Source organism: Rhinoderma darwinii, chromosome 3 (genome assembly GCF_050947455.1).
Source record: "Rhinoderma darwinii isolate aRhiDar2 chromosome 3, aRhiDar2.hap1, whole genome shotgun sequence".
In the NCBI taxonomy this organism is placed as follows: Eukaryota; Metazoa; Chordata; class Amphibia; order Anura; family Rhinodermatidae; genus Rhinoderma; species Rhinoderma darwinii.
In genome coordinates, this window is record NC_134689.1 from 285390988 (window position 1) to 285463076 (window position 72089).

A 72089-nucleotide genomic window follows, 5' to 3' on the forward strand; every position below is an offset into this window, starting at 1 on the left:
GCCGCGATCAGCTGTCATCGCGGCGTTCAAAGGGTTAACAGCGGAGAGAAGATGTTTCGCTGTCAGAGCGGGGCCGTGGCTGTGTATTACAGCCGTTGCCCCGCTCTCGATCGCACACACAGAGACGGCACAGACGTATGCGAAGTGCTCGCTGCTCAGGACGAGCATACTCGTCCTGTGTCGGCAACCAGTTAAAAGGTGTCAAGAAATTAGGGTTGTCATGCGTATATTTTTTCTAATACTAATCATATTTGTTTCAACAACTTTTCAGGCTTTATTTTTAGTTCTATGACTTTTTTCCCCCATAGATATGCCAAATTAACAGCTGGGTGTAATGCTTTACAGGCTCACACAGCGAACTAGATGTAATTTTCCCATTAATGCTAATGATTGAAACATGATTGATTTTTCGTAAGTCGTGTTCTGACTGCGTCTCAAACTCACACCCTATTTTTGAAAGCTGTTAATTTCAGTATGTTCTTATGCTGCTACTTTCTAAGGTCACACTCAAAGCACCATGTTGTCTGTCACAAGAAATCATTGCAGAAAAAAGATAATCAAAATAATGAAGGAAGAATGGGTTTTACAATTGTTTTGTGATCTACAATTGAAGCCAATTTAAGTGCAATTTTTTTTTTTTACCTGAAAATATTGACTTCCTTTGAAAATAATCAAAATGTAATGATGCTGCTAGAACAACAAGCTTTTAAGGAGACAGCCATACTAATTCCCATTTTTTTTAATGTTCATCTCCTTGATAATTTAAGTGTTTATCATCATATTTTTCCCGCCTAATGTTTGTGCTTGTCCATATGTAAACCAGTGTGCACTCTATAGTATCTGCAAAATGTTGCACATAATTGTATATACAAAATAATGGGGATAGTTCCACAGAGGAAGGAGGTATAAGATCTAAGGTAAGATCACCTATAAGTGTTTTAAATGCAGTAAAGTCAAGGCCCACATCAGTAAGGCCCCAAATTTGGGACACTAAGTCATAGGTTTGTAACTAGATAATGATGTCTTACCCATTGGTGTGGTGAAGGTATGCCAGACAAGCGCCCCGACGAGCGTTTCACATAAATAGCCTTCTTCTCGGGGTGCTTGTCTGGCATACCTTCACCACACCAATAGGTAAGACATCTCTATCACCTTCACCGCACATGACCGCACCGGCCCCCTCATGCATGGTGGCGTCGCTAGCACCGGAGGGGGTCCCGGTGCTAACGACAGCCACATTCACTTGTATTTGCGTCCTTAGGATGTAAATACAAGAGAATATTATAGGCTGCAGGCCATGTTAGGCCTGCAGCCTATAAGGCGCTGGGAAGACTCCCAGCGCAGTCCGTCATAATGAAATCACTGCATCACGTTGGTCTACGCACGTGTCCCACCCAGAGGATGTGTAGCGCTCCGTCCGTCATGGGAACGTGGCAAGGTAAGTAAAATATTTTTAATTTTATTTGTTTTTTGGGAGGGGCTAATGCTGTGTGACGCTATATACAAGGGGGGGGGGGGGTAGTGCTGTGTGACACTATATACAAGGGGGGTAGTTCTGTGTGACACTATATAACAGGGGGTAGTGCTGTGTTACACTATAAACAAGAAGGGAAGCACTGCGTGGGGGGACTGTGTGTGTGGGGGCTATCTACAGGGGGGCTGTGTGTGGCGCTATCTACAGGTGGGCTGTGTGTGGGGCACTATCTACAAGGGGTCTGTGTGGCGCTATCTACAGGGGGTGTGTGTGGAGCTATCTACAGAGGGGTCGGGTGGTGCTATCTACAGGGGGCTGTGTGTGGCGCTATCCACAGGGGTGTGTGTGATGCTATCTATGGAGGGATGTGTGTGATGCTATCTGTAGGGGGCTGTGTGTGATGCGATCTATCGGGGGCTGTGTGTGATGCTATCTACAGGGGGATGTGTGTGGCACTACCTACAGGGGCTGTATGTGGCACTATCTATAGGGGCTGTATGTCGCGCTATCTACAGGGGGCTGTGTGTGGCACTATCTATAAGGAGCTGTGTGTGGTGGTATCCACAGGGGGGGGCGCTATCTACAGGGGGTGTGTGTGGCACTATCTACACTGTGTGTGTGTGCGATGGTATGTGTAGGGGGCTGTGGGGCCGTGTGTGATGCTATCTATAGGGAGCAGTGTGTGGTGCTATATACAGGGGGCTGTGTGTGGCGCCATTAACGGGGGGGGGGGGGGGCGCTATCTACAGGGGGTGTGTGTGGCGTTATCTACAGAGGGGCTGGGTGGCGCTATCTACAGGGGGCTGTGTGTGGCGCTATCTACAGGTGGGCTGTGTGTGGGGCACTATCTACAGGGGGTCTGTGTGGCGCTATCTACAGGGGGTGTGTGTGGAGCTATCTACAGAGGAGTCGGGTGGTGCTATCTACAGGGGGCTGTGTGTGGCGCTATCCACAGGGGTGTGTGTGATGCTATCTATGGAGGGATGTGTGTGATGCTATCTGTAGGGGGCTGTGTGTGATGCGATCTATCGGGGGCTGTGTGTGATGCTATCTACAGGGGGATGTGTGTGGCACTATCTACAGGGGCTGTATGTGGCACTATCTATAGGGGCTGTATGTCGCGCTATCTACAGGGGGCTGTGTGTGGCACTATCTATAAGGAGCTGTGTGTGGTGGTATCCACAGGGGGGGGCACTATCTACAGGGGGTGTGTGTGGCACTATCTACACTGTGTGTGTGTGTGTGTGTGCGATGGTATGTGTAGGGGGCTGTGGGGCCGTGTGTGATGCTATCTATAGGGAGCAGTGCATGGTGCTATATACAGGGGGCTGTGTGTGGCGCTATTAACGGGGGGGGTGGCGCTATCTACAGGGGGTGTGTGTGGCGTTATCTACAGAGGGGCTGGGTGGCGCTATCTACAGGGGGCTGTGTGTGGCGCTATCTACAGGGGGCTGTGTGTGGCACTATCTACAGGGGGCTATGTGTGGCACTGTCTACAGGGGGGTGTGTGTGATACTGTCTACAGGGGCGCTGTGTGTGATGCTATCTATAAAGGGTGTGTGGCACTGTCTACAGGGGGGTGTGTGATGCCTTCTATGGGGTGATGTGTGTGATGCTATCTGTAGGGGGCTGTTTGCGAATGCTATCTATAGGGGGCTGTGTGTGATGCTATTTACAGGGGCTGTGTGTGGCGCTATCTACTAGTGTGTGTGTGATGCTATCTACGGGTGGATGTGTGTGATGTTATCTATAAGGGGCTGTATGTGATGCTATCTACAGGGGTGGTGTGTGGCACTATCTACAGGGGTGTGTGTGTTTGGCTATATCTACACCGGGTGTGTGATGGTATCTGTAGGGGGCTGTGTGTGATGCTATCTATAGGGAGCAGTGTGTGTCGTTATCTACAGGGGGCTGTGTGTGGCGCTATCTACGGGGGGGGGGGGGGTGTGGCGCTATTTACAGGGAGCTGTGTTTGGTGCTATCTACAGGGGGGCTGTGTGTGGTGCTATCTACAGGGGTCTATGTGTGATGCTATCTATAGGGGGCTGTGTGTGGCGCTATCTACAGGGGTGGGTGTGTGTGTGACGCTATCTACAGGAGTCTGTGTGATTCTATCTACAGGGGGCTGTGTGCTGCTATCTACAGGAGTTTTTTGTGATGCTATCTACAGGGGGCTGTGTGATGCTATCTACAGGGGGCTTTGTATGGCGCTATCTACAGGGGGCTGTGTGTTGCGCTATCTAAGGGGGATAAGTGGCGCGCTATATACAGGGGGGTGTGGCGCTATCTACAGGGGGGTGGTGCTATCTACAGGTGACTGTGTTTGACGCTATCTACAGGGGGGCTGTGTTTGGCGCTATCTACCTGGGGCTGTGTGTGGCGCTATCTACAGGGGGCTGTGTTTGGCACTATCTACAGGGGGCTGTGTGTGGCACTATTTACAGGGGGCTGTGTGTGATGCTATCCATAGGGGGCTGTGTGTGGCACTATCTACAGCTGGCTGTGGTTGGCGCTTTCTACAGGGGTGTGTGTGACGCTATCTACAGGGGGCTGTGTGAATCTATCTACAGGGGCGTGTGTGTGATGCTATCTACAGGGGGCTGTGTGGTGCTATCTACAGGGGGTTTGTGTGATGCTATCTACAGGGGGCAGTGTGGCGCTATCTACAGGGGGTTTGTGTGATGCTATCTACAGGGGGCTGTGTGATGCTATCTACAGGGTGTGTGTGTGTGTGGCGCTATCTACAGTGGGGGTGTGATGCTATCTACAGGGGTCTATGTGTGATGCTATCTATAGGGGGCTGTGTGTGGCGCTATCTACAGGGGTGTGTATGTGTGTGACGCTATCTACAGGAGTCTGTGTGATTCTATCTACAGGGGGCTGTGTGCTGCTATCTACAGGAGTTTTTTGTGATGCTATCTACAGGGGGCTGTGTGATGCTATCTACAGGGGGCTTTGTGTGGCGCTATCTACAGGGGGCTGTGTGTGGCGCTATCTAAGGGGGATAAGTGGCGCGCTATATACAGGGGGGTGTGGTGCTATCTACAGGGGGGTGGTGCTATCTACAGGTGACTGTGTTTGACGCTATCTACAGGGGGGCTGTGTTTGGCGCTATCTACCTGGGGCTGTGTGTGGCGCTATCTACAGGGGGCTGTGTTTGGCACTATCTACAGGGGGCTGTGAGTGGCACTATTTACAGGGGGCTGTGTGTGATGCTATCCATAGGGGGCTGTGTGTGGCACTATCTACAGCTGGCTGTGGTTGGCGCTTTCTACAGGGGTGTGTGTGACGCTATCTACAGGGGGCTGTGTGAATCTATCTACAGGGGCGTGTGTGTGATGCTATCTACAGGGGGCTGTGTGGCGCTATCTACAGGGGGTTTGTGTGATGCTATCTACAGGGGGCAGTGTGGCGCTATCTACAGGGGGTTTGTGTGATGCTATCTACAGGGGGCTGTGTGATGCTATCTACAGGGTGTGTGTGTGTGGCGCTATCTACAGTGGGGGTGTGATGCTATCTACAGGGGGGCTGTGGGGCGCTATCTACACCGGGGGTGTGTGATGCAATCTACAGGGGGTGTGTGTGGCACTATCTACAGGGGAGGTGTGTGGTGCTATCTATAGGGGGTGTGATGATATCTACAGGGGCTGTGAGTGGCACTTTCTACAGGGGGCTGTATGTGGTGTTATCTACAGGGGGCTGTGTGTGGCACTATCTACAGGGGGCACCATGTATGGGGTGCTTTACTTTACAGTGTTTGACACAATTATATTCAGGGGCACAATGTGTGGCATCATGATAATTTTATCTTCGTTTATAGGTGTGAAAAGGAAAAGGAGCCGCAGACATCTGAGAGGAAAATTCTGCAGAAATATGGATCATGCCCGGTAGAAATCGTCATGAAGTCTGGACCGGAAGAAGAAGCAAAGAGGAAAAAACTACTTGAATCTGAGATGTCATCATCTGTGAGTCACTAGATTTATAGAGAATCTGTTACCTCTCCTGACATGTTTATTATAGGAAATCCTTGTACTTCACAAAAAGTATGTGTGCGGTCCAGGACTGATAGACAAATGCATGTTACCAATCCCCTTATCAGGAGGATGTGTCCCTGCACAGTGTCATACTGTCAGCGATGGTTGGAGACTGTCAGTATGTAGGGACACAGCCCTGTGACAAGGGAAATCGTAACACCCAATTGTTGATGCTTGCTCAAAAATGTAGTGTTAAACACTAGTTACGCCGCGGCAGGGTGGCGGTGGAGAAGGAGGGGAAAGGTTTGGGTAACAGTCCAGGGCCTATGGTCTACTTAATCCGCCACTGACACCTATAGTATGTATGATTGCTCATCTCTGCATAACTGGTGCATTCTGATATCAGCATGCACTTATACAAATATAATGGCATACTTGTTAATGGAATGTGAGAGATAGATAGATAGATAGATAGATAGATAGATAGATAGATAGATAGATAGATAGATAGATAGATAGATAGATAGATAGATAGATAGATAGATAGATAGATAGATAGATAGATAGATAGATAGATATATCGATCGATCGTTCGTTCGTTCGTTCGTTCGTTCGTTCGTTCGTTCGTTCGATCGATAGATAGTCCAGGTTTATAAATATTTGCACATTGAAAGATAATATTATTGTAGCTGTCTTTATTCCGCACACAAGCGTAAGTTCTCCACACATTTTCAATCATCTAACACCCTTTCCTGTCACAAGAGGTACTAGCCTGTTTGGTGCCATAGCACCAACCCACAGAGTGCGTCTAAGGCCTCATGCACACGACCGTAAAAACACCCGTTATTGCGGGTCGTTATTACGACCCGCAATAACGGGCTCATAGGCTTCTGTTAGCCACGGGTACCTTCCCGTTTGCTCACGGGAAGGTACCCGTGCCGTTAAAAAAGATAGAACATGCCCTATTTCATGCCGTAATAACGGCACGGGCATCCCATAGAAGTCTATGGGGCTCCCGTAATCATGGGTGGCTCCGTGTGTTCACCCGTGATTACGGGAGCGTTGCGAGGTGAGGCGAGGTCAGGGGACTACCCGGTCTGCAGGCCACAGCCCAGTGGCGTAACTACCGCCGGGACTACAATGAAAACTATGGCAGAGCGGGGAGGTATCTCCCCGCTCTGCCATAAACAAAAGACATGTATCCCCTATCCTGTAAAAAATAAAAGACGTTCATACTTACCGACAACTTCCTGCTTCTCCAGTCCGGTCTCCCGCCCGTTGCCTTGGTGACGCGTCCCTCTCGACATCCGGGCCGACGTCCTGGATGACGTTTCAGGCCATGTGACCGCTGCAGCCAATCACAGGTCAATCACAGGCTGCAGCGGTCACATGGACTGCCGCGTCATCCAGGGATGTCGGGCTGGATGTGAAGAGAGGGACGCGTCACCAAGACAACGGCCGGGTAAGTATGAATTTCTTTAACTTTTATTACAGAAAAGGCTGTCCCTTCTCTCTATCCTGCACTGATAGAGAGAAGGGGCTGCCGATTAGTGCAGTGCTATTTTGCTGCCAAAACGTGCTCGTAAATACGGGTGGAATACGTGTGACACCGGACCCATATTTACGAGCACGGGTTCGTAAATACTGGTGCAAAACGGGTGGAATACGTGTGACACCGGACCCGTATTTACGCCAGTATTTACGGGTGTGAAAAAATACGGTCGTGTGCATGAGGCCTAAGGGAGTTACTATCGGTTTCCATAAATTATTTTCACTTCTATTTCTAAAATCTATTTTTAACCCCTTCCTGACATCCGTCATATATATACGGCGCTGTCAGGAAGATGTTCCCGCAAACCGCAGTACAGTTACGTTGCAGTGATGGGGCGGGCTTAGAAGCAGAGCCGGCACCATTACCGTGGGGTGACAGCTATATTATACAGCTGGCACCATCCTGTAACTGACAGTACCGGAGCTATTCTCTGATCCGGCCGATTAACCCCTCAGATGCTGCGTTCAATAGAACATAGCATCTGATGGGTTTTAACCCGACCGGTAACCCAGTGTCACAATTGCTGGGTTGCTATGGCAATCGGAGGCCAAATATTGGCGTCCATGTCTGCCTTGTACAGAAGCCAATGAGGACACGCCTCCGGCGGGTCCTCATAGGCTTGCTGACAGTGAGTAACTGACAGCGCTAATACACTGCACTACGTATGTAGTGCAGTGTATTACAGTAGCGATTGGGACATCAGGCCCTCAAGTGCCCTAGTGGGACAAGTCAAAAAGTTAAAAAAGTTAATAAAAATGTTGCAAAACAATAAAAACACACAAGTTTCAATTAAAAAAAAAAAAGCTAAACTGCCTTTTTTCCCATAATAAGTCTTTTATTATGGGAAAAATCCTAAAAAAAAATAAAAAAACTATACATAATTGGTATCGGATATAGCCCCATCGCATCACTCCATTATTGCACCTGTGGAAAAGAGGAGTTGGACTGCAAATGTTGCACCGTTTTGGTAAATTTACTTTTGTAAATTTTTATTCTACCCTGTCTTTCAACATACGCAAAATTTCTTTATGTATCTAGTAATGTGGTGGGTCAGCCAAGGTCACTGTGACCACCCCCTTATTAGTGTTGATGACTCTGATGAGCATCCTCAGGGCCTTATTTAACAGGCACTGGGTTCACTCGGCAGGGAAAGTTAGATATTTAGAAACCCTTCTGGGGTATTGTGGATGGCACTTAGACAACTTCCATTATTGCTACTTTGTTACAACATTTAACTACACAATTTTTGTTCTTACTAAGTGCAGCTACAGATGTAGCGATCTTTAACTTGATTCTGATAACTTGCTGCAACGTGATATCACACAACAAAAGACATTGAAAAGTCATTGAAAAAGTCAAGATAAGAGATCTAGCCATTGTTTATTGTCACGGTGCGGGGTGTGGACCCACTGGGCCGTACCGCGTAGCAGATAGGCAGCTGGCCAACCAGGTACAATACAATGTCTATAGTCCAGAAATGGTACCTGTGGCAATGTAGACAGTAGCGATGATTCAGGCTTAAGATAAGGCTCCGGCAGCAGACAGGCACCCGGTGGGTGTAACACAGCAGATGCAGCAGAAGACACAGCTCGACTTCAACTCTAGATGACACAGAGGCACGGTAGCATGGGATACAGGGTACAGGCGGCCGGAACGGGTAACACTGGGAACTGGAAAACACTAGGAGACCATTTGCAAGACAAACTTTAGGTATACAACAATGCTCAGGCAATGAGCAAAAGGGCAGAGCCCTTTTTATAGTCCAGCATCATTCTGGACTGATTGCAGATTACCTGCAATTGTGCGCGCACTGGCCTTTTAAGGCCATGCACGTGCGGGCGCCCTGCGGGAGACAGTCTCTGAAGCAGGAAGTGAGTGCCGGCATCTCCCAGGAGTATGGTAACAGACTCTATTCTAGACCGAGATGGCAGATACATTATCCTCAAAGGCCAGTTAGCAGGACAGCGTATCATTTTTGCATCGGTCTATGCACCCAATACATCCGCAGCTACCTTCTTTAGTAGTTTCTATCGACAACTAGAAAAATTCTAAGACTCTTATATAATCCTTGGGGGCGACTTTAACATAGTAATGAATGCACAAAGGGATAGAAGTAATTCCAACACCTCTTCACCGTCAGCCACAAAATCCTTTATTTACAATATGAAACAATTATCTCTGGTAGATCTATGGAGACAAGATCATCCCCTCAACAGATAGTATTCCTTTTTACTCTACGGTTCACGATAGTTACTCTAGGACAGACTACATTTTAACATCTTCGCATCTTGTGACTAGACCTCATACTACAGCTTATACACAAAGTGCTTGGTCTGATCATAATATTCATACCTTACATGTATGTATCATTCACAACACACGTAAACCGCCCTGGAGTTTGAATGATACTCTTGTAACACACTGAAGTTTTCACTATGCTTACTAACTCCCTTCAGGACTATTTCACCACCAATACACAACTGGACTCATCTCCCATTTATATATGTTTGGCACATAAAGCCGTAATACGTGGAATTCTAATGACTCAAGGTTCAAAACTTAAAAAAGAGAAAATGCAACTTATTAATACACTTTTGCTAATCCTTACCAGACTGGAACGTAAATATATTAATAATCCTACCACATTATTACGATCTCAAATTCAAGAGACACGTTCTTCTCTCAGGGTTTTAGAGGAGAATAAGGCTGAAAGAGCACTCAGGTGGGGTAAAGCAAAGCTATATGCTTACTCCAATAAAGCTACATCCATGTTTGCACATAAATTGAACTCCCACATTAGAGGTAAACAGATATACCAACCTCATAACACCCAGGGAACCCTCACCACAAATCTCCTTCACATACTGGATACCATGAGCCAATTTTGTATCTCTCTATATGACACGACCCCCTCATTGAATACTTCCAACCTGCTCAATTGGTTGATTGCCCAATCACTTCCTTCTCTAACAGAAGAAGCCCAGAAAAAAACTTAATGCCCAGATCACATCCGATGAGGTCACTGGAGGCATCAAGTCACTTTCTTCTTCCAAAAGCCAAGGCCCTGATGGCTATACCGCCCCTTTATTATAAAAATAATTCTCAAATTCTGACTCTTCACTTGACTACCTACTTCAACACACTTATGAATGGGGACATACCCCCTTCGGAATTCTCTAATGCTAATATATCCTTGATTCCAAAACCAGTCAAAGATGAGTTTGATTGTAATAATCTTCGTCCTATCGCGGTACTTAATGTCGACTACAAGCTGTTTACAAGAATACTTGCAATCAGACTCGCACCATACATGACAACATTAATTTACACAGACCAAACAGGCTTTATACACGACAACCAACAGATAACATTAGACTGGCTCACAATATTATTTTACACGCCTCCTTACATAAACAACAATTACAACATAAACAACAATTAGCCTAGACATTCAAAAAGCATTTGACTCAATTAGCTGGGACTACTTATATAGTGTGCTACATCAGTTTGGTATTGTGGGTCCCTATCTGACAGCTATCAGAGCCCTGTATCATTCACCTCAAGATAGAGTAACATTTTTGGGACAATATTCTCCCTACTTTAAGATACTAAAGAGGACGCGACAGGGTTGTCCACTTTCCCCTCTCTTGTTCGCACTCGCCATGGAGCCTCTTGCACAGAACATTCGTCTTAATCACGATATTAAGGGTTACTCTTTAGTTGCACACATGTTTAAATTAACCCCTTAATGACCAGGCCATTTTGCGCGTTAATGACCAAGGATTATTTTTAGTTTTTTCACGGGCGCATTCCAGGAGTCGTAACTTTTTTTTTATTCTGTCGACATAGCCGTATAAGGGCTTGTTTTTGCGGGACGAGTTGTATTTTACAATTGTACTATTTTTTAGATGCTTATAATATATTGATTCACTTTTATACTTTTATTAACTTTATTTTAGGAGAGAATTGAAAATAAGCATCTATTCCAGCATTGATTTTCACGTTATAAATTTACGCCGTTTATAACATGTTAACTTTATTCTATGGGCCGGCACGATTACAGGGATATCAAATATGTATAGGTTTTATATGTTTTCCTACGTTTGCACAATAAAAACCCTTTTAGAAAAAAATTACTTGTTTTTGCATCGCCGCATTCCAAGAGCCGGAACTTTTTTTATTGTTCCGTCAATGTGGCCGTATGTGGGCTTGATTTTTGCGAGCCAAAGTGTAGTTTTCATTAGTACTATTTTGGGGTACATAGGACTTATAGATTAACTTTTATTACATTTTTTATGGGGGGAATGGGAGAAAAGAGAGAATGTTGCCGTTGCTTTTTGCGTTTTTTGGACACCGTTCATTCGGCGGTTTAATTATTGTGTTCATTTTATTGTTCAAGTCGTTATGATCGTGGGGATACCATATATGTGTATGTGTTATTTGTTTTGACACTTTTACTAAATAAAACCACTTTTTGGGCAAAAAGTTTTAATTTATTTTGACTGTAAATTTTTTTTTTTCACAAACTTTATTTAACTGCTTTACATTTTTTTTTTAGTCCCACCAGGGGGCTTCACTATGCGATCTACTGATCGCATATATAATGCTTTGGTATACTTAGTATATCAAAGCATTATTGCCTGTCAGTGTAACAGGCAACATGGCCTAACAGGCATTTGCTGAAGGCAGACCTGGGGGGCCTTTGTTAGGCCCCTGGCTGTCATGGAAACCCGACGGCGCCCCGCGATTTCTTGGCGGGGGCGCCTATGGGTTTAACAGAGGGAGCTCCCTCCCTCTGTCAAACACATTAGATGTCGCTGTCGCTATTGCATTTAATGGGTTAAACTGCCGGAATCGGAACGCGCTTCGATTCCGGCAGTTGCGGCAGGAGCCAGGCTGTGTATAACAGTCGCGCTCCTGCCGCTGATCGTGTGTGTACACTGGCAGTGCCCACGCGATCAGAGGACGAATATACAGTGAAGGAAATAAGTATTTGATCCCTTGCTGATTTTGTAAGTTTGCCCACTGTCAAAGACATGAACAGTCTAGAATTTTTAGGCTAGGTTAATTTTACCAGTGAGAGATAGATTATATGGAAAAAAAAAACAGAAAATCACATTGTCAAAATTATATATATTTATTTGCATTGTGCACAGAGAAATAAGTATTTGATCCCTTTGGCAAACAAGACTTAATACTTGGTGGCAAAACCCTTGTTGGCAAGCACAGCAGTCAGACGTTTTTTTGTAGTTGATGATGAGGTTTGCGCACATGTTAGATGGAATTTTAGCCCACTCCTCTTTGCAGATCATCTGAAAATCATTAAGATTTCGAGGCTGTCGCTTGGAAACTCGGATCTTCAGCTCCCTCCATAAGTTTTCGATGGGATTAAGGTCTGGAGATTGGCTAGGCCACTCCATGACCTTAATGTGCTTCATTTTGAGCCACTCCTTTGTTGCCTTGGCTGTATGTTTCGGGTAATTGTCGTGCTGGAAGACCCAGCCACGAGCCATTTTTAATGTCCTGGTGGAGGGAAGGAGGTTGTCACTCAGGATTTGACGGTACATGGCTCCATCCATTCCCCCATTGATGCGGTGAAGTAGTCCTGTGCCCTTAGCAGAGAAACACCCCCAAAACATAATGTTTCCACCTCCATGCTTGCCAGTGGGGACGGTGTTCTTTGGGTCATAGGCAGCATTTCTCTTCCTCCAAAAACGGCGAGTTGAGTTAATGCCAAAGAGCTAAATTTTAGTCTCATCTGACCACAGCACCTTCTCCCAATCACTCTCAGAATCATCCAGATGTTCATTTGCAAACTTCAGACGGGCCTGTACATGTGCCTTCTTGAGCAGGGGGACCTTGCAGGCACTGCAGGATTTTAATCCATTACGGCGTAATGTGTTACCAATGGTTTTCTTGGTGACTGTGGTTCCAGCTGCCTTGAGATCATTAACAAGTTCCCCCCGTGTAGTTTTCGGCTGAGCTCTCACCTTCCTCAGGATCAAGGATACGCCACGAGGTGAGATTTTGCATGGAGCCCCAGATCGATGTCGATTGACAGTCATTTTGTATGTCTTCCATTTTCTTACTATTGCACCAACAGTTGTCTCCTTCTCACCCAGCATCTTACTTATGGTTTTGTAGCCCATTCCAGCCTTGTGCAGGTCTATGATCTTGTCCCTGACATCCTTAGAAAGCTCTTTGGTCTTGCCCATGTTGTAGAGGTTAGAGTCAGACTGATTAATTGAGTCTGTGGACAGGAGTCTTTTATACAGGTGACCATGTAGGACAGCTGTCTTTAATGCAGGCACCAAGTTGATTTGGAGCGTGTAACTGGTCTGGAGGAGGCTGAACTCTTAATGGTTGGTAGGGGATCAAATACTTATTTCTCTGTGCACAATGCAAATAAATATATATAATTTTGACTATGTGATTTTCTTTTTTTTTTTTAATATAATCTATCTCTCACTGGTAAAATTAACCTAGCCTAAAAATTCTAGACTGTTCATGACTTTGACAGTGGGCAAACTTACAAAATCAGCAAGGGATCAAATACTTATTTCCTCCACTGTAACTGTACAGCGACTATTGAATAAATTTTTATGGGCAAACCATGGTCCAAGAGTAGGTAAATCTACTTTACATCACTCGGCCTCTAGAGGAGGACTTAGTCTTCCTGACTTAAAATTATATTACTATGCTTCACAACTATCTCAAATTGCTGCTTGGAACTGTAATCCTTCTGCTGTTTAATGGGTTTTGTTTGAATCACTTACTAAATCCCCTTCTTCCTTTGGGGCTCTGATGTGGTCTTCTGAACTTAAATCTCATATACCTAGGGTGACTAAGAAAATTGTCAAACACTCTCTGACTCTCTGGCTCGCATGTCGAGAAAAGTTTAAACTCATCTGACACCCGTCCTCATTACAACCGCTTTTACTTAATCCAAATTTTCCACCCGGATTACATCCGGGAGATTTTCAACGGTGGACCATGTCGTGCTCAATTCCTTTCCTAAGTTGTGTACAGATGGTAGGCCTCTTCCCTTTGAGACCCTTCGACAGGAACTTCAAATCCCACTTAGGGAATATTTTCGTTGCCTTCAAATATCCAATTTCCTTTCCAGATCAAATTTCATTCCACTCTAACATTATTCTAAATCACTTTTCGCCCATGGAAAAAGGGCTTATCTCAGCACTGTACTCACAATTTAGAAGCCAAACATACCTGGGTTCCACATCATATATGGTGACCTGGGAGAGAGAAATAGGTACACTACTTGATACGACCTCATGGCAGCAAATATTTGATAGAACAGCTGCTGCTTCCTTATCGAACAACTTTAAGGAAACGTCTTATAAAATATTAACAAGATGGTATCTCACACCTGACAAATTGGCCAAACTTTTCCATGAAGTCCTAACACCTGCTTCAGAAATTGTGGAGAAAGAGGCACCATGGCCCACATTTCGCGTTTCTGCCCAGTGGCACACGCTCACTGGAAAATAATAGAATGCTTAATTACCTCTAAACTGCACTTGCAAATACAATTATCTCCCTGGTTGGCATTGTTGAATGTGGACATCCCTGATGTACCCAAGAATAATAGAAAGCTAATCTCACATATTTTATCTGCCGCTAAATGCACCATAGCCATAAACTGGAAATCCCCAACTATTCCATTTTTGTGGACACTTAAAAAAATTAAAGAGATACAAGAGTTTGAAAGAATTGTTAGCACCTTGGAAAATAAGCTCCCAAAGTATAATACTCAATGGTCAGGCTGGTCCTGATGTGACTTCCTTTGGGAAGCCTATTTCATAACGCTGTACATAAACCCATATTGGTATTAGCACATTCTATACAGTAGACTGCACTGTGGTTTAAAGAGTTTCCTTTTATGCTTTATACGAGAATACTATCTTTTGTTAATTGGACATGATTACTTAATAGTACAACAAAATAAATGCGCTCATATGGTTATCTTTCACTTCACATTAAACTGTTTATTTTTATACTGATATTATGTCTCTGCGAAGCCAAACCTTTTCCCACATGTGGGAGAATGCACTTTTTTCTCATATCAATTTCTTTCCAAATAAAGGGTTTAAAAAAAAGGAGTAAAATATAAAAAAACCTATAGAAATTTGGTATCACCGTAATCGTATTGAGCCACAAAATAAAGTTAAGTTGTCGTTTTTACCGCACGGTGAAAGCTGTAAGAACAAAACTCAAATCCAATAGAGGAATCACAGTTTTTTCCAATTTCAGCCCGCAAATACATTTATTTTCAGTTTCCCAGTACATTATATGGTACTTTAACCCCTTCCGGACATTTGTCGTATCCATACGCCAAAGTCGGGTAGGGGAAGTATGGAACGGGTTCACGGAGTGAACCCGCTCCATACGATGCAGGTGTCGGCTGTATGTTACAGCCGACACTTCAGAGTAACGAGCAGGATCCCGCTCGAGCGCGATCCCGCTCGAGCGTGATCCCGCTCGTTTAATTCGTAAAATGCCACTGTCAATATCGACCACGGCGTTTAAATAGTTAGAAAGAGGGCAGCGACTCCCTCTAACAGCTCATCGCGCCCGCCGCAATGCAATCGCGAAGTGTTGATGGTTGCTATGGCTGCCTGGGGGCCTAATGAAGGCCCCCAAGTCTGCCATCTTTGTGCTCCTATTAAGCGCTGTCTCCGGCAGGGCTTAATAGATGCCTGTCAGAATCACGATATACTGCAATACATTAGTATTGCAGTATATAGTGCAAGTGATCTAATGACGGCTGGTTGAAGTTCCTTAGGGTAATAAAAAAAGTTACAATTAGTAAAATAAAGGTTTTTTTTATGTAAAAAAAATTAAAATATTAAAAATTAAAAAAAAAAACCTTTTCCGATTTTCCCCCCTAGAGCATAGTAAAAATAAATAAATAAATAAATAAACATAATTGGTATCGCCCAATCCGAAAAAGTCTGAACTATTACAATATAGCATTATTTAACCCGCACGGTGCACGCCGGAAAAAAAATGGAAACGCCAGAATTGCTCCGTTTTGGTCACCTCATCTTACACAAAAAAATGAAATAAAAAGTGATCAAAACGTCTCATGTACCCCAAAATGGTGTCGTTAAAAAACTACAGGTTATCCCACAAAAAAATTAGCCCTCATACCACTTAATCGACGGAAAAATAAAAAAGTAATGGCTCTCAGAATTTGGCGACACAAAATAAATGTTATTTTTTACACTTAGGTTTTTACTTATACTCATTTAAAGTCCATAACACTGTTATGGTGGTTAAACTCCTCAATATATATTAGACCAAAAACTAATCAATTAGGAGCCTGAAGACCAGAAGGATTAACATATATAAAATGTATTTATCTTAAAAGCAAAAGCATGAATATTACATACATGTAAATATAAATATAGACAGAATATATCAAAAAGACGGTGATGTCAACAATGAAACAGAGTACATCGCTATGTTTGATAAGCAGAGGTATGTATACGCTAGATATTATCTACAGCATAAAAAACCTTGTTTGATGCGCAGGTAAAAATATTCTGCAAAAATAAGCCGATATAGTAGAAATGCAAAGTCAAGGCATTGGTCTGTACTGAACATCCAGCCAGGATTGAGTATGCAAGGATAACGTAAAAGAAATGAACATTTCAAAGCACATGCAAATTATAAGTACTCAATAAACTAAAAAGAATATTCTATATCGGAGTGATTCGGCATCATACACAGGAAGAGGTACATAAAATGGTAACTTTTAGCTGTAGACATAAGTCAGTTACAATAGAACTTACTTGGTGTACTGCGCCTCGACGTGCGAAAAAACTATATATATTTGGTATCGCCGTAATCATATTGACCCACAGAATAAAGTTAACATGTTGTTTTAATTACACAATGCATTTCGTAAAAACGAAGCGCAAAAATCAATGGAGGAATCGCTGTTTTTTCATTTTCTACCCCACACATATTTTTTTTCCCATTTCCTACTACATTATATGGCACAATAAATGGTGCTACAAAAAACTACAAAAAATAGACAATAGTCCCGCAAAAATCAAGCCCTCATAGGACTATATCGACGGAAAAATAAAAAAGTTGTGGCTTTTGGAAGGTGGGGAGGAAAAAATGAAAATCTGAAAAAGGGCTGCGGCGGGAAGGGGTTAAATGCTACCAATGTAAACTACAACTCCTCCCACAAAAAATAAGCCCTCACACCACTATTTTGATGGAAAAATTAAATAGTTATGGCTCTTGGAAGGCGGGGAGAAAAAAACGAAAGTGAAGAATAAAAAAAATGTCTCAGTCCTGAAGGGGTTAATATAGACATTAAACAGAGATAAGGCTTCTATAAGTATTCCAGTCGCACGGCTGTGTATAATGCGCCCTGCTGGCTTACAGCCTATTAGTTACGCCCATTGTATTCCATCAGGCGGGCTGCCCAGCACATAACAGGTGCACTATACCACGCGCTGACATACTATTCTCCCCCAGCATTAACAAGGCCTGGCTGCATCCTGAAAAAATGTCCATGATAAATATGAGGTATTAGTTGAAATTTTTACAAAAATACGCAAGCTCACAATCCACGTCAAGGGTCCTCACCTTTTTGCGAGTCCCTACACTGAACCACTTCACTCCCCACATAAAAAATCATCACAACAAGAAAGGGACATAAATTCAAAAAACACACAAAGCAAGGCCACTTACTAATACAGGAGCAGGTTGAAACACCAGGATGCAGACAGACCACAATTGCTATATAAAGGGAGATTAGTATCTTCACCATTACACTTGCAATTGAAGCTAATATCACGCGGCGCAATCGAAGGGAAATAGCTTTTTCATGATGATTGGACAGCGTCATACTGACAACACAAACACCGCGCACAGAGAAAGAGCAGCGTTACCGCCCCTTTAACTAGCATAGCCTCATTTGCCTATTTAGAAAAAAGCTCAGAACTTTTAAAATAATAAATATTTTGGGATAACATTTTCACTAGATTTATCAGCATGACAGCGCCTATCAGTTTGGAGATTGGGCATTAATAAACTAGTGACAGATCCTCTTTAACTTATGCCCCATATAAATTGGAGGCCCTTAAATGTGTCCTCCAAGGCTTTTTTATCTCACATGGCCTGCGTCTGAAGAAAACTAGTGTAATGAATCGGGGTAGGGAGACGACAGGTGAGCCCTAATCTACCCACTACTCAGTCCCTGCATACTTGCACAGCCCGTCCTAAGTGACGGCGTACAACTGGGCGACAGTCCCTACGCTCAGTAAGTGCAAGACAGACAACACAAGACAAGGGCACACAGAAGCAAAGGGGGAAGTAGGGGCAGTTGCCCACGGCAAAACCGTGAGCAACAGGCAGTTGTGAATGAGCCGAATCAAACCAGGAGAGTACGTAGTAGCAAACAGAGCAGGGGAATAGTCAGGCAAGCCAGGGTCAATAAATTACAGCGGTCAATAGGTAAATAGCAGGAATAGCAGAGCCAGGAAACCAGAGAATCACAGGCAAGGAACATGCTGCAAGTGAGGGTATTAATAGACCAAGGGCGGGAGCTAGAACAATCAGGCCAGGCTGTGATAGGTTCTCCCTCTCCTCAGCCTGCAAGCCTGATTGGTAACAGATCGCGTCACTCTAGCAGACCTTGGAGCTGATGAAGGCTGATTGGGGTTAATCGACACAGAACCTGTGTCTTGCAAATCCTTTACAGTACCCCCCCTTTTATGAGGGGCCACAGGACCCTTCCTAGGTGGGCCTGGCTTGTTGGGGAACCGAAGATGGAACTTCCTGAGCAATATACCGGCGTGAACATCCCGGGCGGGTACCCAAGTCCTCTTCTCAGGCCCGTATCCTCTCCAATTGACCAGGTACTGGAGGGAGCCTTGAACCATCCTGCTGTCCACAATGTTGGCCACCTCGAATTCTACCCCCTCAGGGGTGAGAACAGGGACCGGAGGTTTCCTCGAGGGAGCCAAGGACGGGGAGCAGCGTTTAAGGAGGGAGGCATGAAAGACGTCGTGCACTCGAAAAGACGGGGGCAACACCAGTCGGAAGGAGACAGGGTTAAGGACTTCAATGACCTTGTACAGCCCTATAAACCGGGGAGCAAATTTCTTAGACGGGACATTAAGGCGCAAATTTTTAGAAGATAGCCTCACCAGATCCCCGACCACAAACAAGAGGTTAGCAGAACGTCTTCTATCTGCCTGAGTCTTTTGTATGCTCTGGGACGCCTCTAGGTTTTTCTAAACCTAGGCCCAGACTTTGCACAGTTCCTATTGAACGACGTCTACCTCGGGATTGTTGGAACTACCAGGTGAAACGGAGGAGAACCGAGGACTAAACCCAGAATTACAGAAAAAGGGGGAGATCCCTGACCAGTTACTGACCCGGTTATTAAGGGAAAATTCGGCGAGGGGAATGAATGAGACCCAATCATGTTGACAGTCAGAAATAAAACACCTTAAATATTGTTCTAGAGACTAATTAGTCCTCTCCCTGTTTGGCCATTAGTTTCAGGATGGAAGGCCGAGGAGAAGGACAGATCAATCGCCAACTTTTTACAGAAAGCTCTCCAAAACAATGAAACAAATTGTACCCCTCTGTCAGAAACAATATTGACAGGAACCCCATGGAGATGCAGGATGTGTTTGACAAACAAGGTAGCTAACGTCTTAGCATTGGGTAGTTTCTTGAGGGGCACAAAGTGGCACATCTTACTGAAGCGGTCTACTACAACCCACACCACGACTTGCCTTGAGATGGAGGCAGATCGGTAATAAAAAGCCATGGAGATATGGGTCCAAGGTCTCTGGGGAATGGGCAAAGAACATAGTAAGCCCGCTGGACCTGGGAGTCTTGGACCTAGCACAAATTTCACAAGCGGCGACGTAGGGCTTAACGTCTTTAGGCAACCGAGGCCACCAATAGTTTCTGGCAATGAGATAATTGGTACCTAGGATGCCTGGATGGCCAGATAGTGCAGAGTCATGATTTTCCCTGAGCACTCTTAGCCGGAATTGCAGAGGAACAAACAGCTTGTTCTCAGGAAAGTTCCCGGGAGCTGAACCTTGATCGGCCGCAATTTCAGAGACTAAATCAGAATCAATAGAGGAAATGATTATACCTGGAGGCAAAACACAAGCAGGATCCTCCTCCGAAGGAGGGCTGGCCATGAAGCTACGCGACAGTGCATCAGCCTTAATATTTTTAGACCCAGCCCTATAGGTGACCAAAAAGTTGGATCTGGTAAAAAATAACGCCCATCGAGCTTGTCTCGGGTTTAGCCTCCTTGCAGATTCTAAGAAAACCAGATTCTTGTGGTCGGTAAGGACCGTTACCTGGTGCCTAGCCCCCTCCAGGAAGTGACGCCACTCTTCAAATGCCCATTTAATGGCTAAGAGTTCGCGGTTGCCAATATCATAGTTACTCTCAGTGGGCGAAAACTTCCTGGAGAAGTCGGCACAGGGATGGAGATGGGTGAGGGACCTGGCACCCTGGGACAAGACAGCACCCACTCCCACCTCGGAGGCGTCAACCTCCATGATGAATGGCTCCATTTGGTTTGGCTGAACCAGCGCTGGGGCCAAGATAAAGCACTTCTTAAGGACCTCAAAAGCCTGGACAGCCTCAGGAGGCCAGTGGAGGAGATCAGCACTTTTGCGAGCGAGATCCGTAAGAGGCTTAGCAATGACCGAGAAGTTAGCAATAAATCTCCTGTAATAATTAGCGAATCCCAGGAAGCACTGTAACGCCTTCAGGGAGGCAGGTTGGACCATTTCCGCCACAGCCTGGACCTTGGCGGGGTCCATGCGGAATTCATGAGAAGTGAGGATTTGACCCAAAAATGGTATCTCTTGCACCCCAAAGACACATTTTTCGGTCTTAGCAAACAGTTTGTTTTCCCGAAGGACCTGGAGCACCTTCCTGACATGCTCAATGTGGGAGGACCAGTCCTTGGAAAACACAAGTATGTCATCAAGGAACACTACAAGAAATACCCCCAGATAGTCTCTTAAAATCTCATTCAAAACGTTCAAGTCGTTGTTCCCTGAGACGTCGGTCAAGTCGTACCGCTAAAGCCATAACCTGATCTAGGGAGTCAGCAGAGGGATAGCTAACTAGCAGGTTTCTCAGGGCGTTCGACAGACCCAATCTAAACTGGCACCTCAAGGCAGGGTCATTCCACTGAGAAGCTACACACCACTTCCTAAAGTCAGAACAATACTCCTCTACAGGTCTCTTACCCTGACGTAAGGTCACCAGCTGACTCTTGGCAAAGGCAGTCTTGTCAGTCTCGTCATAAATGAGCCCGAGAGCAGAAAAGAAAAGATCAACGGAGGAAAGTTCAGGGGCGTCAGGAGCCAAGGAGAAGGCCCATTCTTGGGGCCCGTCCTGGAGCCGTGACATAATTATACCCACCCGCTGGCTCTCAGAACCTGAGGAGTGGGGCTTTAAGCGAAAATAGAGTCTACATCTATCCTGAAAGGAGAAAAAAGTCTTCCGGTCCCCTGAGAACCGGTCAGGCAACTTGAGGTGGGGCTCAAGAGGTGAGGTGGGGGGCACTACCAGGGAAGCATCACGCAGATTGTCCCTCTGAGCCAGGGCCTGGACCTGTAGGGAGAGGCCCTGCATCTGCTGAGCCAGGGTCTCAAGGGGGTCCATAGATGTGTCAGGTACCAGGGTAGACTAGGTATATGGGCCTGTGATTATGTAATGACAGGGTAGGGAGACAGACAGGTCCGCCACTCAGTCCCTGCCTACTTTCAACGAACCATCCTAAGCGACGGGGTACAACTTGGCGACGGTCCCTACGCTCAGTAAGTGCAAGACAGACAAAACAGACAGGGGTACACAGAAGCAGGGAAACGGGGCAGCTGCCCACGGAGACACCGTGAGCAACAAGAGTGGTGAATGAGTTGAGTCAAACCATGAGAGAGCGAGGTACAAAACGCTGAGCAGGAGAGTGGTCAGAAAGCCAAGGTCAATAACAAGCAGAGGATCAGAAGTACAAGCAGCAGCAGCAAGCCAGTAAATAAGCATAGAAGAATCACAGGCAAAGGAGGAACAGGAAAGGCAGGTATAAATAGACAGTGGGCGGGAACTAACTCCGTCTGGCCAGGCTGTGATAGGCTCTCCCACTCCTAAGCCTGCCATCCTGAGTGGTGGAAGATGCAGTCAGTCTCACAGACATAGGAGCAGGTGCAGACTGATTGCCCACGGGCATCGACACAGAACCTGTGTTTGGCAAATCCTTTACACCAAAATTGCAGAAGAAGGGGGGGACCCCCGACGAGTTACTTACCCGGTTATTAAGGGAAAATTCGGCGAGTGGAATGAAAGAGACCCAATAATTTTGGCAGTCTGAAATAAAACACCTTAAGTATTGTTCTATGGACTGATTAGTCCTCTCAGTTTGGCCATTAGTTACAGGATGGAAGGCCGAAGAAAAGGACAGATCAATCTCCAGCTTCTTACAGAAAGCTCTCCAAAACAATAAAACAAATTGTACCCCTCTGTCAGAAACAATATTGACAGGAACCCCATGGAGACGCAGGATGTGTTTGACAAACAAGGTAGCTAACGTTTTGGCATTGGGTAGTTTCTTGAGGGGTACAAAGTGGCACATCTTACTGAAGCGGTCTACTACAACCCACACCACCGACTTGCCTTGGGATGGAGGCAGATCGGTGATAAAATCCATGGAGATATGGGTCCAAGGTCTCTGGGGAATGGGCAAAGAACATAGTAAGCCCGCAGGTCGGGACCTGGGAGTCTTGGACCTAGCACAAATTTCACAAGCGGCAACGTAGGCCTTAAGGTCTTTAAGCAACTCAGGCCACCAATAGGTTCTGGAAATGAGGTGTTTGGTACCCAGGATGCCTGGATGGCCAGATAGTGCGGAGTCATGATTTTCCCTGAGCAACCTTAGCCGGAATTGCAGGGGAACAAACAGCTTGTTCTCAGGAAGGTTCTCGGGAGCAGAACATTGATCAGCCGCAATTTCGGAGGCTAAGTCTGAATCCACAGAGGATATGATTATACCTGGGGCAAAATACAAGCGGGATCCTCCTCAGGAGGAGGTCTGGCCATGAAGCTATGTGACAGAGCATCAGCTATAATATTTTTTGACCCAGCCCTATAGGTAACCACAAAGTTGAATCTTGTAAAAAACAACGCCCATCGAGCTTGTCTTGGGTTTAGCTTCCGGGCAGATTCTAGGAATACCAGATTCTTGTGGTCAGTAAGAACCGTTACCTGGTGCCTAGCCCCCTCCAGGAAGTGTCGCCACTCTTCAAATGCCCATTTAATGGCTAAGAGTTCGCGGTTATCAACGTCATAGTTTCTCTCAGTGGAGGAGAACTTCTTGGAGAAGTAGGCACAGGGACGGAGATGGGTGAGAGACCTAGTACCCTGGGACAAGACAGCACCCACTCCCACTTCGGAGGCATCAACTTCCACGATGAATGGCTCCATTTGGTTAGGCTGAATCAGCACTGGGGCAGAGACAAAGCACCTCTTAAGGATCTCAAAAGCCTGGACCACCTCCGGAGGCCAGTGGAGGAGATCAGCACCTTTACGAGGGAGGTCCGTAAGAGGCTTAGCGATGACCTAGAAGTTAGCAATAAATCTCCTGTAATAATTAGCAAACCCCAGGAAACACTGTAAGGCCTTCAGGGAGGCAGGGCGGACCCATTTTGCCACAGCCCGAACCTTGGCAGGGTCCATGCGGGAATTTGTTAGGAGTGAGGATTTGACCCAAAAATGGTATCTCCTGCACCCCAAACACACATTTTTTTGGTTTTAGCAAAAAGTTTGTTTTTCCGAAGGGCCTGGAGCACCTTCCTGACATGTTCAATGTGGGAGGACCAGTCCTTGGAACACACTAGTATATCATCAAGGTACACTACAAGAAATACCCCCAGATAGTCTCTTAAAATCTCATTTATGAAATTCTGGAAGACCGCGGGAGCATGACGAGATATTCAAAATGACCTTCGGGTGTATTAAACGCAGTCTTCCACTCATCCCCCTCTCTGATCCGGATAAGTTTATTAGCCCCCCGAACATCGAACTTAGAGAACCATTGGGCCCCTGAACCTGATTGAAGAGATCAGGAATCAAAGGAAGGGGATATTGGTTCCTTACAGTGATCTTATTTAAACTTCGGTAATCGATGCACGGCCTAAGACCACCATCCTTCTTCCCCACGAAGAAGAAGCCAGCACCTACCGGAGAAGTAGAGGGGCGAGTGTAACTCTTTGCCAGGCTTTCCTGGATATATTCTCTCATGGCTTCATGTTCAGGACAAGAGAGATTAAATATCCTACCTTTAGGGAACTTAGCTCCTGGTACCAAGTCGATTGCGCAATCGTACTCTCTATGAGGAGGTAACTCTTCGGAGGCCTTTTTAGAAAAGACATCAGCGAAGTCCTGAATAAACTCAGGTAGAGTGATCACCTCCTCAGCGAGAGAAACCAAATTAATAGATAAACATGACGTCATGCATTCATTACACCATTTATTAAGTTCACCAGTATCCCAGTTAAAAGTGGGATTATGCATCTGCAACCAAGGGAGGCCTAAAATCAAATCGGACGATAACCCCTGCATCACTAACACAGAACACTGCTGCAAATGAATGGAGCCAACAATGAGTTCAAAAACAAGGGTATGCTGCATAAAATAACCATTAGCAAGCGGAGTGGAGTCTATACCTACTACCGGGACAGGTTTAGGCAAATCAATTAGTGGCATAGCTAGAGACATGGCAAATTCCACAGACATAATATTAGCAGCAGACCCTGAATCCACGAAGGCACTGCCAGTGGCAGACCTTCCATCAAAAGAGATCTGAAATGGAAGCAAGATTTTATTAGGCTTCATGTTAACGGGAAATACCTGTGCGCCCAAGCGACCTGCCCGATTGTCACTTAGGCGCGGAAGTTTTCCGGCTGCTTATTCTTGCGCCTGGGACAGGAGTTCAATTGATGCTTGTCATCCCCACAGTAGAAGCACAGACCATTCTTCCTGCGGAAATCTCTACGTTGTTGGGGAGACACGGAGGCCCCGAGTTGCATCTGTTCTTCCGAGTTCTCCATGGAAGCACGAAGCAACGGAACCTCTGAAGCCATCATAGGGGAGCCAGAGGTGAAGGCACCAGAACGTTCAAGTCGTCGTTCCTTGAGATGTCGGTCAAGACGTACCGCTAAAGCCATAGCCTGATCTAGAGAGTCAGAGGTGGGATAGCTAACTAACTGGTCTTTAAGGGCATTCGACAGACCCAATCTAAACTGGCACCTCAAGGCAGGGTCATTCCACCGAGAAGCTACACACCTCTTCCTAAAGTCAGAAAAGTACTCCTCAATGGGTCTCTTACCCTGACGTAAGGTCACCAGCTGACTCTCGGCAAAGGCAGTCTTGTCAGTCTCGTCATAGATGAGCCCGAGAGCAGAAAAAAAAAGGTCAACAGAGGAAAGTTCAGGGGCGTCAGGAGCCAAGGAGAAGGCCCATTCCTGGAGCAGGGACCTAATTATACCCACTTGCTGGCTCTCAGAACCTGAGGAGTGGGGTGTTAATCGGAAATAGAGTCTCTAACTCTCCCGAAAAGAGAAAAAAGTCCTCCAGTCCCCCTGAGAACCGGTCAGGCAACTTGAGGTGAGGTTCAAGAGGTGAGGTGAAGGGTACTACCTGGGTAGCATCACGCTGGTTGAACCTCTGAGCCAGGTCTTGGACCTGTAGGGAGAGAGCCTGCATTTTCTGAGCCAGGGCCTCAAGGGGGTCCATAGTAGAGTCAGGGACCAGGGTAAGAAAAGGTATAGGGCCTCTGATTATGTAATGAATCGGGTTAGGGAGACGACAGGTGAACCCTAATCTACCCGCAACTCAGTCCCTGCCTACTTGCACGGCCCGTCCTAAGTGACGGCGTACAACTGGGCGACGGTCCCTACGCTCAGTAATTGCAAGACACACAACACAAGACAAGGGCACACAGAAGCAAAGGGGGAAGTAGGGGCAGTTGCCCACGGCAAAACCGTGAGCAACAGGCAGTGGTGAACGAGCCGAATCAAACCAGGAGAGTACGTAGTAGCAAACAGAGCAGGAGAATAGTCAGGCAAGCCAGGGTCAATAAGTTTCAGTGGTCAATAGGTAAATAGCAGGAATAGCAGATCCAGGAAACCAGAGAATCACAGGCAAGGAACATGCTGCAAGTGAGGGTATAAATAGACCAAGGGCAGGAGCTAGAACCGTCAGGCCAGGCTGTGATATGTTCTCCCTCTCCTCAGCCTGCAAGCCTGATTGGTAGCAGATCGCGTTACTCTAGCAGACCTTGGAGCTGATGAAGGCTGATTAACCCCGGGCGTCGACACAGAACCTGTGTCTGGCAAACCCTTTACAACTAGATTGGGTAATATTGCTTCCCTCCCGCTTAAAATTCCAAACCTTGAGGGGGCACATAAACAATCCTTACTAGATGCAGTCAGGATCAAACTTTTAAATGTGAATCATGAATTTCTCCAACTGCTGATCAGATTTATGCATCTATGCATTTTGTGACCCACCTTAACTCCCTGTATGTCAGTGTTATTCCTTAAGGCAACAGCAAGGGGTTCCATGGTGAGTACATATAGTAAAGATGACAGGGAGTACCACTGCCTAGTACCCTTTGTATGCAGGACCGCAGGCAAAGGGGCTTTTACGAGTTCGGTGATACAAGTGGAAGATGGTTGTCCCATGCCCTACATCCTCGATTGATCTCTACTTAAGTTATGCAACCCCCACCAAGGGCAAGCTCCATAGCACTAGAGATACCCTTGGAGAATTTAGGGGTTTTTAATCCTCTCTTTACTCTTTGGAAAATACCAGGATCTTTCACTACTGCTTTATATTCTAAAACCTCTTCATACCTCGCGGTAAACAAATTGCCATTCATATTGCATGAGCAGATGGAGGAACTAAATTATTTTTTTTTTTGTAGTTTTTATGTCATTCAATTCGGTATAAAAGCAAAACAATTTTACACATATTTTTTAATTTTTCTCCGTTTCCCACACCCCACCCTCTTTTGACCTGTCTGGGTTAATTTATACATAAATGTAATACAGAGCAATCAATACCATTCTCCCCATAAAGTTCTACAGTATTGCTTATCATATTTTTGTTGCATCGTTGTTCATATCATTTTATAATTTTCACCTGCTTAATCCATATATATGGAGGGGAAATGGAGATCCATTTTCTAACTATTAATAGTTTAGCGATAAACAATAATTTTAATACTCCACATTTTTTTTCCTTAGAAATTTTTTAATTCGAATCATCTCCCAATAATAGCAGTTTGGGTTGGAACAAAATATCTCTGTCATTTTCTTTCAAAATAATGTTAAATATACTATCCCAATATACAACAATCTTCCATAATTCCATAATATATGCATATAGTCTGCCTCTATTGCCTCACATCTGGGACAAATACATAATTTATTATTAGAATTCTTGCTCAATAGATTTTAATAAAGCCAGTGGATCAAATTGAACTGGATCAACTGATGATTCAAATTTATTGATGCTTTATTAATATTCTTATATATTAAACTCCAGTTGAGTTTCCCTTCATCAAATAAGTTCTTCTCCCATTTTCCAACACAGTTGAATTTGATTTTCCCTGATTTTATATCTATCAGGGTTTTTTTTTATAATCTGGATATCGTTTTTTTTTCTCATATTTATGTGCTCTTAATCCTTTATAAGACTCATCCATATGCTCCCTACAAAAGATTTATCTTTGGTTTTGTCCAGTGCATGTTTCAACTGTAAGTAGGAGAATTTTTCTTTATCAGTTAACCCAAATTCAGCCGTTAATATCTGCCAAGTTTTAATTTTTCCATCTTCCATTACACCATCTTCCATTACATCCAAGATATATCTAATCCCACTAAACTTTAGTAGGGGTAGCTCGGGGATCACTTTACATTCTTCTAAATTTAAATTATGCCATAATGGCGAAAAAGACAAAGATACCCCACGGTCCACCATACTTCCCAGACTTTTCCAGCATCTATGCAAATGTTGAGCTGTAAACACATTTTCCATTTCTCTAGAATTTAGTTGGCCAGATTCCAACACCTCATAGATGTCGGAAAAAAAAACCTCTTACGTTAATGATCATCCATTTTAAGAATTTAATCTTATCCCATTCCTGGATGTAATGCAATTGGGCCGCTAAATAATATACATGAATATCTGGAAATGCCAATCCTCATAACTCCCTTGAAGGGCATAAATAATCCAATTTGATTCTAACTCTCTTCCTTCCCCATATCAAGTTATTAAAAATAGTTATAATTCTCTTAAAAAATTTATCTTGTCTCCATACTGAAGTAACCCCAAATATACTCAGAATTATTTTAATTAAAACAGTAGTTATTCCAAAATTCTTATCAGCTTTCGAGATAGGTAATTCATTAAACATTCTTGCTTTTTTTTCAGGCTCTTTAACTAGCGGATAGACATTTAACTCCAGAAATTCCCTTATGTTATTTGAGATTTGTATACCAAGATATCTAAGACTTTCTCCTGATTATCTTAACTTTTATTCTATTTTGTAGTACCAAATTACTTTTATCGAGTGACATTAAGATAGATTTGTCCAAATTTATATCAAGTCCAGAATAATATCCAAATTTTTGAGTCAGTCAAGAAGAGAAGAAAATCGTCAGCATTAGGCTGGCTTCACACGACCTATTTTCAGACGTAAACGAGGCGTATTATGCCTCGTTTTACGTCTGAAAATAGGGCTACAATACGTCGGCAAACATCTGCCCATTCATTTGAATGGGTTTGCCGACGTATTGTGCAGACAACCTGTAATTTACGCGTCGTCGTTTGACAGCTGTCAAACGACGACGCGTAAATGGACTGCCTCGGCAAAGAAGTGCAGGACACTTCTTTCAGACGTAATTTGAGCCGTTCTTCATTGAACTCAATGAAGCACAGCTCATGATTTACGAGCGTCTCAGACGCCTCGCAAAATGCGAGGAGGAGCATTTACGTGTGAAACGAGGCAGCTGTTTTCTCCTGAAAACAGTCTGTCTTTTCACACGTAAATGACAGCTAGCGTGTGAACATACCCTAAGGAACAATTTTGTCCTTTTCCCCCCAGCCCCAAAATCTATAATGTCACTATCCTTTCTAATCAAGCAGGCCAACGGTTCAATTGCTAGTGCAAAAAGAAGGGGGAGGGAGTGGGGTGGGGATCTCTATGGGCGGTCATGAGAAAACAAGGTTTTGGAGAATCCTTTATAGAAATTGTTAAATTATTAAATAATGGTCCCAGAGCAAATCTAAATATAAATGGTAGGAATTCAGAGATTTTTTTTTCCACTTAGGTAGGGGTACTGCATCAAGAGACAGAATGGAGTGTGGACTCTCCACTGGAGTCACTTGAATGTTCTCAAAGACTTAGCGTATACACTGCCTAGCCATTATACCTGGTATAAACCCCTTTTGATCACAATGTATAATTGTTGTGATTTCTTTAGCCAACCTTCCCGCCAACACTTTGGCAAGGAGTTTAGTATCCGTATTCAACAGGGAGATTGGTCTATAAGACTCCATCTTTGGAGGGCATTTTCCTGGTTTTAATATCAGAGTTATATTTGCTTCCATCATTGAATATGGTAGTTTACCTTCTGCCAACGCCGTTCCCAATGTTTTCAACAGGGCTAGTAATAATTCTTCACCAAATGAGCTATATAGTTCAAATGGGAACCCATACAAACCTGGGGCTGTATTTCCTTTTGTACTGCAATGTGGATTGATCTTAATAAATTCCCTTCTTACATCTGTTTTCAAATCCACAATAAGTGGGGTATGATCTGAGATATTTCTATTGTCATATTTAGTTTTCCCAACATATGTAGTAAATGATGCACTACACAATACTAGGTCGATACTTGACATAGAACGGTGTGAACCATTATAACATGAAAAAACATTTTTTTTAATCTGATTTTTCTGTCTCCATATATCTACTAGGCCCATTTTTCACTTATTCTAGCTAGTTTTTTTTAGCTGGACTTCTGTTACTTCCTCTAGTACTAACCCTATCCATTATCTCATCCAAAACTAAATTCATGTCACCTAGGACCATTACAGGGTAATCATTCTTACTTAATATAAAATTACATCATTTCCTGAACACTACGGATGAGAACAGAGGTGGCACATATACATATATAGCCAAACTACAAGTTAACTCATTCAATATACAGTGAAGGAAAATAAATCTGCCCTCATCATCTATGAATTTATCCAATATTTCACATTGTATTCCTGTGTGAATAAGAACACTCACTCCCCTAGAATAGGAGGAGGGTATAGAATGAAACTATCGTGACCACCACCTATTTCCCAATCTTGTGATAAATTATTTTGTCAAATGTTTTTCTAAGAAACAAGTAATAGAGGGAAAATGTTTTTTAACATATCCGATAATAGTGAAACGTTTTCATTTTTTTCCCATACCCATAATATTCCATACCACTATTTTTGTGCTCATCCGTGTGTTTTCACAAAATAAAAATGACTGCTCTGACGAGTAGTAAACAATTTATAGAACATATCAGCTAACAAATGCATATTATTCCCCAATACCAGACCGGTCTCCACCCCACTCCTTCCCCTTTCCCTTTGATGACTTGTCATATTCAAACAAGTCTCTCAACCTAACATGTTCCCATAATTCACCATGAATTATGTCTAACCACTGCTGTGTCTAACCACTTAATTACCTCTTCTTGTGAATTATAAAAATTAACCTTTCCTTGATATTCAATTAAAATTTTCGCTGGATATATTAATGAGTACTTAATCCCTACTTCTTGTAATCTTTTCTTGTCCTAACCAAATTCTTGTCTCTTTGACTGGGTATCATATGAGTAATCTGGGTATATTGCTATTTTAGAGTTATTATAAAAACGATTTTGTAGCTCCCTTGACTTCCTCAACATATTATCCCTATCCTGGGAACTTTGAACTTTGGCTATAATTTCTCTGGTTCTAGAGCTAGGAATAGGTGCAATTGCTGGCACTCTATGAGCTCTCTCTAAACCAAATGATGGGGTCAGATTATAAGTACCTATTTTATCTTTTATCCAATATTGGACAAAGGTTTCAATGCCCTCCTTTTAATTCCCTTCTGGGATGCCTAGTAGTCTTATATTACTTATTCTGGACTGGTCTTCTATGTCCAAAATTTAGTTTTTTAGTATTCTATTTCCTTCCACTATCCCCTTCACTTCCTTCTTAAATTGGACCACTTCCTCTTCAAGTGAACTCACTCTGTTTTCCACTTCAGAATATCTTCCGTTAATCCCTTCCTGCCCAATCACGGCGGTGCTTTGCTGCCTTCTCATGTACAGTTACGTGACGACAATAAACTGTCACCATGTCAAATGACATGGTGACAAGGAGCAGATCGTGGCAGCGAGTGACAACAGACACTCACTGCTCGCCAACACAGGACCAATGAGAGCGGTCCTGTGACATCGATCGCTGTGATTGGTTATTCAAAACTGAATGTTCAATCACAGCATAGGTAAACAAAAGACGCAGGATTCTTCTCATCACCGGCTCTGACAAGCTCATTTCTGTCAGAGAGCTTGTGAGAGTTGATGTGTGAAGCCCTGTCAGAAAGTAAAAATAAAAGAACAGTGAAAAAAGATCTCTTCTAGAACTCCCCAGATCTCCCCAGATCTCCCCAGATCTTCCCAGATCTTCCCAGATCTTCCCAGATCTCCCCAGATCTCTCCTGCCCCAGTAATTATAAAATAATCCCCAAATCGCCCACCCATTACACCAGTGAAATTACTGCACCATATTACTTTAGTTAATACCCTAAATACCCCCATATTGCTCCCTCTTTTGCCCAGTGAGAGCACATTGAGCCGAGTCAGCGTCCAGTACGATCCACCCAGATCGCCACCCTTCGTTGTTGCCGTGAAACATACAGTGACAGTTTTACGCAGTGATCCAGTCAGTTCCATCCCGCTCCTACATTTTTGAGAGCGCCAGTTTTTTTTCTAGTTGAAAAAATATAAAAAAAATCATATTAAAAAATACATATATATTCTTAGGGACAGTTAAGTTTTAGGGTTACAATAAAATTATATCTGTTAAATTGTAGTGCACATTACTGCAATATGGCGCAGAAATTTTATAGCCTAAAGGAGGCATACGCTATGCTGTGCTCAGATACTGACTCTGCTAGCGAGGATGAAATAAATGGAGTTCGTGCTAACATCAGATAAGCCCCCTCAGCAGCACAGAAGAGTTGCTGGTTCTGACCAGCCCCCGGTAGTGAGGCGATATGGATGCCTGCTACAAATTATGCCCCCCAGGTTCCCGACTTCACCGCATCCTGGGGCATCCAAGTGGAGATGATAGGGTCCGGAGAGTTCTATTTTTTCAAATTATTTTTCTCCGCTGAATATATCAATTTATTGGTCGAACAGAGAAATTTATATGCGGAACAATTTCTCGCTCACATTCCCACGTCCTACTATTCCAAATGCCAAATTTGGACCCCCACAAACTCAGAGGAGCTTTGCAAATTTTGGGGCCTGTTACTGAATATGGGCCTCATAAAGAAACCCAGCATTAGGGACTACTGGTCGCCGGATGTCCCATATAATAGCCCCCTTTATGGCACCATTATGACCAGAAAAAGATTTGAGGTCATCCTCAAAATACTGCACTACACAGATAATACCTGCTGCCCACCCCCCGATGATCAAAATTATAACCGTTTATATAAAATAAGGCCTGTCATCAAGCATTTTAATTAAAAATGTGCCCAAATTTACAACCCAGGTAAAAATATTGTGGTCGACGAGTCTCTCGTCAGTTTTAAAGGAAGGCTCCACTTCCGTCAATACCTCCCAAATAAAAGGGCCCGGTATGGAATAAAACGATATAAGATCTGTGAAAGTTCCACCGGGTACACATACTTTTTAAGGATTTTTTTTAGGGAAGGTATTTCAAAATTGATCCCCCAGAGTGCTCCCCTTCCCTTAGTGTCAGCGGAAAAATTGGGTGGGATCTTATACATCCGCTACTTGGCCACGGATATAATGTCTATATAGACAATTTTTATAACAGTATCCCTTTCCAAAAGTGCCTTTTGGCAAGAGCAACAGTGGCCTGTGGCACAATAAAAAAAAATTCACAGGTCCTCCCCAAAACCCTCCTGGGCCAGACATTGCCAAAAGAAGAAAGTAAAGCAATGTGCAGCGAGAATATGCTGCTAGTGAAATATAGGGACAAGAAAGATGTTTACATTTTATCTAGCATCCATAAGGATAGCAGGATCCACGTTCCAGTTCATGGCTCCAGTACCACAACTACCAAGCCTGCCTGTGTACTGGATTATAACCGCTTTATCTGTGGGGTGGATCTGTCTGATCAGGTCATAAAGCCGTATAGTGCCATGCGGAAAAGTAAGACCTGGTACAAGAAGTTGGCAGTCCACCTCACCCAAATGGCAATGTATAATGCATTTGTAGTGACCAGATACATAGGCAATAGAGATACGTTTCTCCAATTTCAGGAGACTATTATCAAGGCCCTTTTATTTGACAACCCAGAAGGGGAGGGAACTTCTTCGGGAGATTACAGTTGCCGTATAATCCCAGGCCAGCACTTTCCCTCAGTAATACCCCCCACTGAGAAGAAAACAAGAGCCAAGAAAATATGTCCAGTGTGTTTAATAAAAGGCGTCAGAAAAGACACTGTCCACCACTGCGAGACATGCCCTATAAAGCCAGGCTTATGCATCAATGAATGCTTTAAAATTTACCATACCTCCATAGAGTTTTAGATTATTTTATTTATACACCCATTCATTTTACAAATTGGCCATTCTAAATAGATTTTTGAAGCAGAGTAATTTTATTTTCATATATTTTTGACCACTTACTAAAATTTAAAAGAAGCCCAAACAAAACTAAAAATTCTTACTACACCCCTAGATGAATACCTAAAGCAGTTTCACGTTATAATTAGTCACATCAAATTAAAAAAAAATGTTTGAAAAACTCCTAAGAAAATTCTCACTATACCCCTAGATGAATAGCTACATGGTTTCATGTTATAATTAGTTACACAAAATTAAAATATTTTTGAAAAACCTTTTTACAAATTTCTCACTGTACCCCTAGATGAATACCTTGAAGGGTAGAGTTTTCAAAATAAGGTCAGTTGGAATCACTGAAATAGCATACTTGACATAAAAATACAAATTTTATTTGACAGCATCATTTCATATAAATGTAATATTCCTTCAATACATATTTTTTTTTAAATCATTTTACTGAGTTTGCCTCTTATTATAACTATGTCCTGCCATATAAAGCTGTTATATTAATTATTATAAACTGTTTGGTTATATTGGCATAGTTCTTTATATTTGGAGCCGGTTACTTCATTTACAAGCTGTTCCTGATCAATACATTATGTTTTTTTTTTTGTTTTGTTCAGGTATTTGCACAACCTGTTAAACCCGAAAATACTTCCAGGAAAACTGGCAATATCTTAGGGGATTAGTGATCCTTTACTATCCATAAAAATGGTGTTGGACACTGCCCTTTTATATATTCTGTAGGTGATTGGTTGTTTTGCACACATTATGGTTCCTACCTTGCCTGGCAGGGACCTGTAGGGGTGTGCCAACGTCCCTTGGCACGTTCGTCTCTGATATAGAGATTGATGGGGCTAAAAAGACATTGTATGACCAGTCCTTTTGAAAAAAAGAAGTGACATTATAAAGCCCTGTTCTTTCACCCTGGGAACATGCTCAAGTTCTAAACTTTTTCCTCCAGTTCTCAAATATATTGCCCTTCAGTCCAATTCAGTTCTAATTTAAATTCTCCCTGCTTTAACTGTTGTTAACAGCTGTGGACTGACACATTTGTTGGTCATCTGCTTTGTTAGCATGACATAGTTATATACACTGGCAAATGCACGTCTATGGGTTAATTTGCTGTGGAAGGCAACCATGCCCCAAAAATAATAAATTTGGTAAAAAAATGACCACCTAAATACCATGACTCCGGCTATGAAAACCTAGCAGTACAAACACTCATTAAACCACTAGGTGAATACCTTAGGGGTGCAGTTTTCAAAATGGGGTCACTTCTAGGGGTGTCACATCGTTCTGCCAGCTCAAATCCTTTACAGGTCTGGAGTGGGGCCTATCAAGTAATTCAAGCTAAAATTATGTTCAGTAAAGCCAAAGGGTGCTTCTTTGCTTTGGGGCCACACTGTGTGGGCATGCAGCAGATTACGGCCTTAGTGGGTGTATTTCTGAACACCGGAGAAACTAGGTAATAAATGTTGGGGTGAGTTTCATCAGTTTCATGTACTATGTTGGAAAAATATGTCCTAGAAATGACGCATTTGTGAAAAACAATTAACATGTTATTCTTCATGCCAGAGATTCTAAAATATATTCTAAAAAAGGCCCCAAAGTCCTCTTGGTCCTCCTCTGCTTCTGAGGTCTGTGCTTCAGTCTATTAGCACATTAGGACCACATGTGGGATAGTTTTAAAAATTGCAGAATCTGGGCACTAAATATTGAGTTGCATTTCTTGGGTAAAACCTTCTGTGTGAGGGTATGTTCACACGCTTAACCAAAAACTTCTGAAAATACCGAGCTGTTTTGAAGGGAAAACAGCTCCTAATTTTCAGACGTTTTTTAAGCCACTCGCGATTTTCTCTGCGTTTTTTACAGCCGTTTTTTGGAGCTGTTTTCTATAGAGTCAATGAAAAACGACTCCAAAAACGTCCCAAGAAGTGACCTACACTTTTTAAAAAAACGGCCCATCGGTACAGAACGCCATTTTTCCCAATGCAATCAATGGGCAGATGTTTGGAGGCATTCTGCTTCCGCTTTTTCTGCAATTTTTCAGGCGTTTACGGCCCGAAAATAGGCCGTGTGAACATACTCTTACAGAAAAAAAATCTTACAAATGAATTTTGGCAAAAAAATGAAAGTTGTGAATTTCACCTCTACTTTGCTTTAAAGAGGCTCTGTCACCAGATTCTCAAATCTCTATCTCCTATTGCATGTGATCGGCGCTGCAATGTAGATAACAGTAACGTGAATTTTTTTTTTAAAAACGTTCATTTTTGGACAAGTTATGAGCTATTTTATATATATGCAAATGAGCTTTGAAATGGACAACTGGGCGTTTTTTTTTTCGTTGTGTCCAACTGGGCGTGTATTGTGTTTTAACTGGGCGTGTTTACGTGTATGACGCTGACCAATCAGTGACCAGTCAGCATCATACACTCCTCTCCATTCATTTGCACAGCAGCGATCTGCAGCCACATACACAGAGATTAAGGTTAATCAAATGTCCTGATAATGAATACACATGACCATCCAGCCTGGACGTCATGTGTATTCAGAATCCTGACACTTCTGACTCTTTTCTTTGAGATTTCCAGCAAGGGAAACAAAATCTCGTTTACCTCCGTAATCTCGCGAGATTACGCGTGGCTTGCTGGAATCTCACAGAAAAGATTCAGAAGTGTCAGGATTCTGAATACACATGACGTCCAGGCTGGATGGTCATGTGTATTCATTATGAGGACACTTGATTAACGTTAATCTCTGTGTATGTGGCTGCACATCGCTGCTGTGTAAATGAATGGAGAGGAGTGTATGACGCTGACTGGTCACTGATTGGTCAGCGTCATACACGTAAACACGCCCAGTTAAGAACACAATACACGCCCAGTTGGACATAACAAAAAAAACGCTCAGTTGTCCACTTCAAAGTTAATTTGCATATATATAAAATAGCTCATAACTTGGCCAAAAATGAACGTTTAAAAAAAAACAAAAAACGTTACTGTTATCTACGATCACATGCAATAGGAGATAGGGATTTGAGAATCTGGTGACAGAGCCTCTTTAATTCCTGAGAAACACCTAAAGGGTTAAAACACTTTCTAAATGCTGTTTTGAATACTTTGAGGGGTGCAGTTTTCTGCAAGCTGTAGTTCAAGATACATGATCTCAGCGGCCGCATTTTCACAATGCCAGTGGTCTCGGCGATCTCAGCGGTTTCTGTTTCTTAGCGGTCACGCTCGCAAGCTCCATCCGCACCACTACGGGCACATGGTGAACAGAACGTAACACCAGATGTGCACCTACATGCTCCTCCTCCCTAAGAACTGGAATCTAGTTTCACAATTGTGCAACTCCAGACTGCTATTGGAGATATGAAAAATGGGAAAAGCCCTGTGCCTGATGGCTACACTGCTTGATTTATTTAAAAAAAAAATCTGTTCTCCTGGTTACTAATTTTATTTATGTATGTAACTCCATATACCTATGCTTCCCAGTTCCCACCACAATCTATCCTTGCTTATGCCACATTATCCCTAAACCCAGGATAGACCAGTCCCAATGTTGTAATTACTGCCTTATTTCCCCGATCCCTCAATGTTAAACTCTATGCTAAAATTATCGTATCTTGACTCCTGCCCCTCCTGCCTTCCATATTCTACAATGACCAGGTTGGCTTTGTGAGGGGTAGTGAGGCAAGAGACCATAGCATTAAAACCGTGTCCATGATTTCTCGGGTTAGGGCCAGGGGAACTTTTTTGTGCCTATTATCAGTCAATGCTGAAAAGCATTTGACTGAGTTCCTTAGGAGTTCCTTAGGCCCACCCTATCCCATATTGGCATAGAGAAGGCCTAGCTGAGCGTATTATGGCTCTATGCTCCAACCATTATCTACGTGTTAATAGTCAGTTGTCCCTCCTTTTCCCCATCAGCTCTACCATTAAAACTTTTTTCCCTTACTTAAAGCTATTGAGACAGATTTATCTAGATGGTTTGAAGTCACTTCATTTTGATTTGGGAGAATGTACGCTCTAAAAATTGACTTCTTACCGCATTTACTGTACTATTTCAAGTGCTACCCATAATGTTACCCAGATAGTTCTTCCCTAAGCTCACCTCATTCTCGATGGCCTTTGGAAACATAAACCTAAAAGACTGCGCTTATCGGTACAACTGAGTGGGCTTGCCGGACTAACCCCTCTATCACACAGCCACATTAGCTACCTGTATCATTGATTTTTTTCATGGTGTAGGGGTTAAGAAGTGGGTGTCTTTGGAGACCTCCATTGCCCCTCTCCCTTCTACCTCCCTCTTGCGGCTTCCCTCGTCCTCAAATTGCCCCAAATTCAGGTCCTTTCTCATGAATACATTATTTAAATATAGTGTCCTTTTTTTGACAAGCTGCATCTTACGTCTAGACATGGCCCACTAACACCAGTTTTTGGGAACTTTTCATTTCCTGAGGGAAAACGCAGATTGTCCATCTGTTATCAACTCAAATCTCCCCACACAACAATCTGCCACTTTTCAAATGCCTCTAATTGTTACCCTACTCTGATCTAAACAAAGTTTCAAACGTTGCAGTCCTTAATCACAGCATGCTACGATTAAGAACCGCAAGGTTTGAAATGTGTAAGCCTGTGGGACCTCTCTACTTACCATGTCTTTATGCAACATGATTGTTTAAGGAATATTTAAATAAAATAAAATGCTTTAAATACTAAAATACTGGACATTTTTACTTTATTTTCTACTATTATTGCCTTGGGGGCAACCAGAATTACGTGCACCCACCAGAAACTTGGTTCTCATTAACTGCCATCTGAACCCGATGAGATTTTTTCTATTTTTTTCTACTCTGCTCTAGCTTCCGGTGAGTCCTCTGGTTTGGAATTGGCTTCCATACCAGCAGTTTAAAGGTTTCTATTTCTTGACTCACTTATTTTTATTTCTGTTGTCTGCCATGTAATACTTTTAAAATTTTAGGGGATCAGTAGTAATTGCACAAAGTAAGATAAATAAACATTAAAGTGTAGATAAACGTTTGACAAACTTCTGACATATCATAGTGACATGTCAGAAGTTTGGATTGGTCGGAGTCCGAGCACTGATACCCCCACCAATCACTAGAACAAAGCAGCTGAAGCGCTCGTGTGAGCGCTTAGCCGCTTCGTGTCTGTTCGACTTTTTCTGGAGAGCTGATGTATTGGAGTATGGGCTCATACACTTTGTATTGAGTCCGTACACCGATACATTTATTTCCGGACCCCCACCAATCCAAACTTCTGACATGTCACTATGACATGTCAGAAGTTTGTCAAACGTTTAGCTACACTTTAAATTGGCACTTGTAATACTTGGTTGCAAATCCTTTGCAGTCAGTGACTGTCTGAAGCTTCGAACCCAGAGTCATTACCAAACGCTAAGTTTTTTCCCTGTTAATGCACTGCCAGGCCTTTATTGCAGCTTTCTTAAGTCCCTACTTGTTCATAGGTATTTTAAATTCAGTTTTGCCTTCAGTAAGCATGCTCCATTAGATTGACATCAGGTGATTTAGCCTTTGTAGAATATTCCACTTTTTTGCCTTAAAGTCCTGGGTTGATTTCGCAGTATAATTCGGGTCATAGTTCATCTGCACTGTAAGATTCTTCCCAACAGATGTCATTGCACCGCCTGTGTCGTTCAGTTGGATGAGGCCTGGTTAGAAGACACCAGGTCTGCATTGCTGGAGAAGCACGGGAATGGGGACAGGTGAGTGGGGCGTTATCTGCAGAGGGGCACTGTCTACAGGGGGATGTGCGTGGCACTATCTACAAGGGTCTGTGTGGCATTATCTACAGGGGGCTGTGTGGCACTATCTACGGGGGGCTGTGTGGCACTATCTACAGGGGGCTGTGTGGCACTATCTACACCGGGCTGTGTGGCACTATCTATAGGGGGCTTGTGGCACTATCTACACCGGGCTGTGTGGCACTATATACAGGGGGCTGTGTGGCAATATCTACAGGTGGGTGTGTGGCACTATCTACTTAGGGGGTGTGTTGTACTATATACACGGGGTGTGTAGCACTTTCTGCAGGGGGTATGTGTGGCACTTTCTATAGGGGGTATGTGGCACAATCTACTGGGGGCTCTATGGGGCACCATCTACAAGGGGCTTTATGGAGGCACTATCAACAGGGTGCTCTGTCAACAGGGAGCATACAGGGGTTTCTGAGTGGCATTATCTACAGGGAGCTGTTAGGGGCACTATCTACAAGGGGCTCTTAAGGACACTGTCTACAGGAAGCTCTGAGGGGCACTGACTACAGGGGCCTCTAAGGGGCACTATCTACAGGGGATCTATATGGGGTACTATCTACATCGGGCATTGTGTCTAAAGGGGCCACTGTGGGTGGCACTTTCTGCAGAGGGAATTGTAAGTAGCACTTTCGACGGAGGGCACTGTGTGTGATTGGTGCCTTACTTTACAGTGTTTGGCACAATTGTATTCAGGGGCATAGTGTATGGTACTATTATATTATATTTAGTGTTTAGTACCATGAAATTTTTTTCTTCATTTATAGGTGGGTAAATGTTGGAAAATTGAGGAGCTGAAGACATCTGAGTGGCAAATTCTGCAGAAATGGGTCGTGGCCAGGAGAAGTTGTCGTGAGGTCTTGACTGGATAGAGAGGAAAAGAGAAAAGAATGACTAGAATCTGAGAAGATCTCACCTGTGAGTCACTGGATTTTTAAAGAATCTGTCACCTCTCCTGACATGTCTCTTAGAGGAAATCCTTGTATTCCACGAAAAGTCTTTGTGTAGTTGAGGACTAATAGACAGTTGGGTGTTACCATTCCCATTGTCAGGAGGATGTGTCCCTACACAGTGTGATGCTGTCAGCGATGGTGGAAGTATGTCAGTATTTAGGGACAAAGCCCTTTAACAAGGGGAAACATAAAACAGCTATTTTTCCATGCTAGCGCAGCAATGCTGGTAGATGACGCAGCAGTGTAGTGGTGGTGATTAAGGGGGCCCAAGTCTGAGGAACAGCCCAGGACTTATGGTCTACTTAAATCCGCCACTGATACTACGGTGTATTTGTTCATCTCAATAAGCGGAGCTGGAGGTGCTCGAAAGACGGCCGACATTTACACTGACTCTAGGTACGCTTTTGGCATCGCCCATAATTATGGGCCAATTGGTAGTGGGAACTTTATTGGATCATCGGGTAAGCCAAAGAGATGGCAGACCTGACAACAAGAGTATGTGCAGCTAGGTATCAGTAAATTGGCTTGTCCCTGGATACAATAATGCCACCACTAGGTTTGTAGCAGCCTGCATGATGTGCGCACGTTATGACATAGGTAAAACAGCAAAGGTACCTATCAAAAGTGCACTCCGGCCGGATTACTCATTCACAGCGACTGCAGAACATACCTGTTCTCAGGGTGGCCTGAAGCCCGGCCTGTATCTTCAGGGGAATAGTTTTTATCCCAAGTATTGAACTGGTGTTTGTACAATAAGATATCAGCAGTTCTCCAGATGTTATCCCAAAGTTAGTTAATTAGTTAGTTAGTTGTTTAATAACTGTATTCAAGAAGTAAAAACTGAGGTTAAGTTTTATGTAAAGTTCTAGACCAGCGTGCCTCAGCATTGGACTATTGGTGCAATGCCGGGGTAGGGAGACAGACAGGTGAGCCCTAATCTACCCGCCACTCAGTCCCTGCCTACTTGCAACGGCCCGTCCTAGGCGACGGCGTACAACTGGGCGACGATCCCTACGCTCAATATGTGCATGACAAACAAACAGGACAAGGGTACAGAGAAGCAAGGGAAGCGGGGTAGTTGCCCACGGCAACACCGTGAGCAACAGAGAAGTGGACGAGCCGAGTCAAACCAGGAGTGTACGTGGTAACAAATGCAGAGCAGGAGAATAGTTAGTCAAACCAGGGTCGATATGAAGCAGAGGTCAACGGCAACAGCAGGAACAGTAGAGCCAGGAAACAAGAGAATCACAGGCAAGGACAAGCAGCAAATGAAGGTATAAGTAGACCAAGGGCGGGAGCTAGAACCGTCTGGCCAGGCTGCGATAGGCTCTCCCACTCCTCAGCCTACCTGCCTGAGTGGTAGCAGATCGAGTAACTCTAGCAGACCTAGGAACAGATGCAGGCTGATTAACCACGGGCGTCGACACAGAAGCTGTGTCAGGCAAATCCTTTACAATTAATGTTGATTTCCTATGTTTCTTAGTCAGTTACCTTTGACCTTGCTTCCCATATGAAGCTTGCAGAGAAGGCACAGGGAGTGAGATGGGAGGGTGGCAAATATGCTTGTGGGAATACCTCCCCCCTCTTACAGGAACTTTCTTGTATATAGAGATAAAACCACAGAGTGTATGTATTGTTACGGATGACCCCAACACACTAAAACCCTTTTTACTACAGGTACCCTTTTCCGGATGTATATTTAATGTTAGTCATATAGAATGGAAGAACCGGACTATTGTATTTCTCCCGGATTTGGATGAGATTGTAAGCACAGTATGGGTACCGGACCCATTGGCAACACCTAATATTAGTCTCCCCTTAGATGAGTTGAATAAAGTTCTAAGAGACGCAGAAGAGGTAAAAGAGATGGTTAGGAGACATATTGTTACACTACAAATAGTTAAAATGAATGCTGTTGTAAGTGGGAAAATGCTGCGACATTTAGGATCCCAGATTAAGGATGACACTGCTCATCACTGGTATGATATATTTACAGGTTTTTCCACCAACTGCCAGTTCAGTATTAAGCTACTTATTCCAACCACTAATATGTATTATGATTGCCTTTGTCATTATGACTTGTTTTAATTGTTATGTGTTTTATAAGATGCGGAGAGCTTTCACAGCGAGGCCTCTGGAAAGAAGTGACAGATTGTTGTGAAATTAGAGGCAGGTAATGATTACCAGACCTATAAAATCACAAAAGGTGGTAAATGTGAAAGGAAATGTATTTTCCACCTACTGTATGCCTTATATACTCATATCCTTATATGTTTGTACAAGTTAGTTATATTAGAAGGTAGATGCTCTGCAGATACTCTGCAGAGCTGGGACTTTAAGGCAGTAGTGCCGTGTGCAAAACACTACGCAGCACTAAGGACTCATGCGCACGACCGTAAAAACACCCGTTATTACGGGTCATAATTACGACCCGTAATAACGGGTTCATAGACTTCTATTGGCCACGGGTACCTTCCCGTTTTCTTACGGGAAGGTGCCCGTGCCGTTGAAAAAGATAAAACATGTCCTATTTCAGGCCGTAATAACGGCACGGGCAGCCCATAGAAGTCTATGGAGCTCCCGTAATGACGGGTGGCTACATGTGTGCACCCGTCATTACGGCAGCGTTGCTAGGCGACGTCGGTAAATAGTCACTGTCCAGGGTGCTGAAAGAGTTAACTGATCAGCTGAAACTCTTTCAGCACCCTGGACAGTGAATTCCGATCAGAATATAGAGCAACCTGTAAAAAAAAAGACGTTCATACTTACCGAGAACTTCCTGCTTCCTCCAGTCCGGTCTCCCGGCCGTTGCCTTGGTGACGCGTCCCTCTCGACATCCGGCCCGACTTCCCTGGATGATGTTTCAGCCCATGTGACCGCTGCAGTCAATCACAGGCCAATCACAGGCTGCAGCGGTCACATGGACTGCCGCGTCATCCAGGGATGTCGGGCTGCATGTGAAGAGAGGGACGCGTCACCAAGACAACGGCCGGGTAAGTATGAATTTCTTTAACTTTTATTACAGAAAGGGGTGTCCCTTCTCTTTATCCTGCACTGATAGAGAGAAGGGCTGCCGATTAGTGCAGTGCTTTTTTTCAGCCAAAAATGTGCCCGTAAATACGGGTGGAATACGGGTGACACCGTACCCATATTTACGGGCACGGGTCCGTAAATACTGGTGCAAAACGGGCCGAATACGTGTGACACTGGACCCGTATTTACACCAGTATTTACGGGTGGGAAAAAATACGGTCGTGTGCATGAGGCCTAAGAGAGTAACATGGAGGAATCACGCGCTACGATTCATGATTGCACGAGGGAACGACCCCTCTAAGAACCAATTAAGTTGTGGGACTATGCCTAAACTTTATGACATTTGTTATTGTCCGTCTATAAATATCCGCTGCTGATAAGAATAAACTAAAAGTATTTCCATATAGTAACGTGTCTCTGTGTGTATTTGCTTCTCCGAGCTGCTCGTATTCATAAATTGATTCTTAAAAGCCAATTTGGAGCTGGATGGAAGTCAAGGCATAGTGGGTTGCTAAATTGCGCTCACAGTGTCTGTAGGAATTTTTGCCCATTCACCCAAAAAAGCATTTGTGAGGTCAGACACTGAGATTGGACAAGAGGGCCTCAATCATGAACTCTGTTCTGATGGAACAGAAAAAGGCCATCCCCAAATGGTTTAGGCAAAGTTGGAAGTATACAATTGTCCTGAAATATCTTGGTATACTGAGACATTAAGATTTCCCTTCACTGGAACTAAGGGGCCTAGACCGACCACTGAAGTAACAACCACATAGCATTATCACTCATCCACCAAACTTTACAATTGGAACAATCAAGTAAAGTTCTTCTGGCATTTTCCAAACCCAGACTTGTCCATAAGACTTCCAGATAGAGAAGCGTGATTTGTCACTCCACAGATCACGTTTCCAGTGCTCCAAAGTCCAGTGGTGGCATTCTTTACACCACTCCATCTGACGCTTAACATTGTGCTTGGTGATGTAAGTCTTGCATGCAGCTACTCGGCCAAGGAAACTCATGCCATGAAGCTCCCGGCGCACAGTTTTCATTCTGATGTTACTGCCAGAGGAGGTTTGGAACTCTGCTGTTATGGAGTCAGCGGAGCATTGGCGACTTTTATGCACTATGCGCATCAGCACTTGGCGAACCCTCTCTATAACTTTACGTGGTTTGTCACTTTGTGGCTGAGTTGCTGCGGTTACTAAGCGGTTCCACTTTGCAATAGTACCAGTCACAGCTGATCGTTGAATATTTAGGAGGAAAGAAATTTCACTAAATGACTTGTAACAACGGTGGTATCCTGTTATAATACCACACTCAAATTCAGTGATCTCTATAGAATAAATTGTTAGTTGTCACGTTGGGTTTGTGGACCCACTAGGCTGTACCGCCTTGGCGGTATGGCGCAGATGACAGTCCACAGTTCGTATAAGGTACCTGTGGCAGCTCAGACAGTAGCAAGGCAGGCTTAGCTGGGACTAGGCAGTAGGTAGACGTCAGGCGTGGAGCAGCAGGACAGGCGTAAATACAGCACAGCACGACTACAGCACAGCACGGCACTTGACCAGGATACAGGAACAGGGAACACTGGAACTGGAAAACACTAGGAGACCATTTGCTTAGACAAACTAGGATATGACAAACAATGCTCAGACAAGGATCAGAAGGGCAGAGGCCTTCTTATAGTCCAGGAAATCATGTGAGTTGATGATGATGAATGTTTTCATGTGTGCTGGCACTTTAAGAGCAGGCAATAGCGTGTGCGCGCACCCTACGGGACACAGCGGACCGGACCGGAAGTAAGCGCTGGCATCTCCTAGGCAGGAGATGGGGACAAGCGCTCACATATCCATGGCTGCAGGTGTCGGGAGGTAAGTAAACCGGACAGACCGCGGCCATGGACGCTACAGTATCCCCCCTCTTACGCCCCCTCTTCTTGGGACCAGAGTGAGAGAGGAATTTCTTCAGAAGGGTAGGAGCATTGAGGTTCTCCTCTGGCTCCTAGGACTTCTCTTCAGGACCAAACCCCCTCCAATCCACCAAATAAAAAGTCTTTCCTCTCACTTTCTTGGTGATCAAGATCTCCTTAACCTCGAAGGTGTCTGAAGGGCCTCCTGGAGGCAACCGCAGGGTTAGGAGTCTTGGTAAAGCGGTTCAGAACCACCGATTTCAGGAGAGAAACATGGAAGGAGTTGGGGATCTTGAGGGTAGGAGGCAGCCGAAGCTTGTAGGCGACACGGTTGATCTACTGCAGGATCTCGAAGGGTCCGAGGAACCTGGGAGCAAATTTGTATGATGGCACCCTCAAACGAATATTCATGGAGGACAGCCAGCCCTTCATGCCAGGAGTAAACTGAGGAGGTCTGTAATGGCAGGAAGGAGGTGAAGGGAAAGTGAGCCCTAATCTACCCACAGCCCTGTCCCTGCCTACTTGCAACGACCCGCCCTAGGCGACGGGGTACAACTGGGCGGCGGTCCCTACGCTGTCTAAGTGCACGGGAGAACAAACAGGGAACACGCAAGGGAAGGGGCAGTAGCCCACGGAACGCCGCGAGGAAACAGAGCGGTGAATGAATAGTCAGGACCAGGATGAAGTGGAGTATACCAACGTGAGCACGGAGAAGGAAGCAAGCCAGGGGCAAAGCGAAGCAGGTTAAGCAGAACTGCAGCAAGGCAGAAGCAGGCTGGAGCAAGCTGGAGCAAGCAGCAGTGGGGCCAGGAATCCAGAAGAATTACAAGCACTGAGGAAGAGAACACGGCAGGTAATAAAGGACAGGGGGCGGAGCTAACTCCGACTGACCAGGCCGCGATAGGCTCTCCCACTCCTGAGCCTGCCACCCTGGTTGGTGGGAGACGGTGTCAGTCTAACAGGTCTGGCCTCAGGTGTGGATTGATTAATCCCAGGAGTATACCTAGACGTAGTACCTGGCAGATCCCTAACAGTACTCCCCCTTTTATGAGGGGCCACCGGACCCTTACTAAGAGGACCCGGTTTAGTAGGGAAGAGAAGGTGGAACCTCCTGATCAATACCCCAGCGTGAACATCACGGGCAGGTACCCAAGTCCTCTCCTCCGGCCCGTATCCTCTCCAATGGACCAGGTACTGGAGGGAGCCCTGGACCATCCTACTGTCCATAATCTTGGCCACCTCGAATTCCACCCCCTCAGGGGTGAGAACGGGAACAGGAGGTTTCCTCGAGGGGGACCAGGACGGGGAGCAGCGTTTGAGGAGGGAGGCATGGAAGACGTCATGTATGCGAAAGGATGGGGGCAGCTCCAGACGGAAGGATACAGGGTTGAGGATTTCAATGATCTTATAAGGTCCAATAAATCGGGGAGCAAACTTCCTGGACGGGACCTTAAGGCGCAAGTTCCTGGACGACAACCAGACCAAATCCCCGACGACAAACCGAGGGTTAGCAGAACGTCTACTATCAGCCTGAATCTTTTGTGCGCTCTGGGACGCCTCTAGGTTCTTCTGAACCTGGGCCCAGACTGTGCACAGTTCCCGATGAACATCCTCTACCTCAGGATTATTGGAACAACCAGGGGAAACGGAGGGGAACCTTGGGTTAAACCCGAAATTACAGAAAAACGGGGAGACCCCTGACGAGTTACTGACCCGGTTATTCAGGGAAAATTCAGCAAGGGGAAGGAATGAGACCCAATCGAATTGACAGTCAGAGATGAAACACCTTAAATATTGTTCCAGGGATTGGTTAGTCCTTTCCGTTTGGCCATTAGTTTCGGGATGGAAGGCGGAGGAGAAGGACAGATCAATCTCCAACTTTTTACAAAAAGCTCTCCAAAATAAGGAAACAAATTGTACCCCTCTGTCAGAAACGATATTGACTGGGGCCCCATGGAGACGCAGGATGTGTTTCACAAACAAAGAAGCTAACGTCTTGGCGTTAGCTAGCTTCTTAATGGGCACAAAGTGGCACATCTTGCTGAAGCGGTCTACTACCACCCACACCACCGACTTGCCCTGAGATGGGGGCAAATCGGTGATAAAATCCATGGAGATATGGGTCCAAGGTCTCTGGGGAATGGGCAAGGAACGTAGTAGGCCCGCAGGTCGGGACCTAGGGGTTTTGGACCTAGCGCAAACCTCACAAGCGGCGACGTAAGCCCTAACGTCTTTAGGCAACCCAGGCCACCAATAGTTTCTGGTAATGAGGTGTTTGGTGCCCAAGATGCCAGGATGACCAGATAGAGCGGAGTCATGGTTTTCCCTGAGTACCCTTAGCCGGTATTGCAGGGGAACAAACAGTTTGTCCCCAGGGACGTTCCCGGGAGCTGAACCCTGATCAGCCGCAATATCAGAAGCTAAATCAGAATCCGTGGCAGAAACGATTATACCAGGGGGTAAAATACAAGCAGGATCCTTCTCGGAAGGAGGATTGGCCATGAAACTACGTGACAGAGCATCAGCCTTAATATTCTTGGACCCAGCCCTATAGGTAACCAAGAAATTAAATCTGGTAAAGAATAGTGCCCACCGAGCTTGTCTAGGATTAAGCCTCCGGGCCGATTCTAGGAAAACCAGATTCTTGTGATCCGTAAGGACCGTTACCTGGTGTCTGGCCCCCTCCAGGAAGTGCTGCCACTCTTCAAAAGCCCATTTAATGGCTAGAAGTTCGCGGTTGCCAATATCATAGTTACTCTCCGTGGGCGAAAACTTCCTAGAGAAGTAAGCACAGGGGCGGAGATGGGTGAGGGAGCTGGTACCCTGGGACAAGACGGCCCCCACTCCCACCTCGGATGTGTCAACCTCCACAATAAATGGCTCCTCTTGGTTGGGCTGAATCAGCACGGGGGCCGAGATAAAGCACTTCTTGAGGGTCTCAAAGGCCTGGACGGCCTCAGGGGGCCAATGGAGGACATCAGCACCCTTGCGAGTAAGGTCCGTAAGAGGCTTAGCGACGACCGAGAAGTTGGCAATAAATCTCCTGTAATAGTTGGCGAACCCTAAAAAACACTGTAACGCCTTAAGGGAGGCAGGTTGGACCCATTCCGCCACAGCCTGAACCTTGGCAGGGTCCATGCGGAATTCTTGAGGAGTGAGGATTTGCCCTAAAAATGGTATCTCCTGTACCCCAAAGACACATTTTTCAGTCTTAGCAAACAGATTATTCTCCCGAAGGACCTGGAGCACCTTCCTGACATGCTCCACGTGGGAGGACCAGTCCTTGGAAAACACCAGTATGTCATCAAGGTACACAACAAGAAAATTACCCAGGTAATCTCTCAGGATTTCATTAATAAAATTCTGGAAGACAGCAGGGGCATTACACAACCCAAAGGGCATGACCAGGTATTCGAAATGACCCTCGGGTGTGTTGAACGCAGTTTTCCACTCATCCCCCTCTTTGATGCGGATAAGGTTATATGCCCCCCGTAGATCGAACTTAGAAAACCATTGGGCTCCCTGAACCTGATTAAAAAGATCCGGAATCAAAGGAAGTGGGTACTGGTTCCTTACGGTGACCTTATTCAGGTTACGATAATCAATGCATGGCCTAAGACCACCATCCTTCTTCCCCACGAAGAAGAAGCCAGCACCTACAGGAGAAGTCGAGGGGCGAATGAAACCCTTGGCCAGGCATTCTTGGATATACACCCTCATAGCTTCACGTTCAGGACATGAAAGATTAAATATCCTACCCTTAGGAAGCTTGGCACCAGGCACCAAATCGATGGCGCAATCGTAATCTCTATGGGGGGGGCAACACCTCGGAGGCCTCCTTAGAAAACACATCAGCGAAGTCCTGAACAAACTCCGGAAGCGTGTTTACCTCCTCCCGGGGAGAAATAGAGTTAACAGAAAGACATGACATAAGACATTCATTACCCCATTTGGTAAGCTCCCCAGTATTCCAATCAAACGTGGGATTATGCAGCTGCAACCAGGGAAGACCTAATACCAGATCAGACGATAATCCCTGAATCACCAGTACAGAGCACTGCTCCAAATGCATGGAGCCAACCAGGAGTTCAAAAACAGCAGTATGCTGAGTAAAATAACCATTAGCAAGGGGGGTTGAGTCGATACCTACTAAAGGGATAGGATAAGGTAAATCAATAAAAGGCATCTTTAGAGACATAGCAAATTCCACAGACATGATATTAGCAGATGAGCCAGAATCCACGAAAGCACTGCCCGTGGCAGACCGGCCAGCAAACGAGACATGAAAGGGAAGCAAAATTTTATTGCGTTTCACATTAACGGGAAATACCTGTGCGCCCAAGTGACCTCCCCGATGATCACTTAGGCGCGGAAGTTTTCCGGCTTTTTATTCTTACCTGGGACAGGTGTTCAGTAGATGCTTGTCGTCCCCACAGTAGAAGCAGAGACCATTCATTCTGCGAAACTCCCTACGTTGTCGAGGGGACATGGAGGCCCCGAGTTGCATAGGTACCTCCGAGTCCTCCTTGGAGGGGCGAGGAGACGGGACCTCGGGGGGAATCGCAGGGAAGTCAGAGGGGAGCACATTGAAACGTTCAAGCTGACGTTCCCTGAGACGTCGGTCAAGTCGTACTGCTAGGGCCATAACCTGGTCAAGGGAGTCAGAAGAGGGGTAGCTAAGCAGCAGATCCTTCAGGACGTCAGATAATCCTAACCTAAACTGGCACCTTAGGGCCGGATCGTTCCACCGAGAAGCTACGCACCACTTTCTAAAATCAGCACAGTATTCCTCAACCGGTCTCCTACCCTGACGTTAGGTCACCAGCTGACTCTCGGCTAATGCAGTCCTATCAGTCTCGTCGTAAATGAGTCCGAGGGCAGAGAAAAAACGATCAACAGAGGAAAGTTCAGGGGCGTCAGGAGCCAAGGAGAAGGCCCACTCTTGGGGCCCTTCCTGGAGTCGGGATATGATGATACCCACCCGCTGGTTCTCGGAACCTGAGGAGTGGGGTTTTAGGCGGAAATACAGTCTGCAACTCTCCCGGAAGGAGAGAAACGTCTTACGGTCCCCTGAGAACCGGTCAGGTAACTTGAGGTCGGGTTCTAGAGGTGAGGTGAGGGGTACTACTAAGGCAGCGTCACCCTGGTTGACCCTCTGGGCCAGGGCCTGGACCTGTAGGGAGAGGCACTGCATCTGCTGGGTCAGGGTCTCAAGGGGGTCCATGATAGCGTCAGCGTAGGAGAATGGTAGACTAGGTATGGGCTTGTAATTATGTAATGGCAGGAAGGAGGTGAAGGGAAAGTGAACCCTAATCTACCCACCGCCCTGTCCCTGCCTACTTGCAACGACCCGCCCTAGGCGACGGGGTACAACTGGGCGGCGGTCCCTACGCTGTCTAAGTGCACGGGAGAACAAACAGGGAACACGCAAGGGAAGGGGCAGTAGCCCACGGAACGCCACGAGGAAACGGAGCGGTGAATGAATAGTCAGGACCAGGATGAAGTGGAGTATACCAACGTGAGCACGGAGAAGGAAGCAAGCCAGGGGCAAAGCGAAGCAGGTTAAGCAGAACTGCAGCAAAGCAGAAGCAGGCTGGAGCAAGCTGGAGCAAGCAGCAGTGGGGCCAGGAATACAGAAGAATTACAAGCACTGAGGAAGAGAACACGGCAGGTAATAAAGGAAAGGGGGCGGAGCTAACTCCAACTGACCAGGCCGCGATAGGCTCTCCCACTCCTGATCCTGCCACCCTGGTTGGTGGGAGACGGTGTCAGTCTAACAGGTCTGGCCTCAGGTGTGGATTGATTAATCCCAGGAGTATACCTAGACGTAGTACCTGGCAGATCCCTAACAAGGTCTTCTTCTCCTTGTGTCCGCCTTCCGTTTCATGCTGTCGACCACCAGCAGGATGGAGGATCGAGTCTGCTGCCAGATCTGGAGAAAGTCCCTAAAAGCAGTGTCAGCAGCTGGTACCTCGGACGTCTCAGGCACCGGGACAGGAATTCGTGGGTGTTGGCCATAGACAATAAAGAACGGTGTCTTCTGTGTGGACTCGCTGGTGTGATTATTGTAGGAGAATTCAGCCCATGGGAGCAACTGCACCCAGTCATCATGCTGCTTGGAGATGAAGTGGCGTAAGTAGTTCTCCAAGATCTGATTGATCCTCTTGACCTGACCATTGGACTGAGGATGGTAGACCGAGGAAAAGTCCAACTTTACACCTAGGTGTCCGCAGAGGGCTCTCCAGAACTTCGAGGTGAATTGAACCCCCTGATCAGACACAATATGCTGCGACAAGCCATGCAGGCGGAAGATGTGTTGGATGAAAAGCTTGGCCAGTTGAAGAGCAAAAGGAAGACCGGTCAGAGGAACGAAGTGGGTCATCTTCGAAAATCGATCCACCACCACCCAGACCGCACTGGATCCAGCAGAGAGAGGCAGGTCGGTAATAAAGTCCATAGCTATATGCTGCCAGGGAGCATCGGGCACAGGCAATGGCTGGAGCAGGCCAGCAGGTCTGGAGTGAGCGACCTTGTTAGCTGCACACACTGAGCAGGCTGAAACAAAGTCCATAATGTCCTTGGGCAGTGTGGGCCACCAGAAGTGACGGGCAATCAGATCCCGGGTCTTACGAGTACCCACGTGACCTGCCAGTCTAGAGGAGCATCCCCAGCGGAGGATTCTCAATCAGTCAGCCAGGCGCACAAAAGTCCTCCCTGGAGGAATGTACCCAACTTGCAGGGGATTGACAGAAACAATGCCAGACAAATCAATAATGTTCTGTTGAATCTCCATGGTGTCTTCTGTCTCAAAAGACCTGGGCAAGGCATCGGCCCTCACATTCTTGTCGGCCGGGCGATAATGGAGCTCAAATTGGAACCTGGTAAAGAACAGTGACCACTGGCCTGACGAGGGTTCAGCCGTTGGGCCGTCTGAGGTGAGGTTCTTGTGGTCCGTAAAAATCAGGATGTGAGGAGCTGCGCCCTCTAGTAGATGTCTCCACTCCTCCAGGGCCAATTTGATGGCCAGTAACTCCCGATCCCCAATCGAGTAGTTGTGTTCTGCGGAAGAGAAGAGCTTAGAGAAGTATCCACATACGATTGATTTGCTCTTGGAACCTCTCTGGAACAGGATTGCACCAGCACCGACAGAGGATGCATCCACCTCCAATGAAAATTGTAGGGATACATCTGGTTGATGGAGGATAGAGGCTGACGTGAAACCGCTCTTCAGGCTATTGAATGCGGACTCTGCCTCAGGAGTCCACACCTTGGCGTTCATGCCCTTCTTAGTGAGGTTAGAGATAGGAGATGTTAGTGAGGAGAAGTTTGGAATAAACTGTCTATAAAAATTGGCCAATTCTAAGAAAGCGCTGTATGGCCCTCAAGCCTTGAAGACGCGGCCATTCCAGGGCAGACTTTACCTTTTCAGGATCCATCTTGAGACCTCTATTCGAGACAATGTAGCTCAGGAATAGAGATGAGCGAACCGGGACAACCGAACCCGGTTTCGGTCCGAACTTCCGGTAAAGTTCGGTTCGCAGCGAATCCGAACTTCACCGGGTTCGGCCGAACCCGTTTTGACCGAACCCGGTCAAAAACATTATACAAATCGGCAGCCACTTATCTCTATCAATCACTGATAGAGAAAAGAGGCTGCTGATTAAAAATAAAATAAAAAGCATTTCATACGTACCCGGTCGTTGTCTTGTTAACGAGTCCCTCTTCTTCCTCCAGTCCGACCTTTTCTGACGCGGCAGCCTGTGATTGGCTGCAGAGGCCTCTGCAGCCTGTGATTGGCTGCAGAGGCCGCGGCAGCCTGTGATTGGCTGCAGCGCTCACAAGGCTGCATCGTCATCAAGGAATGTCGGGCCGGATGTCGAGAGGGACGCGTCACCAAGGCAACGGCCAGGAGACCGGACTGGAGGAAGCAGAAAGTTCTCGGTAAGTATGAACGTCTTTTTTTTTACAGGTACTGTGATCGGTAGTCACTGTCCAGGGTACTGAAACAGTTACTGCCGATCAGTTAACTCTTTCAGCACCCTGAACAGTGACTATTTAGTGTATGTGCACACACACTAATTACGTCCGTAAATGACGGACGTATTTCGGCCGCAAGTACCGGACCGAACACAGTGCAGGGAGCCGGGCTCCTAGCATCATACTTATGTACGATGCTAGGAGTCCCTGCCTCTCTGCAGGACAACTGTCCCGTACTGTAATCATGTTTTCAGTACGGGACAGTAGTTCCACGGAGAGGCAGGGACTCCTAGCATCGTACATAAATATGATGCTAGGAGCCCGGCTCCCTGCAGGGTGTTCGGTCCGGTACTTGCGGCCGAAATACGTCCGTCAATTACGGACGTAATTAGTGTGTGTGCACATACCCTTACTGACGTCACCTAGCAACGCTGCCGTAATGATGGGTGCACACATGTAGCCACCCGTCATTACGGGGCCTCATGCACACGAGTCGACCATAAAAACACCCGTTATCACGGGTCGTAATTACGACCCGAAATAGCGGGCCCATAGACTTCTGTTAGCCACGGGTACCTTCCCGTTTTCTCACGGGAAGGTGCCCGTGCCGTTAAAAAGATAGAACATGTTCTATTTTTTTATTTTACGGGCCGTGCTCGTAATTACGACTCGTAACTACGAGCACGGCCGGCCGGCCACGGGCAGCCGGCCGCTTTTGCGAACCGTGCTGTCATTATAATTATAGCAGCACGGCCCGTAAAATAGAAAAATAGAACATGTTCTATTTTTTTAACGGCACGGGCACCTTCCCGTGAGAATACGGAAAGGTACCCGTGGGTAACAGAAGTCTATGAGCCCGTTATTGCGGGTCGTAATTACGACCCGCAATAACGGGTGTTTTTACGGTCGTGTGCATGATGGGAGCACGGCTCGGAAAAACGAACGGCTGCCCGTGCTCATCTCCTGAAATACTCTGTGCTGCCTTAAACTCTGTGGACAGGTCAGGATCCTGTTTCTTTTAAATGCTGCTAGGGAACCCGCTCGATCCACTATATAAGGCTACGCTACAGTGCAGCATTTAAAAGAAACAGGATCCTGACCTGTCCACAGAGTTTAAGGCAGCACAGAGTATTTCAGGAGATGAGCGTGCAGATTCAGTGCTGTTGTGAACTCTGCTCTTACCATTACGTAGCTCTCAGTCTGTTATCTCTCCTCCACTCCTGTCCTCAAGAACACCTTCACATGATTGCCAAGTCACCACGTAATGGTAAGAGCAGAGTTCACAGCAGCACAGAGTATTTCAGGAGATGAGCGTGCGGATCTTGTGCGTGGTGGTGACTTGCCAATCATGTGAACGTGTTATAGAGGACAGGAGTGGAGGAGATGTAACAGACTGAGCTACGTAATGGTAAGAACAGAGTTCACAGCAGCACAGAGTATTTCAGGAGAGGAGCGTGCAGATTCAGTGCTGCTGTGAACTCTGCTCTTACCATTACGTAGCTCAGTCTGTTACCTCTCCTCCACTCCTGTCCTCAATAACACCTTCACATGATTGGCAAGTCACCACCCCGCACAAGATCCGCACGCTCATCTCCTGAAATACTCTGTGCTGCTGTGAACTCTGCTCTTACCATTACGTGGTGACTTGCCAATCATGTGAAGGTGTTCTGGAGGACAGGAGTGGAGGAGAGGTAACAGACTGAGAGCTACGTAATGGTAAGAGCAGAGTTCGCAGCAGCACTGAATCTGCACGCTCATCTCCTGAAATACTCTGTGCTGCCTTAAACTCTATGGACAGGTCAGGATCCTGTTTCTTTTAAATGCTGCACTGTAGCGCAGCCTTATATAGTGGATCGAGCGGGTTCCCCAGCAGCATTTAAAAGAAACTGTGTTTGTGTATGTGTGTTTGTGTATATATGTGTGTTTGGGTATGTGACTTTGTCTGTTTTTGTTTTTATATGTGTGTGTGTATATATGGGTGTGTTTGTGTATATGTGTTTTGTGTATATGTTTGTGTATATATGGGTGTATTTGTGTATATGTTTGTGTGTAGATGTTTGTGTGTGTTTTTGTATATGTGTGTATATGGGTGTGTGTTTGTGTGTATATATGGGTGTGTTTGTGTATATGTGTTTGTGTATATGTGTGTTTGGGTATGTGTGTTTTTGTTTGTATATGTGTTTGTGTATATGTGTTCGTGTATGTGTGTATAACTGTGTGTGTGTGTGTGTTTGGATATGTGTGAGTTCGTGTATATGTGTTTGTCTGTTTATGTGTGTGTGTATATCTTGTTGTGTTTGTGTATATATGTGTGTCTGTGTATGGTTGTTTGTGTGTGTGTGCGTGTATATATGTGTGTGTAGGAGAGTAGAAGTATTGGTATTGTTCACATTGATAACTGTTTTTTTATGTTGTTGCAGATTTTGATGTACCGATTGGACTACATCTACGATTCGTTGGACTACTGCGTAGATCTGCGTTTTTTCAAATTTTAATAAAATGGTTAACGAGGGTTTTGTTGGGGATTTCTTATTTCAATAAAAAAGAATTGTCTTTGTGTTTTTTTTTCAAACTTTATTAGTGCCTAGATAATGGCAGTTGGCTGATTGACAGCGTCCATTATTAAGGCGGTACTTAGTGTTAGCCGGTGCAGAGGCTAGCACTAACCACCCATTATTACCCCGGTACCCACCACCACCAGGGGTGCCGGGAAGAGCTTGGTACGATCCAGTACCCGACCATCTGTTGTGATGGTCGGGTACTGGGGCGGCCGTAGGCTGGTATTATGAGGCTGGGAAGGGCCAAAATCAGTGGACCTTCCCACCCTTGTAATGCTAGGCTGCTGCTGCTGTGTTGTATCGGGCTGGTTATAAAAATGGGGGGGACCCCCACGTCGTTTTTTTTTTGGAATTTAACAAATTTAGCAATAGACGGGTCCCCCACATTTTTAATAACCAGCCATATACAAGGCCGCAGCAGTCTGGCATTACATGGGTGGGAAGGGCCACTGGTTTTGTCCATTCCCAGGCTAATAACACTGTGTTGTATGTGGCTGGTTATGATAAATTGGGTGGAACCCCATGTCTTTTTAAAAAAAAAAAATTTAAATAAATAAATAATTTAAAAAAATGACGTGGGGTCCCCCCCACTTTTATAACCAGCCAGATACAACACAGCAGCAGCAGCCTAGCATTACAAGGGTGGGAAGGTCCACTGTTTTTGGCCCTTCCCAGCCTCATAATACCAGCCTGCGGCCGCCCCAGAGCCCGACCATCACAACAGATGGTCGGGTACTGGATCGTACCTGGCTCTTCCCGGCACCCCTGGTGGTTTTGGGTACCGGGGTAATAATGGTGGTTAGTGTTAGCCTCTGCACCGGCTAACACTAAGCCTCGCATTAGTAATGGATGTTGTCACTCAGACAGCGGCCATTACTAAAGTGGTAATAATAAAATTTGAAAAGAAAAAGACAAAGATATAGATAAAATATTTTATTGAAATAAAGCACCCCCAACACAACCCTCATTAACCATTTTATTGTAGAAAAAAAAACGTCATCGAAGTAGTCCTCGAAACCGACGTAGTCCAAACACCAAACCTGTAAAAAAATAAAATAATGAAATAAAACATGTCGTAGGCTTAGATTCAGTTTAATGTGTGATACTGACTGTTATACCATGTATAGAAGCCTGCCGTGAAGTTGACTTAGATACAGGGCGCCAGCAGACAGTATCATACATGGCCATACATACATACATATATACAAATATACATACATATATACAAACATACATACATACATATATACAAGCATGCACATATATACATGCAAATATACATACATGCAAACATACACACATATATACATGCAAACTATCATACATACATGCATACACACACACACACACATGAAAACATACATACAAACAAACATGCAAAGATACATAATACATATATACAAGCATGCACAAATATACATGCAAACATAAATACATGCACATATATATATATAAACATACATGCAAACATACATGCAAAAATAAAAACATGCAAACATACATACATGCACATATATACATACATACATGACAACATACATACAAACATACATGACAACATACATACATGCAAACATACATACATGCAAACATACATACACACATGCAAACATATATACATGCAAATATACATACAAACATGCACATGTATACATACATGCCAACATACATGCAAACATACATGCACATATATACATACATACATGACAACATACATACATGCAAATATACATACATACACACATGCACATACATGCCAACATACATGCACATATATACATACATACATACATGACAACATACATACATACATATATATATACACACATGCAAATATACATACAAACATGCATACATACATGCAAACATACATTCATGCAAACATACATGCAAACATACATACATACAAATATACATACACACATGCACATATATACATACATGACAACATACATACATACATACATGACAACATACATGCAAAAATACATACATGCAAACATACATACATACATACATACATGCAAATATACATACAAACATGCACATATATACATACATGCCAACATACATGCAAACATACATGCACAGATATACATACATACATACATGCCAACATACATACATGCCAAAAAATAATAATAATACGTTCATACTTACTTTCCTCCTGTCCGGCCTCCAGCGATGACGTTTCATTCATGTCGCCGCTGCAGCCTGTGATTGGCTGCAGAGGCGGTCACGTGGGATGAAGCGTCATCCTGACGTACGTGACCGCCACTACAGCCTGTGATTGGCTGCAGCGGCGAAAGGGATGAAACGTCATCGCTGGAGGCCGGACAGGAGGAAAGTAAGTACGAACGTATAATTTTTATTTTTTTATTACATTTAAATGGTATTTTCCGCGCGCCGAGCATGTACTGTGAAGGTTGCTGAAAGAGTTAGTGCAGCCCATTAACTCTATCAGCACCCTGGACAGTAGCATGCTCGGCGCACGTAAGTGACAGGTTCGGTCAGAACTAGTTCGGTCCGAACCGAACTTTTTTGTGAAATTCGGCGAACTAGCCGAACCGAACTTTTGATAAGTTCGCTCATCTCTACTCAGGAAGGGTAGAGCATATTTTTCAAACACGCACTTCTCCAACTTGGTGTACAGACAATTCTCCCTTAAGAGCAGAAAAACTTGACGGACATGTCTCTGATGCTTCATAGGATCTTGAGAAAAAATCAAGATGTCATCAAGATAGACTACAACACAAACATAGAGGAGGTCACGGAAAATGTCATTAACGAACTTCTGGAACACCACGGGAGCGTTACACAGGCCAAAGGGCATTACTAGATATTCATAGTGTCCGTCACGGGTGTTAAATGCAGTCTTACATTCGTCCCCCCGGCGAATCCGGATTAGGTTGTAAGCCCCACGCAGGTCTAGTTTAGAAAAAATCTTGGCACCACGTATACAATCGAACAATTCAGAGATCAGTGGCAACGGATACTTATTTTTCACCGTGATTTGGTTGAAACCCCGGCAGTCAATATAAGGATGCAGGGAGCCATCCTACTTTTTGACGAAGAAGAACCCGGCTCTTGCCGGGGAGGAAAACTTCCGTATGAAGCCCTTCTCCAAGTTCTCTTTAACATAGGCGGACATGGACAGAGTCTCTGGCAAGGAGAGACGATATATCCTACCACGGGGAAGGGATGCACCAGAAATCAGGTCGAAAGGACAGTCATATGCCCGGTGTGGGGGCAGTGTCTCCGCCTCCCTTTTTGACGTCCAAAAATGCCGCATAATGACTAGGCAATCCTGCCAATGACCGAAGCAGAGGAGGCTGAGCCGAACTAATCCACACTAGGCATCGGCTGTGACACTCGGGGCCCCACTGGAGATCCTCTCCAGAGTTCCAGTCCAGGACTGGGGCATGCAGTCGGAGCCAAGGCAAGCCTTTCAGCATGGGGTTAACAGCCTTGGACAAGACAAAGAACGAGAGGAGCTCGGAGTGGAGAGCCCCTACTTGGAGCCTCAGCGGCTTGGTCACAGCTATAACTGGGTCTGGCAGAGGTAGTCCATTTACTGATGCAACCATCAACGGTCTTTCCAGAGGGGTAGTGGGTAATTGAAAAAGGTCCACCAGGTCTCTACAAATGAAATTAGCAGCGGATCCAGAGTCCAGATACGCAGAGACCTGATGTGTTTTCTCACCTGACACTATAGTCACGGGTATGGACAATTTAGATGCTGTGAGGGTTTAGCATCAGGAGAGGTTGATACAGCGGTTTCTTAGTAGCCAGAGACAGGGACACTGTGCATTAAAGTTCATAACAGGGCTTTGCCTGTGTTTTATTCTTGTCAAAGAAACAGCCTGTTGTACAACAAGGCAAAATACAAAATAATTGTTTTTTATTAATTGTTCGATATGTAAATTATATGTAATAAAATTTATCTTTTGTACTTTACATATAGCTCTAGGACTCTTTTTTCTCAATTTATGCTAAAATACAAAATAAATCCGAGTTTAGTCAGGAATGGGGGAAAGGGGAAAGATGTGGTCCAGAATTAAATTAATAAATAACTTTTATTGATATATAGAGATGAGCGAACCGGGTCAACCAATCCCGGTTTCGGTCCGAACTTCCGGAAAAGTTCGGTTCGCAGCGAATCCGAACTTCACCGGGTTCGGCCGAACCCGTTTTGACCGAACCCGGTCAAAAATATTATACAAATCGGCAGCCACTTATCTCTATCAATCACTGATAGAGAAAAGAGGCTGCTGATTAAAAATAAAATAAAAAGCATTTCATACGTACCTGGTCGTTGTCTTGCGGACGAGTCCCTCTTCTTCCTCCAGTCCGACCTTCTTTTCTGACGCGGCAGCCTGTGATTGGCTGCAGAGGCCTCTGCAGCCTGTGATTGGCTGCAGAGGCCTCTGCAGTCCGTGATTGGCTGCAGCGCTCACATGGGCTGCATCGCCATCAAGGAATGTCGGGCCGGATGTCGCGAGGGACGCGTCACCAAGGCAACGGCCAGGAGACCGGACTGGAGGAAGCAGGGAGTTCCCGGTAAGTATGAACGTCTTTTTTTTTTTACAGGTACTCTATATTGTGATCGGTATTCACTGTCCAGGGTGCTGAAACAGTTACTGCCGATCAGTTAACTCTTTCAGCACCCTGGAGAGTGACTATTTACTGACGTCGCCTAGCAACGCTGCCGTAATGACGGGTGCACACACGTAGCCACCCGTCATTACGGGGCCTCATGCACACGACCGTAAAAACACCCGTTATTAAGGGTCGTAATTACGACCCGAAATAGCGGGCCCATAGACTTCTGTTAGCCACGGGTACCTTCCCGTTTTCTCACGGGAAGGTGCCCGTGCCGTTAAAAAGATGGAACATGTTCTATTTTTTTATTTTACGGGCGGTGCTCGTAATTACGACTCGTAATTACGAGCACGGCCGGCCACGGGCAGCCGGCCGCTTTTACGAGCCGTGCTGTCATTATAAGGGTATGTTCACACGACAGCGTCCGTTACGGCTGAAATTACGGGGATGTTTCCGCCTGAAAACATCCCCGTAATTTCAGCCGTTACGACATGTGCAGGCGCTTGAACGCCGCGTCCATTACGGACGTAATTGGCGCTGCTATTCATTGGAGTCAACATACCCTGTGTTCACACGCACTAATTCCGGACGTAATTCGGGTGTTTTTGCCCCGAATTACGCCCGAAAATAGCGCCTCGATAGCGCTGACAAACATCTGCCCATTGAAAGCAATGGGCAGACGTTTGTCTGTGCACACGAGGCGTATATTTACGCGCCGCTGTCAAATGACGGCGCGTAAATAGACGCCCGCATCAAAGAAGTGACCGGTCACTTCTTTGGCCGTAATTGGAGCCGTTATTCATTGACTCCAATGAATAGCAGCGCCAATTACGTCCGTAATGAACGCGGCATTCAAGCGCCTGCACATGCCGTTACGGCTGAAATTACGGGGATGTTTTCAGGTGGAAACATCCCCGTAATTTCAGCCGTTACGGACGCTGTCGTGTGAACATACCCTAATTATAGGAGCACGGCCCGTAAAATAGAAAAATAGAACATGTTCTATTTTTTTAACGGCACGGGCATCTTCCCGTGAGAAAACGGGAAGGTACCCGTGGGTAACAGAAGTCTATGAGCCCGTTATTGCGGGTCGTAATTACGACCCGCAATAACGGGTGTTTTTACGGTCGTGTGCATAATGGGAGCATGGCTTGGAAAAACGACCGGCTGCCTGTGGCCGGCCGTGCTCATCTCCTGAAATACTCTGTGCTGCCTTAAACTCTGTGGACAGGTCAGGATCCTGTTTCTTTTAAATGCTGCTAGGGAACCCGCTCGATCCACTATATAAGGCTGCGCTACAGTGCAACATTTAAAAGAAACAGGATCCTGACCTGTCCACAGAGTTTAAGGCAGCACAGAGTATTTCAGGAGATGAGCGTGCAGATTCAGTGCTGCTGTGAACTCTGCTCTTACCATTACGTAGCTCTCAGTCTGTTACCTCTCCTCCACTACTGTCCTCAATAACACCTTCATGATTGGCAAGTCACCACGTAACGGTAAGAGCAGAGTTCACAGCAGCACAGAGTATTTCAGGAGATGAGCGTGCGGATCTTGTGCGCGGTGGTGACTTGCCAATCATGTGAAGGTGTTCTTGAGGACAGGAGTGGAGGAGAGGTAACAGACTGAGAGCTACGTAATGGTAAGTGCAGAGTTCACAGCAGAACAGAATATTTCAGGAGAGGAGCGTGCAGATTCTGTGCTGCTGTGAACTCTGCTCTTACCATTACGTGGTGACTTGCCAATCATGTGAAGGTGTTCTTGAGGACAGGAGTGGAGGAGAGGTAACAGACTGAGAGCTACGTAATGGTAAGAGCAGAGTTCACAGCAGCACTGAATCTGCACACTCATCTCCTGAAATACTCTGTGCTGCCTTAAACTCTATGGACAGGTCAGGATCCTGTTTCTTTTAAATGCTGCACTATAGCGCAGCCTTATATAGTGGATCGAGCGGGTTCCCCAGCAGCATTTAAAAGAAACAGTGTGTGTGTGTTTGGGTATGTGTCTTTGTCTGTTTTTGTTTTTATATGTGTGTTTGTGTATATGTGTGTTTGTGTATATATGGGTGTGTTTGTGTATATGTGTGTTTGTGTATATATGGGTGTGTTTGTGTATATGTGTTTGTGTATATGTTTGTGTATATGTGTGTGTGTATATATCGGTGTATGTGTATATGTTTGTGTGTAGATGTTTGTGTGTGTATGTTTTTGTATATGTGTGTGTTTGTGTATATGTGTGTATATGGGTGTGTGTTTATGTGTGTGTTTGTGTATATATGGGTGTGTTTGTGTATATGTGTTTGTGTATATGTGTGTGTATATATGGGTGTATTTGTATATATGTTTGTGTGTAGATGTTTGTGTGTGTGTGTGTTTTTGTATATGTGTGTGTTTGTGTATATGGGTGTGTGTTTATGTGTGTGTGTTTGTGTATATATGGGTGTGTTTGTTTATATATGTGTATATGTGTGTTTGTGTATATGTGTGTTTGTGTATGGTTGTTTGTGTGTGTGTGCGTGTATATATGTGTGTAGGTGAGTAGAAGTATTGTTATTGTTCACATTAATAACTGTTTTTTTATGTTGTTGCAGATTTTGATGTACCGATTGGACTACATCTTCGATTCGTTGGACTACTGTGTAGAGGGTTTTGTTGGGGATTTCTTATTTCAATAAAAAATAATTGTCTTTGTGTTTTTTTTTAAACTTTATTAGTGCCTAGATAATGGCAGTTGGCTGATTGACAGCGTCCAATATTAAGGCGGTACTTAGTGTTAGCCGGTGTAGAGGCTAGCACTAACCACCGATTATTACCCCGGTACCCACCACCACCAGGGGTGCCGGGAAGAGCTTGGTACGATCCAGTACCCGACCATCTGTTGTGATGGTCGGGTACTGGGGCGGCCGTAGGCTGGTATTATGAGGCTGGGAAGGGCCAAAAACAGTGGACCTTCCCACCCTTGTAATGCTAGGCTGCTGCTGCTGTGTTGTATCGGGCTGGCTATAAAAATGGGGGGGACCCCACGTCGTTTTTTTTTTTTAATTTAACAAATTTAACAATAGACGTTGGGTCCCCCACATTTTTAATAACCAGCCATATACAAGGCCGCAGCAGTCTGGCATTACATGGGTGGGAAGGGCCACTGGTTTTGTCCATTCCCAGGCTAATAACACTGTGTTGTATGTGGCTGGTTATGATAAATTGGGTGGAACCCCATGTCTTTTAAAAAAAAAAAAAAAAAAAAATAATTTTAAAAAAATGACGTGGGGTCCCCCCCCACTTTTATAACCAGCCCGATACAACACAGCAGCAGCAGCCTAGCATTACAAGGGTGGGAAGGTCCACTGTTTTTGGCCCTTCCCAGCCTCATAATACCAGCCTGCGGCCGCCCCAGAGCCCGACCATCACAACAGATGGTCGGGTACTGGATCGTACCTGGCTCTTCCCGGCACCCCTGGTGGTGGTGGGTACCGGGGTAATAATGGTGGTTAGTGTTAGCCTCTGCACCGGCTAACACTAACCCTCGCCTTAGTAATGGATGTTGTCACTCAGACAGCGGCCATTACTAAAGTGGTAGTAATAAAATTTGAAAAGAAAAAGACAAAGATATAGATAAAATATTTTATTGAAATAAAGCACCCCCAACACAACCCTCATTAACCATTTTATTGTAGAAAAAAATCGTCATCGAAGTAGTCCTCGAAACCGACGTAGTCCAAACACCAAACCTGTAAAAAATAAAAAAAATGAAATAAAACATGTCGTAGGCTTAGATTCAGTTTAATGTGTGATACTGACTGTTATACCATGTATAGAAGCCTGCCGCGAAGTTGACTTAGATACAGGGCGCCAGCAGACAGTATCATACATGGCCATACAGACATATATACAAACATACATGCAAACATACATACATACATACATATATACAAACATACATACATATATACAAGCATGCACATATATACATGCAAACATACACACATATATACATACATACATGCAAACTATCATACATACATGCATACACACACACATGAAAACATACATACATACAAACATGCAAAGATACATACATACATATATACAAGCATGCACAAATATACATGCAAACATAAATACATGCAAACATAATTACATACATGCACATATATATAAACATACATGCAAACATACATGCAAAAATAAAAACATGCAAACATACATGACAACATACATACAGGCAAACATACATACATACATGCAAATATATACATGCAAATATACATACAAACATGCACATATATACATACATGCCAACATACATGCACATATATACATACATGACAACATACATACATGACAACATACATACATGACAACATACATACATACATGCAAATATACATTCATGCAAACATACATAAATGCAAACATGCATACATACATGCAAATATATACATGCACATATACATACAAACATGCACATATATACATACATGCAAACATACATGCACATATATACATACATACATGACAACATACATACATGACAACATACATACATACATGCAAACATACATACATACATACATGCAAACATACATAAAATGCAAACATACATACATACAAACATACATTCATGCAAACATACATACATGCAAATATATACATGCACATATATACATACATGCCAACATACATACATACATACATGCAAACATACACACATGCAAACATACATACATACATACATGCAAATATATACATGCCAACATACATACAAACATGCATGCACATATATACATACATACATGACAACATACATACATACATACATACATACATACATACATACATCACAACATACATACATGACAACATACATACATGCAAACATACATTCATGCAAACATACATACATGCAAACATACATACAAACATACATTCATGCAAACATACATACATGCAAACATACATACATACATGCAAATATATAAATGCAAATATACATACACACATGCACATATATACATACATGCCAACATACATGCAAACCTACATGCACATATATACATACATACATGACAACATACATACATGCCAAAATAAATAAATAATACGTTCATACTTACTTTCCTCCTGTCCGGCCTCCAGCGATGACGTTTCATCCATGTCGCCGCTGCAGCCTGTGATTAGCTTGACACATCCACGTAAGAGGAGAGTGGTCTGTAAGCAGCCTAAACCGATGACCCAATAAATAATATCTCAGGGACTCAAGTGCCCACTTATTTGCCAAGCACTCCCGTTCAACTATGCTATAGTTTTTCTCAGCCGGGGTAAGTTTTCTGCTCAAATAGGTCACAGGATGTTCCTCACCACCCACCTCTTGTGACAGAACTGCTCCGAGCCCCCGCATCAGAAGCATCAGTTTGGACAAAAACTCCTTTTTGAAGTCAGGAGTGACTAAGACTGGTTGGTTACACAGGGCCAGTTTCAACTCTTGAAAGGCGCTTTCAGCCTTCGTGTCCCACTCGACCATGACAGACTTACTTCCCTTGGTAAGATCTGTCAGGGGCGCTGCTGTGCTGGCAAAGTTTGGAATGAACCTGCGGTAATAACCTACAATTCCTAGAAAAGCTCTGACCTGCTTTTTGGTTGAGGGCTGGGGCCAGTTTTGGATAGCCTCAATTTTGTTGACCTGTGGCTTTATCACCCCTCTCCCAATTATGTACCCCAGAAACCGTGCTTCCTCCAAGCCTAAGGAACATTTCTTTGGGTTTGCTGTTAACCCCGCGGCTCTGAGGGAGTTTAGTACTGCTTGTACTTTTGGTAAGTGGCTTTCCCAATCATCACTAAAGATTATAATGTCGTCCAGATATGCCGAAGCATACCGACGATGGGGTTTGAGGACTATGTCCATTAACCTTTGAAAGGTCGCTGGAGCCCCATGTAGCCCAAATGGTAAACAAATATATTGAAACAGACCATCTGGGGTGATGAACACAGTTTTCTCTTTGGCGCCCTCCGTGAGGGGTACTTGCCAATAGCCTTTGGTTAAATCAAGTGTTGAAAAATACCTTGAATGGCCCAGTCTCTCTATTAACTCGTCAACTCTTGGCATTGGGTATGCGTCAAACTTTGACATCTCATTTAACTTACGGAAGTCGTTACAGAAACTTAATGACCCATCTGGTTTCGGAATCAATACAATGGGACTTGACCATTCACTTTTTGACTCTTCAATAATCCCAAGGTCTAGCATTTTCTTGACCTCCTCAGATATGGCTTGTCTACGAGATTCAGGGACTCTGTAGGGTTTCAAGTGGACCCGAACCTGAGGCTCGGTCACAATGTCATGTTTTATTATACTAGTCTGTCCTGGCAGTTCTGAAAACACGTCTGTGTTTCTCTGCACAAACTCTTTTGTCTCCTGTTTCTGTGGCTTTGCGAGGGATTCTGACACATACACATCTGGGTTAAGACTATAGGGGGTACTTACTGCCACGAGGGTCTCTCTTTCTTTCCATGGCTTAATTAAGTTTACATGGTATAACTGCACTGTCTTCCTTTTACCTGGTTGGTAAACTTTATAATTTACATCCCCCACCTTTTCAATTATCTCATACGGCCCTTGCCATCTAGCAAGAAATTTGCTTTCTACGGTTGGCACTAAGACCAACACTCGATCACCAGAGTTAAAATTTCTAACTTTAGCAGTTTGGTTATACACCCTGCTCTGAGCATCCTGAGCTTGCTCCAAGTGTTCCTTAACTATCGGCATGACCGCAGCGATTCGGTCTTGCATCAACGTGACATGCTCAATTACACTCCTATAAGGTGTGGACTCTTGCTCCCAGGTTTTCTTGGCTATGTCCAGGAGACCACGGGGTTGTCTGCCGTATACAAGTTCAAAAGGAGAAAACCCTGTGGATGATTGAGGAACTTCACATACAGCGAACATCAAATAGGGCAGAAGACAGTCCGAATCCTTCCCATCCTTACTAACCACCTTCCTCAACATGCCTTTTAATGTCTTATTGAATCTTTCAACAAGACAATCAGTTTGAGGGTGATATATAGAGGTACGCAGGTGTTTAATTTTCAGCAGTTTACATAATTCCTTTGTGATTTTGGACATAAAGGGAGTTCCCTGATCGGTAAGGATTTCCTTAGGTAAACCAGTACAGGAAAACATGTAAAACAACTCTCTTGCAATGGCTTTTGAAGAGGAATTTCGCAAAGGGACTGCCTCAGGGTAGCGTGTGGCATAGTCCAACACCACTAGGATATATTGATGTCCTCTAGAGGATTTGACTAAAGGGCCGACCAGATCCATGGCAATTCTTTCAAAAGGGATCCCAATGATAGGCAAAGGCACCAGCGGACTTCTAAAATGTGACATAGGAGCCGTTATCTGACACTCCGGGCAGGACTCGCAATACCTCTAAACTTCCGTATATACCCCCGGCCAGAAGAATCGTTGTAAGATACGCTATATGGTCTTTTCGCAACCTAGATGTCCACCCAGCACGTGTTTACGAGCCAGGTCCAACACCGTTCTACGATACGGTTGGGGTATCACCAGCTGTTCAACAACCTCCCCACGTACGTTATCTATCCGATACAGCAAATCCTGGTTAACCGCCATGTGTGGAAACACCTTATCAGCCCCTGGATGTTGAGGCACTCCATTTAATACCTTAGTATTTTCCCTGGCTTTTACCAATGTGGGATCGCTAAGTTGAGAAATCCCAAAATTGTTACGTGATACATTTAACTCTGGTATCTCAGAAATTTCCTCCTGCTCATCTGTTTCACCAGCAAAAACAGCCAGAGGAAATTTATCAGGCTCAGTGGTCACCCCTACTGCTGGCACCTCAGCATCCTCGTTAAAGGGTTCTGGGCTAATCACAGCGAACACCTTGCTGCATCACACTCCATTGGCTCAGTAGTCAGGGGACAATTGGCAGCAATATGCCCAGGTCCATAACACCGCCAGCACTGTATGCGGCCCCGGTCCCCAACTTGAGACCCTTGTCTGGCCTTCAGTGTCTCTCTGGGATTTCTTCCCTCCGTCTGCTCCCCTTCTGAGCCACCTCCCTTAAAGACATTTCTCACCCCTCTAGTAAATGGAACAGTCTTACCGGGTGCTCCGCACGATTTGCTGTTCCTGGGGTTAGAACATCCAGGCGGTACTTCTTGGAGTAGATCCTGAGTAGCTCTGTACCTTTTAATCAGGTTCACCAGCTGTTCCGCATCTGTAGGATCTCCTTGACCGACCCAACGCTGAACCTTCGGTGGTAAGGAGCGGATGTATTTGGCAAGCACCACTCTCTCCACGATCTGCGCAGGGGTTGATTCCTCTGGCTGTAGCCATTTCCTTGCAAGATGGACAAGATCATACATTTGTGATCGGGCAGGTAGGTGTTCCAAAAAAGTCCAGTTGTGCACCCGTCGAGCACGCACATTCATATTAACACCCAGACGGGCAAGGATCTCACCCTTCAGCTTGGAGTAATCCTTGGCATCCTGCTCATTGAGATCAAAGTACGCCTTTTGCGGCTCTCCGGTTAGGAAAGGTGCCACCACTGCTGCCCACTGATCTGAAGATAACTTCTCTCGTTCTTCCATTCACTCAAACACCATGAGATAGGCCTCAACGTCGTCGGTGGGTGTCATCTTCTGCAGAGATGTCTGTACCGCTGCACGAGTGGTTTGGCGCAAACCATGAGGCCCCGCTGACCTCTCCAATGAGGCCTGAATTTGGTCTTGCAAATGGCGATTAATTTGCTGCTGTTCTTTTAAGGCCAGTCTGTGGGCTTCACCCAGCAGAATATTGGTTTCAGCCTGTGCACGCATGGCTTCCTCATGCACCATTCGCTGAGTCGCGCTGGATCTTGCAAAGCTGTGCTTAACTTCCCCTGGTTGATATTAGCCTGAATCAGCTGTTTAAGTATTTCATCCATTTTAACAGTCTCTTTTTCTAGCCCTGTTGCCGCCTTCACCCAAGACATACACTTTCAAGCACTCTCGGGGAGAAAAAAAATTGTGTTGTTGCCCCTGGCAACGATTTTCCGCTTGGAGCAGCAAAAGTCCTTTTAAATAGGTTTATGTCTCTTTAAGACCGTGCCCGCATTCTCCACCATATGTGAATATTTAGCATCAGGAGAGGTTGGTACAGCGGTTTCTTAGTAGCCAGAGACAGGGACGCCGTGCATTAAAGTTCATAACAGGGCTTTGCCTGTGTTTTATTCTTGTCAAAGAAACAGCCTCTTGTACAACAAGGCAAAATACAAAATAAGTCCTGCTCGTCTGAGCACTAACTAAACAAGATATTATCTAACTATACCAAGTGCCTTCCTACCAGGCACTGGACACAAAGTAACACAGGTCTTTACTCACATAGAATAAAGGCTACTCCAGACTTAGTAGTGAGACTGACACACACTGTGTCTGCACCTTTTTATACACAGGCTGCAGGTGCAGCTAATTGCGCAGCAGCCTTGTCCTACAAACAGAGATGGACTAGGGATTGGGGAACCCGCCCTGCTCTTCCCCAATCCAACTCCAGGCCCTTTTCTGGCTTTTCCTTAAGCCGAGATTGGAAAGCTAGAGCTTTCTATTGCAAAAAAATACTCATTCCCTGGAGCCTAGGATACATATGACAGGATTCTAGGGGAAATGTACCTTCCCTCAATGACTTTACCTGTCACTGTCTCACAACGCCCAAGGTTGTCTCTCCTACCAACCCTAGGCTTTTGGGCTTTTGGGGACACAGACACACAAAATGGCCTCCGAGGCCGCAATAAAGACAGAGTCCCAAAGTGCGTCTGCGTTGTCTCTCCTGGGTAGATAGCTTACATTGGTCCATCCTCACAGACTCCTTAGGAGGATCGGCATCTAAGGACGGCAGGGGTTGCTGCAAGGTAGGGACTGGACTAGGAAAACCTCACTCCCGACGAACCTTCTCAGAGCCTTCTATCAATCCGGGCAGGGTAGATGGCAAGTCTCGAGCGGCAAGTTCGTCCTTAATTTTAGGCGACAGTGCATGCCAGAATGTAGCCACCAGGGCCTCATTGTTCCACAACAGTTTTCCCGCCAGGGTGTGGAAGTGGATGGCGTACTCGCCAGCAGAGATGTCTCCTTGGCGTAGGTTCAGCAAGGAAGCCGCTGCAGATGAGACTCGTCCAGGCTCCTCAAACACCGTGCGAAATGTCCGGAGGAACCACTGGAAGTCATGGGTCTCTGGTTCTTGTCTCTCCCAGATAGGGTTCGCCCATGCAAGGGCCTTGCCAGTAAGAAGAGAGATGATGAAAGCAACCCTTGCGCCATCAGACAAAAATGCCCTTGAATACAGGCTGAAATGGATCTGGCACTGGTTCAAAAATCCATGACGGGTCCGTGCATCTTCATCATAGTGGTCAGGAAGTGGCAAAGAAAAACGAGGATCAACACTGCCAGGAGGTGTAGTCTGAGGAACAGTACTGCCAGGACGTGTAGTAGGAGGAACGGCAGCTTGTGACTCCTGCCGACGTGCGAGAATGTTCAAGGCCTGGAGGCGTTGGTCCTGTCAAGACCGGAGGTCTAGCATATCCGCCCGCATCTGTTGTGACGACGTCATGGTCTTGGATCGACCAGCGGGGTCCATGGCCTGAGCGTACTGTCACGTTGGGTTCATGGACTCACTGGGCCATACCACATTGGCGGTATAGCAGCTGGCCAACAGGGCGCAGGTCACAGTCAACAGTTCGTATAAGGTACCTGTAGCAGCTCGGACAGTAGCAAGGCAGGCTCGGCTGGGACTAGGCAGTGGGTAGACGTCAGGCGTGGAGCAGCAGGACAGGCATAGATACAGCACAGCACGACTACAGCACAGCACCACACTTGACCAGGATAGCACGGGATACAGGATACAGGACAGGGCAGGGAACACTGGAACTGGAAAACACTTGGAGAACATTTGCTTAGACAAACTAGGATATGACAAACAACGCTCAGGCAAGGATCAGAAGGGCAGAGGCCTTCTTATAGTCCAAGAAATCATGTGAGTTGAGGATGATGATTATTTTCATGTGCACGCGCTGGCCCTTTAAGAGCGGGTACGAGCGTGCGTGCGCACCCTACGAGACACAGCGGACCAGAGCGGAAGTGAGTGCTGGCATCTCCTAGGAAGGACATGGGGACCAGCGCTCACAGATCCATGGCTGCGGGCGTCGGGAGGTAAGTAAACCAGACGGCCCGCCGCCATGGACGCTACATTAGTTTTGGTAATTAAAAAAAAAGGAAGCTTCTAAAGTTTATTTTACAATGCATCCTTATTCCATTTGATCATCTGA